The sequence below is a fragment of the Pan paniscus genome, chromosome 4 (assembly GCF_029289425.2).
Source record: "Pan paniscus chromosome 4, NHGRI_mPanPan1-v2.0_pri, whole genome shotgun sequence".
Classification (NCBI taxonomy): domain Eukaryota; kingdom Metazoa; phylum Chordata; class Mammalia; order Primates; family Hominidae; genus Pan; species Pan paniscus.
Window position 1 is genome coordinate 5,278,804 of NC_073253.2, and position 72,089 is coordinate 5,350,892.

A 72,089-nucleotide genomic window follows, 5' to 3' on the forward strand; every position below is an offset into this window, starting at 1 on the left:
GTAGGCTTCAGAAGATGGGTAACAAAAAAATATGGTGAGCTAAAGGGGCATGTTCTAACCCAATGCAAAGAAGCTAAGAAACTTGATAAAATATTAGAGGAGCTGCTAACTAGAATAACTGGTTTAGAGAGGAACATAAATGACCTGATGGAGCTGAAAAACACAGAGCAAGAACTTTGTGAAGCATACACAAGTAACAATAGCCAAATCAACCAAGCAGAAGAAAGGATATCAGAGTTTGAAGACCACCTTGCTGAAATAAGGCATGCAGACAAGATTAGAGAAAAAAGAATGAAAAGGAATGAACAAAGCCTCCAAGAAATATAAGACTTCATAAAAAGATCAAACCTATGATTGTTTGGAGTACCTGAAGGAGACAAGGAGAATGGAAACAAGCTGGAAAACACACTTTAGGATATTATCCAGGAGAACTTCCCCAACCTAGTAAGACAAGCCAACTGCAAATTCAGAAAATACAGGGAACACTACTAAGATACTCTACCACAAGATCAACCCCAAGATGCGTAATCATTAGATTCTCTAAAGTTGAAATGAAGGAAAAAATGTTAAGGGCAGCCAGAGAGAAAGGCCAGGTCACCTACAAAAGGAAGCCCATCAGACTAACAGCAGAATTCTCAGCAGAAACTCTACAAGCCAGAAGAGATTAGGGGCCAATATTCAACATTTTTAAAGAAAAAGGATTTCAAATCAACACCCTAACATCACAATTAGACAGCTAGAGAGGCAAGAGCAAACTAATTCAAAAGCTAGCAGAAAACAAGAAATATCTAAAATCAGAGCAGAATGGAAGGAGATAGAGACACAAAAAACCCTCCAAAAAATCAATGAATACAGGAGCTGGTTTTCTGAAAAAAAAAAAGAAAAGAAAAGAAAAAAAACCATTAGATAGATTGCTAGTTAGATTAATAAAGAGGAAAAGAGAGAAGAATCAAATAGACACAATAAAAAATGATAAAGGGGATATCACCAATGACCCCACAGAAATACAAACTACCATCAGAGAATACTAAAAACACCTCTACATAATAAACTAGAAAATCTAGAAGAAATGGATAAATTCCTGGACACATACACCTGCCCAAGACTAAATCAGGAAGAAGTTGAATCCCTGAATAGACCAATAACAGGTTCTGTAACTGAGGCAGTAATTAAGAACCTAGAACCAAAAAAAAAGCCCAGGACCAGACAGATTTATATCCAAATTCTACCAGAGGTACAGAGAGGAGCTGGTACCCTTCCTTCTGAAATTATTCCAAATAATTGAAAAGGAGGGACTCCTCCCTAACTCATTTAATGAAGCCAGCATCATCCTGATACCAAAACCAGGAAGAGACAAAATGAATAAAGAAAACTTCAGGCCAATATACCTGATGAACATCGATGTGAAAATTCTCAATATAATACTGGCAAACTGAATCCAGCAGCACATCAAACAAACTTACCCACCATGAACAAGTAAGCTTCACCCCTGGGATGCAAGGCTGGTTCAACATATGCAAATCAATAAACGTAATCCACCACATGAACAGAACCAAAGATAAAAACCGCATAATTATTTCAATAGATGCAGAAAAGGCCTTTGATAAAATTAAACATCCCATCACGTTAAAAACTCTCAATAAACTAGGTATTGATGGAACAGATCTCAAAATAATAAAAGATATTTATGACAAACCCACAGCCAATATCATATTGAATGGGCAAAAGCTGGAAGCATTCCCTTTGAAAACTGGCCCAAGACAAGAATGACCTCTCTCACCACTCCTATTCAACATAGTTTTGGAAGTTCTAGCCAGGGCAATCAGGCAAGAGAAAGAAATAAAGCGTATTCAAGTAGAAAGAGAGGAAGTCAAATTGTCTCTGTTTGCAGATGACATGATTCTATATTTAGTAAACCCCATTATCCCAGCCCAAAAATCCCTTAAACTGATAAGCAAATTTAACAAAGTCTCAGAATACAAAATCCATGTGCAAAAATCGCAAGCATTCCTTTACACCAACAATAGACAATCAGAGAACCAAATCATGAATGAACTCCCATTCACAATTGCTACAAAAAGAATAAAATTCCTAGGAATACAGCTAGCAAGGGATGTGTAGGACCTCCTCAAGGAGAACTACAAATCACTCTTCAAGGAAATAAGTGGAAAAGAAATAGAAAAACATTCCATCTTCATCAATAGGAAAAATCAATATTGTGAAAATGGTCATACTGCCCAAAGTAATTTATAGATTCAATGCTATACCCATCAAACTACCAATGACATTCTTCACAGAATTAGAAAAAAAAACTATAAATTTCATATGGAATCAAAGAAGTCCCCATATAGCCAAGACAATCCTGAGCAAAAAGAACAAAGCTGGAGGCATCAAATTACCTGACTTCAAACTATACTACAAGGTTACAGTAACCATATCAGCATGGTACTGGTACCAAAACAGGCATATAGACCAATTGAACAGAACAGAGACCTCGGAAATAACACCACACCTCTCCAACAATCGAATCTTCGACAAACCTGACAAAAACAATCAATGGGGGAAGGGTCTCCTATCCAGTAAGTGGTGCTGGGGAAACGGGCTAGCCATATGCAGAAAACGGAAAGTGGACCCCTTCCTTATACCTTACACAAAAAATAACTCAAGATGGATTAAAGACTTAAATTTAAAACCCCAAACCATAAAAACCCTAGAAGAAAACTTAGGCAATACCATTCAGGACATAGGCATGGGGAAACATTTCGTGATGAAAAATGACAAAAGCAATTGCAACAAAAGCCAAAATTGACAAATGGGACGTAATTAAACTGAAAAGCTTCTCCACAGCAAAAGAAACTAGCATCAGAGTGAACAGGCAACCTGCAGAATGGGAGAAAATATTTGCAATTTACCCATCTGACAAACGTCTAATATCCAGAATTACAAGGCATTTAAACAAATTTACAAGAATACAAACAATCCCATCAAAAAGTGGGCAAAGAATATCAACAGACGCTTCTCAAAAGAAGACATTTACACAGTCAACAAACATATGTAAAAAGCACAACATCACTAATCATCAGAGAAATGCAAATAAAAACCACAATGAGATACCATCTCATACCAGTCAGAATCGCTATTATTAAAACAACATGAAAAATAGATGCTGGCAAGGCTATGGAGAAATAGGAACGGTTTCACACTGTTGTTGTAAAATAAATTAGCTCAACCATTGTGGAAGATGGTATGGTGATTCCTCAAGAATCTAGAACCAGAAATACCATTTGACCCAGCAATCCCATTACTGGGTATATACCCAAAGGAATATAAATCATTCTACTATAAAGACACCTGCTCATGTATGTTTATTGCAGCACTATTTACAATAGCAAAGTCATAGATCCAACCCAAATGCCCATTAATGATAGACTGGATAAAGCAAATGTGGTACATACACAGCATGGAGTACTATGCAGCCATAAAAAGGAATGAGATTATGTCCTTTGCAGGGACATGGATGAAGCTGGAAGACATCATCCTCAGCAAACTAACACAGGAACAGAAAACCAAACACTGCATGTTCTCGCTCATAAGTGGGAGTTTAACAATGAGAACACATGGACACTGAGAGGGGGCAACATATACCAGGTCCTGTTTGGGGGGTGAGGAGTGAGGGAAGGAAACTTAGAAGACAGGTCAATAGGTGCAGCAAACCATTGCACATGTATACTTATGTAATAAATTTGCATGTTCTGCACTTGTGTCCCAGAATTTAAAGTAAAATAAAAAATATAAATAAATAAATTTGCAGAAATGAGTGACATTGCCTTAACCTTCTTTTTACTTACTACATTTGCTTTTAATTATGTCTATAACTATTATACCTAGGGATTATTGTTGTAACTAATCATTACATTTAATATTAAACATTTGATAAATGCAGAAAAGCATAAGGGAAAAAATAACAATGGCCCCATAATGATACTATTCAATGATTACTTTTAATATTTGGTAAGTTATCTGATTCTTCAAAATGATATCATGCTATTTTAAAAACAAATTTTAAATAATGGAAAATTTTTTTCAGGCAATTGAATATTTTGCCACAAAATTATTTCAAATGACTCTGTAGCCATAGAGATGGACTGATTTACATCTCCAGTTCTTTTTTATTGCATAGTTCATTTGTTTTTAGGCTTCAGCATTAAAAATAAGGCCATGTCAAACATACTTGAGACACAAGGCTGAAAAATGTTTTCTTTCTACTGCTTTTGTTTCTACTACCCCTCTCAAAAATCTACACCTTCATATTCCAGTTGTGTTTATACGTTCCAGTTGTGTTTGGCTCTGGGTTCCCAGCCATTTCTCATCCTGAATTGTAATTCCTATAATTCCCACATGTCAAGGGAGGGACCTTGTGGGAGGTGATTGTATAATGGGGGCATTTTCCCCCATGCTGTTCTTGCGATAGTGTATGAGTTCTCACAAGATCTGATGGTTTTATAAATGGTAGCTTTTCCTGTGTTCTGACATGATCTCTCTCACACACACCTGCCACCATGTAAGGTGTGCCTGCTTCCCCTTCCACCATGATTGTAGCTTTCCTGAGGCCTCCCCAGCCATGCAGATCTGTGAGTCAATTAAACCTCTTTCCTTTATAAATTACCCAGTCTTGGGAAGTTCTTTATAGCAGTGTAAAAATGGACTAATACAGGTGTTTAACCATAAACTGGGAAATCATAAACATTTTCATTGTTTTAAACTTTTCCAACTTGACAGGTGGCAATAATTTCACATTTATATTTGAAATGTATACCCCATTGATCATCACTGAGATTAGTCAATTTCAGGGTTGATGGTATTTGTATTGGTTATTTTTTAGATTCCGAATTGTTTATTCTCATTCTTAATTATTTTTTCAGATTCTATCTTTCTTAATTATTTGCGGGACATCTTTGTGTATTAATGATATTAACATTTATGAGTCACATTTATTGTTTTTTATTTGATTTTGGATAATATCATCATATAATGATTTCAAATTTCTGTAGACACGACTCTAAATCTTTTATTCTATAGTTTCTGGTTTAGGTTTTTGTTGCATACTTAACTTGGCCTTTTGCAACCCCAAGTTCTAATAAATAAACTACTTTTTGTTCTTTTTCTGGATTTAACATTTAAATAGCTAATCCCTTTGCAAATTGTGTGTGGGCGTGTGGGGAGGAGATGGAGAGTTTGACTTATTTTCTTTCCATCCCCTAGATTCTAATCTGCCTGGCTAGGCTCAGTTCTTTTTTTTCTCTCTGAAAGAGAGATGAATTTTATAATTATGTTTTAGAAAACATATTCCTTTATACATTTTGAAAAGGTTATGTCATAGCCATAGATTCATTTGATTAAAAAAAATAAAGATTTCACATTTTCATTTGTATCAGATGTTTTTTAAAATCCTAATGTATAGGTTGGATTCACTGGGAAGCAGCCTCTGAAATACAGATGAACATCCTGGAAGTTTTTTAGGGAGTGATCACAGGACCAATACGTATGAATGGAGGGGAAGAGAGGAGAATTGGGCAGAGGAAGAAACCGGGTTGAGGTGCAGCCCCAGTGAGATCTCTGCTAACCCTACAGGGAGCAGACCTCATATCTAAGATGCCCCCTAAGAGCAGTCCAGAGGTGGTGTGAGGAGACAGAGCCTATATGCTACTGCATTAACCAGTCATTGTCAGGGCTGCCCAGAAGGCAGCAGGACCTTGGGCAAGGTGACTCTCAGCCAAGGCAATTCCTGAGGATCTACCAGCCCAAAATGTTTTCGGCAGCCAGGGAAATGGAGTCCTTCTGTTCTGGAAGGGGATCTGGGAGGTGGAGCCCAACACCCTTGAAGGCCCACTGTTGTGGCCTTTCTGATAGGGTCACTACATGTGAGACCTGGGAGCAGCTCACCCAGGAGGCTGCTAGCATGTCCTCCTGGGAAAACTTAGCAGAGGAAATTTCCTGGAATGAACTACAGTCTCTGTCACTAGAGCCAACCTCAAATCTGCAAATGATGCTCATATCTTTCCCTTCTTTCCATACAAGGCTGTCATCACACTTGGATAGCATCTCTTCTGGTTTGCCTGGGCCATGAACCAGCTCCTATCCCTGGAGGTCTGAGTCTGTGTTTATCATGCTCTTATCAGGGAATGGTTCCATTCACTGCTAAAACTGGAGAAGAAAGTCCTAAGAAATACCCACGTGGATACCTTGTGTCAAGCTTATTTCTCCCCAGCTCCATGGAGAGGTGACCGCACACCCTACTGAAGGCAGGGGCAGCTACCTTGCTGCAGCAGTAGGACCTCTTCTAGGTGGTCTGGCATGCCATGTGCACTGCGGCACCTCCCTTTCTATCAAGTGGGCCATTTAGTCTGATGTGGTGTCACAAGAAATGCCATATTGGGAATCAGTCATTCTGTAAGAGGGTTCCCTTCCTTTGGCACAAGCAGTCTGAACTGCCCACGTGGTGACTGGAGTTTTGCATTCAGTGGAATTCTGAGTGTATTCTTTGGAAATCAGGACTTCTAAAATCCACAGAAATCTCAACTGTCTAGATGAAAATCACACATTCACAAGTGGATATGATGACTGACGAGGCCACTTCTGCTGAAACCTAATGATTTTATCTGTTGGAAATGTAGCGCATGAAATGGTCATTGACTTAGCACCTACACTGAATTTTAAAAAATGACCCCTCATCCTCACAGGACATCACCTCTGAGCTGGCCCAGCAGATGTATCTTCGTAGGCTGTCCCATTATTCTGGACTGGACGCTTCTGATGGTGTGATGTGTGGTGAGATTAGTGCTGTGGTCACGTCCCTACTGTCACGTCTCCGTTTTTATAAAGTGGGTCCCTGGGTGTGACGTGATGTCACATGAAATGCCTTATTATACACCAAACATTCTGTAAGCCCCCAGAGCAACAGAATACTGTGCTGAGGCCCCAAAACAGAAAGGCAAGCTCACCAACAGAATGTGCCTTTTCCTTATCAAAAAGAATTGCTGCCCCTTACAGGACAGGAAGACTCCAATTGTGACCAACTTGGAGCAGCCTTGAGCCACAACTCAGACTTATTTTCATTCTCTGCTCATTGGCCATTAGGAACCCGATCCTTATGGTATGTTCACACTGTCTCCAGGCTGGGCACAGTGGCTCACACTTGTAATCCCAGCACTCTGGAGGCCAAGGTGGGTGGACGGCTTGAACTCAGAGTTTGAGACCACCGTGAGCAACATGACAAAACGCTATCTCTACAAACAATATAAAAATTAGCCTGGTGTGGTGGTGCACGCCTGTGGTCCCAGCTACTAGGGGCTGATGTGGGAGGATTGCTTGAGCCTGGAAGGTGGAGGTTGCAGTGAGCTGAGATTGCACCACTGCACTCCAGCCTGGGTGACACAAGGAGACGCTGTCTCAGTAAGTAAATAAATAAATAAATACCTGTTCACAACTCATTCACAGAAATAATGCTAACTTTTATGGTCGATGCATGATGTATACCCTTTTTTGGTAAAAATCTTGTTCTTGTAAACATATTTTCCTATCTTGATGGATATTTGTTATAAGCAGTGTCAAACATTTCATGGAAAGAGGTGTTATATACATATTATACATAAATTCATGAACTTCTTTATCTTTCTTTCCTCTGACGTTAGATGTTTAGAATTTTTTGAATTGTTTGCTCTCTTTGGTAATGCCACCAGGGAAGCTTGGTTCATCACATCTGGGAGAACAGATCCTTTTATAAATGCCTAAGAGATGTTTTGAATGATTCAAGTTTTGACTGTCTTTAGAGCTTTCCCCATATGTTGCCATATGGATTTCAAAAGGTTAAATTTTTACACGTATAAAATTATTTAATACATGCTCTATTATATTTTAACATAATATATGAAATACTTTTTTTACATTTTTTAAGTTAACTACTTTAATAAATTTATCATGGTAGTTTTTAGCTGATGCATACAGATTGCCCGGCTATTTAATCAGTTAATCTGAAAATAATTATAGCTCAAGTTTCTTAATTCCAGCTTTATTATAAATATAAAACACACTTGATATTTACTAAAAAAGTAAAATGTAGATTGTGAAGTCATCTTATATAATCACAAGCCACTAGGAGTAAAATTAACAAGATTCTGTATCTATAGATTGTAAAGAATAAGAGTTCATAAAAGAACCTAGTTTCTCTTTGCTTACGCAGCATCACCCAGCCCTCCACCTGCACCACTGGAGGGATGGCAGGTGTGGAGGTTGGGCTGGTGCTGGTGATGGAGTGAGATACTGGAACAGTGTCTGCTCTCTTTGTACAACAGCAAGGATTGGAGTGAACAGTGCTGTCTTGTAGCCCCAAGAGTTTATGGGAATTTTCAGCTTCTCCTATTTTTATCATTCTGATCGAATGTCAATAAATTCATACAAGTAAAAGAATAAAAAATAAAACCCTCATATTTCCTTATTTGTCAAGTTATGCAATTAGTTCTAGTGAATCAAGAACAATAATATTTTGGCTACTTAATTATATCTATGAGTAGATGCTAAGTTTAATTTTAAAGGGATCTATAACAGAAAAAAAATACATTGTGATTCTTTATTATGACTTCCTTTCCAGATCATAAAATCCTTTTGAGTCTACCTTCAAAAATATTTAGCTCACTTCCCTCTCTTCCACTACCACGGGGCTGTCACATGTCCTGTGAGGCAGTCACTTTGCCTTCACCCGTTGAATGACCTGCCACCCAATCCTGCTCTCTTCCCACAGAATTATCTTCCAAAAATGCAACTCACTTTATGTCAGGCTCCTGCTTAATAAACCTTTGCTACCTCTCCCTCGGGGTGAAGTCCTAATTTCTCGTCACCTTATAAAAAATGATTACAGGCCAGACGAAGTGGCTCATGCCTGTAATCCCAGCACTTTGGGAGGCCAAGGCAGGTAGATCACGAGGTCAGGAAATCGAGACCATCCTGGCTAACATGGTGAAACCTTGTCTCTACTGAAAATACAAAAAAATTAGCCGGGCATGGCAGCATGTGCCTGGAGTCCCAGCTACTTGGGAGGCTGAGGCAGGAGAATCACTTGAGCCCGGGAGGCAGAGGTTGCAGTGAGCCAAGATTGCACCACTGCACTCCAGCCTGGAAGACAGAGCAAGATTCCGTCTCAAAAAAAAAAAAAAGATTACAATTTGGCCACAATCAGCATTTTTTTTTAACCTCACTCTTCCCATATAATTTATGCCCTAGCCAGCCGGGCGCGGTGGCTCACGCCTGTAATCCCAGCACTTTCGGAGGCCGAGGTGGGTGGATCACGAGGTCAGGAGATCGAGACCATCCTGGGTGACATGGTGAAACCCCATCTCTACTAAAAATACAAAAAATTAGCCGGGGTGGTGGCGGGTGCCTGTAGTCCCAGCTACTCAGGAGGCTGAGGCAGGAGAATGGCTTGAACCCGGGAGGCAGAGCTTGCAGTGAGCCGAGATCGTGCCACTGCACTCCAGCCTGGGCGACAAAGCGAGACTCCGTCTAAAAAAAAAATTAAAAAAAATAAAATAAAATAATTTACACCCTAGCTAAGACCAACAAAATGCAGTTAGCTAATAGATGCGCATTGAATGACAAGGCAGTATGAGGTGATGCATCCTAACTCAATTTGATCTCTGAAACGAATTTCTAGCTCAGAAAACGAAATATAGAATTAATCACAGTAAAAAGTGGGAAAATTCTTTTATATAAAACATTAGATTTGGAAAGGCAAAATACGAAGAACAAAATAAAAATATAAGCCAATGTAAATGTAACCGCATTCACTTTTATTAAACTCTGCTCAGAAACTAAAACTGAATCTTGATGGATTATGTCATAAATCTATGAAAACTGAGCTTTTCAGAATCAAGAGCTTTCACCCTGGTCTCCATCCTCACCCCTGTTGTCTGTATCATACCTTTACCCGCTGCCGCCTTCTTTTTCCAATTTTCACTCCAAGTATTTCTTCAAAAATCAAAAAAATTACCCATTTTCCAAGGGATCCCCATGTTAGCTTTTAGTTTCATTCCTTTGAACCCCTAAGAAACTCTTCTCTATTCCTATCACTATCCAAAGCCTGTAAAAGTTGGTCTTACAGTACACTGTTGGTTTGGAAAAAAATCTTTTAGAATTCTTGGACCTTTGAAGGGGGTATGTGTAGTATAGGTTTTCTTTTTCCCTCTCGGTTTTGAGAGAAAGCTAAAAAGATAGGGAATGGGTAGAAATTAAACAATGGCTTCAATAAACGGGGAAAACAAAAGTGAAAACAAAAACACTAAAAAATAGAAAAAACAAAAGTCTGCAAACAGCTTCCATGTCTGCTTCTCTGTTTCTTAGTGTTTGTAACATTTGAATCAAAACAAACCTGTGGGTTCAGTGTTTCTCTGAGCAGGTAGGAGGTTGTCAGCCTAAAAGAGTCAGATTGAAGCTTTCATTCACGAACCTTCACATCTGATCAACTTTCCAATCTCAATTCATCAGCTAAACTGTTCACTATGCAGAAAATCCTTCGCTCTGAAGCCTTAGGGACAAGGTCAGTTTTTTGGCAGAAACCAACTTTTTAATATATAGCTATTATATATATTGGCTATATATTCTGCCTACAACATAGGCAGAATAATGGTCCCTAATAATGTGCACATTCTAATTTCCAGAACTTGTGATTACATTACCTTATATGACAAGAAAGACTTTGCAGATATGACTAAAGTTAAGGACTTTGAGATGGGAAGATCATCCTGGAATATTCAGATGAGCCTTAATCTAATCATTTGGATCATTAAAAGTGCAGAACTTTTCTCAAATAGGATCAGAGAAAAAGATGGTCGATGGAAGTAGGGCCAGGGAAATGCTACACAGCTGAGTAAGACGATAGAGGAAGGGGCTGTGAGCCAAGCAGTCTGGACCACTGCTAGAAGCTGAAAAACGCAAAGAGGCTGATCCTGTCCTAGATCCTCCAGAAAAGATCGCTGACATTTTTATTTTTGCATAGTAAGACTCATATCAGACTTAAAGACCTGTATGGTAATAAATTTGTGTTGTTTCAAGGCACTGAATTTTTTGCAATTTGTTATGATAGCAACAGAAAAGTAATGCACCATAGTTCACTTTCGAGTTTTTTTAATTATGATTTTTTTACAGATGTTGTTGCTATGATTTTTCTTTTTAAGACCTGCAGTGACCTGCTGCTACCAGAACTGACTCGCTTCAAAGCGATGGATGAAACCCATATGGAGATATTCCTGGGGTGGGTAGGCCAGTTGGAAGACAGAGTGTTTACACCTGAGAGAGGACTTGAGGTGAGTTGAGTATAGGGCTTGATTATGAGTTTAATATCTACTTCTCTCACTGGACTGCTCCATCAATGAGGGCAGGTTTATCTGTCATGTTCCCCTGTGCTATGTTTTTTTTTTTGTCCCTACCTAAGCTCATGTTGAAATTTAATCCCCAGCGTGATGGTATTAGGAGGAAGGTATTAGCGGAAGATGTTTGAGTCATGGGAAAAGATCCCTTGTGAATGACTTGGTGCTGTTAAAATGGTAGTGAGTTTTCCATCTCACGAGATGTATTGGTTCTTAAAGGAATGGATGAGTTCCCTTGAGAGTGGGTTGTTATGAATCCAGGACACTCTCAGGTTTGGTCCCTTTCAAGTGCCTGATTCTTCTTTGACCTTCTCACTAGGTTTGATGCAGCACAGGAGCCCCCACCAGAAGCTGAGCAGAGGCACAGCCTACAGAACCATGAGCAAAATAAACCTCTTTTCTTTATAAATCACCCAGCCTCAGATATTTCTTTGTAGCAACACAGAAAGGAATAAGACACCCTGGATGCTCAGTTCTTGGAGAAGCATGGGTATTTTGCCAAAGTGCTTAAGAGCAGGCCTCCGGATGTCTGACTACCTAGGTTCAAATTCCAGCTGGGTAGCTTCCAAGCTGTGTGCCATGTGCCTTTGGGCAGGTAAGTCAATGCACCTTCTGTGCCTCTGTGGGGTCAGCAGCAGTACTTCATAAAGTATAGCTTGGAGAATTAAGTATATTATGGTAATTTTTCAACTAACATGTACCTAATATGTGCTAGGTTCTCCTCTGGGCACCCTGGAACCATCAGTGAACAACAAAAAAAAAGAAACCTCTGTCCTCTTAGAGCTTACATTCTAGTGTGAGAACACAAATAATAAATATACTAAATGATAAATAGAAAAACAAAATAAGGCAAGGAAAAGAAACAGTATCAAAGGCAGCTGGTCATGATTTTTAAAATATACTGACTATGTGTATTAGCTGGTTCTCACACTGCTAATAAAGACATACCTGAGACTGGGTAATTTATAAAGGAAAGAGGTTTAATTGACTCACAGTTTGCCATGGCTGGGGAGGCCTCAGGAAACTTACAATCATGGCAGAAGGGGAAGCAAACACATCCTTCTTCACATGGCACCAGCAAGAAGAAGTATGAGTGAAGCAAGGGGAATGTCCCTTATAAAACCATCAGATCTTGTAAGAACTCACTCACTGTCATGAGAACAGCATGGGGGAAACCACCCCCATGATTAAATTACTTTCCACAGGGTCCCTCCCATGACACGTGGGGATTATGGGAACCACAATTCAGAATGGGATTTGGGTGGGGGATTTTGGCCAAACCATATCACCAGGGTAGGCTTTATTAAGAAGGACATTTTGAAAACACTTAAAGGTGGTGAGAGAATTAGTCACATCTGTATCTAGGGCAAGGACTTTCTCAGCAGAAAGAGCATCTGGACAAAGGCCCCGAGGCTGGAGGAAGCCTATTGGAATGGAAGACCTGGTGGCTGAAACATCTGGAGTAGAGAGAACTGGGAGAAATTTGGTAGTGAGGAAAATAATGTGGGGCTAGATTATGTGGAGTCTAGCAAGCCATTTTAGAAGAAGAAGGAAGGTTTTCAGCAGTAAGGGATACCAGGAAGAGACATTTACAATGAGCCACTCTGGCTTCTATATCTAGGACAGACTCCAGAGGATGTGGGGTAGGGTCAGGGTCAGGAAAGTAAACACCAAATCCAAGGCCACTGGGAAACAGAGACATGAGATTGTGGTCCCTCAGAATACAGTGGTAGTCCTGGAGATGGTAAGAAATAATAAGATTGCTGGACAAGTTTAAAATAAAGCCAAAACAGTTCCCTCACTCAAAGGATATGGAATGTTCAAGAGTGATAACAGATGAGAATAACCCCAGCTTTGGGGGAGGCAAAACATTGGTAGAGCAGAGGGCAGCTATCAGCTGAGAAGGGAAGGCTGGGAATGGGCTCAGTGTTGAATGTGTGGAGAATCCAATGTGGGTAAAGCACCAGTGGAGATGTCGAAAAGACAGTTGGACAAAGGAGGAAATGTCAGGAGGCTGCAGTGTGGACTATGAACTTGAGCATCAGTGTGTGAATGGTATTTGAAGCCGTGAGACTGCATAAGGTCACAAGAGGAATGTGTGTGGACAGAGAGGAGAGGAAGACTGAGCTCTGAGCCATAAAAAGTAAAAAATCAGAGGGGAAAGAAAGGAAAATTTGTTATGAGAAAAACCACAGGAGTGTGGTATTGTGGAATCTAAGAGAAGACATGAATCGAGAGAGGAAGGGGTCGGCTGGGTGGAATGTAACTGGTCCCATTGGGTTTAGCGACACAAAGATCTTCCACAATGTGTTTGTGGAGTATAGGGGACAGAAACTGGTGGAGTGAGGTTAAAAGACAAGAGAGGGAGAGGAAATGGAGTTAGTGAGTATAGATAACTCTTGACAGCTTTATTGAAAATGGGAGCAAAGAAATAGGTGATTGCAGGCAGAAGAAATGGGGTTAGGAGAAGGGTCATCAAAATTGGGAGAAATGACAGCATGCTTTTGTATAGATGGTGATAATCCAGTGAAGAGGAGAAACTTGGCAATATGGGAGAAAGTGGAGAAAGCTCTGGGGGCCGTGCCCTGGAGTCAGGGGAAAACAGAAGGGCGGCACACATCGCTGGAGAAGCTTGCTTTGGTGGGAGCACGGACGGGGCATCCAGGGAAGAGGTATAAAGGGGAAGAAAGTGGAGACAGGTGCTGGCAGATGAAGAGCTAAGAGGAGGGAGTTTGGGGCATTATTTTCTTATTGTTCCTATTTCTTAGTGAGGGGGAAGCTAGGTCACATGGGGAGGAGGTGGACAGCAGTGGCCGGTGCTCAGCAAGGCTCCAGGGTGCTGATGCTTCTACAAGCCATAGGTCTGAACCCTAGAAGGCAAGCAAAGCTGCCTGTTGAATTATTGAAGAAATGCATGTGATAAATCTTATTTGTGAGAACCAAAACACTAATTTTTATAGTTGTATGAGCTTCGGCTAAATTTTTTGTTAAGTTACGATCACAATAATGTGTTTTATGTTTCATTTCAATGTACACTGTAAAGAATTGTGATAGCACATAATCAGGCCTATTTTGGCAGAAAAATCAAAGTGGTAAGTATGCTAATAGTCTCAAAACAAGAATATATGAACTTTTCTCTGAACTGTATTATAATGAAGATGAGGTAAGGAAAGCTCTCTCTCGTGAACAAAAGAGGCATGAATTTGGTGTCTATACTAAAACCTGGGCCCTTGTTGCTCAAATTATTTTTGAAAATAGATAAAGTATGATAAAAAGAGAAAACCAAATAAGAGGACAGAAATAGAGAGATCATAATTTTAAAACAAAGCAACTTTCAGCATGAGCAAGGCAAGCTGAGAATAAATAAAAAGAAGCTACTTCAGAGTAGAAAATCAGATTACAGAGCTCATGACTCCAAGATTTTTGCCAGTAAGAAGGGCAAAAAAAGTAAAACTGGTTTGAGTAAAAAATAAAAAGCATAAATGAACCTCAGAGGTCAATGTCAGGCCAAGTAAAAAGGTTATTTCACAGAAATCCCAGGAAATTCTTGTTGGCAACAGAATGGTGGGCTTCTTGGACCCAGCTTCTGACTAGAAAGGCAACTTTTCTCTCTTGGTTTAAACCTCAGCTATCTAGATTATAGAACTTGTGTCAGAGAGTAAGGGTCATGCACTTGATATTAATGATTGCATAGATGGGCTTGGTTTTTTACCATGAAAATATGAAATTCATTTTCTCACCTTGCTTAAAAGTTCTGAGTACTTTAAACCCAGTAACTGACCAATCTCTGGATTGTCTTCATGGGATTCTTACTCAGAGCTTCTCTGAGCTGGCAAACAGACGCTTCAACAATGGATGTCTGAGGAATTATAGAATTCTACCTTGTGAATGGAAAATTGAATAACTCAGCGTTCTGAACTTGAACTTCAAACACCCTTGAGAAAAGTGACCAGTCTGAAAAAGAATGTAATCTAAATTCCCATGCTTCAATGGAAATATGCCCTCTGGGAAAGTTCAGTGAGGACCAACTGGTTTTCTACAATGAACTTCAGTTTATAAATGCATTCTAAATTTGTCTATCACCCTGGGATTCTTGTAATACAAGACAGCAAAACAGCAGGATGCCTTCTGCCTCTCTCCTCTGTGGTGGTTGTAAAGGACAACTGACATCCCTTACCACTACTTGGGATCATGCCAGGAAGGGTCCAGAAATAGCATTTATGCTAAAGGCAATGGCTCTGAATTCATCAGCCCAGCTTGGATTTGCAATCCTTCTGTACATTTGGAGTAACAACTACCTTATTCACATGCATATATATGTTTGATGGATATAAATAGATGACATAGATATAGACATAAACAGGTATCTGTGGGTCTATTTATTAATTTTAAAAGAAACATTGTATTGCATACTTGCAATTTGCCAAGAAAGTAGATTTTAGATACTCTTACCACAAAAAGAAAGAAAGAAAGAGAGAGAGAGAGGGAGGGAGGGAGGGAGGGAGGAAGAAAGAAGGCAGGGAGGGAGGGAGGGAGGAGGGAGGAAGGAAGGAAGGGAGGGAGGGAGGAAGAAAGAAGGCAGGGAGGGAGGGAGGAGGGAGGAAGGAAGGAAGGGAGGGGAAGGGAAGGAGGGAAGGGAGGGGAAGGATGGAAGGAAAGGGAAGGAGGGAAGGAAAGGACGGAAGGGAAGGGAAGCAGGGAGGGAGGGTATACTTATCTTGATGTGTATATATCAAGATATATATATCAAAATATATATCTATATATATCAAGATAATTATATCAGAACAACATGAGGTACACCATAAATATATATAATTTTAAAAACATAAAAAGATAAATATTTAATTGTTATTTCATTTATTTATTTATTAACTTTTAAGTACAGGGTACATGTGCAGTTTTGTGACATAGGTAAACCTGTGTCATGGGGGCTTATTCTATAGATTATTACATGACCCAGGTATTAAGCCTAATACCCATTAGTTATTTTTCCTGATCCTCTCCCTCCTCCCACTTTCCACCCTCTGATAGGCTCCAGTGTGTGTTGTTCTCCTCTATATGTTCATGTGTTCTCATCATTTAGCTCCCACTTATAAATAAGAACATCCGGTATTTGCTTTTCTGTCCTTGCGTTAGTTTGCTAAGGATAATGGCCTCTAGCTCCATCCAAGTTCTGGCAAAGGACATGATCTCATCCCTTTTATGGCCTCACAGTATTCCATGTATTCCATAGTATTCCGTGTATATGTACCACTTTCTTTATCCAATCTATCATTGATGGACATTTAAGTTGATTCTATGTCTTTTCTATTGTGAACAGTACTGCAGTGAACATACGCATGCATGTATCTTGATAATAGAACAATTTGGATTCCTTTGGGTATATACCCGGTAATGGGATTTCTGGATCAAATGGTATTTCTGTCTCTAGGTCTTTAAGGAATCGCCACACTGTCTTCCACAATGGTTGAACTAATTTACATTCCCACCAACAGTGTATACGCATTTTGTTTTCTCCACAACGTCACCAGCATCTGTTATTTTTTTACTTTTAACACTAGCCATTCTGACTGGTGTGAAATGGTTCTCATTGTGGTTTTGATTTGCATTTCTCTAATGGTCAGTGACGTTAAGCATTTTTTCATATGACTGTTGGCCATATGTATGTCTTCTTTAGATAGTTCAAATAGTTGATGAGGATTACCTAGGAATTTAAAATATGCTTGATATCTCTTTCCAAACCTGCTAAAATATTTATTTTCAAATGGCAGCTTTCCATGTCACTGCATGGGCATCTGGTCCTGCTCTCTGGGCTCATGTGTGTCTGGCTGTATACCAGTGAGAACCATGAGTGACCTGAGTTCTGCATTAGAACATTTTTCTTATCTTTTAATAGCTTTGCTACAATTTTCGCAACATAACTCAGTGATCCTCTATTCAGAGTTTAATTTTATGACTGGATTTAGAATTTAGAGAAATAAATGCTCCATAATCATTGCAGTATCCTGTGTCCCTGATAGAATAAAGAAAACCGCTCACATGACAGCAATGGTATTGTTAAAATTTAAATGAACTTTCAGAGGTTCATGGTATGATTATAGGTATGAGTGGAGGATTACGTATAAAATTATCCATGCATTAATTTTTCATCCATCCATCTAACCACACCAAGCCAAGGAACAAGGATCAAAGATGTGTGTGTGGGTGGGGGGGTGTGTGTATGCACACACATATATACAAATATGTATTTATGCGTATATACATATATATCTGCACATGTATGTTGGTAAATATACATGTTTCTGTCCTTTGCTCTGTCTCTCTTTCTGTCATTTTATTCTGCTTAATAATCACATGAAAAAATTTCTGTATAGCTGCTCAAAGAGATCAGGTTATTCAAAAATCTCTAAGCAGTTGTGAAACCCAAGGGACATGAACAGAATCCTGCACCGCAGAACCAAGTAATCTCTATATTCAGGTTATTCAGAAGAGTCCTGCAAACCAAAGTAGATTTCATAGGAAAAGCCTATTGAGGCTAATTACCTTGATGGAAACTGATAAGTAATTGCTCATCTCATATAATCCGTTCATTTCATTTCAATTCATCTCATTTGTTCTTCACAAAAACCGACACTTGAGGACACCAGGTTTGAGACAGTGCTCCTCTACCTCTGAGCCTTGGTTTCCTCATCTACAAAACAGCAGTAGCAATCATTCTCTTGCCAAGATATGAGAGAGGATGCAATGAGGTGATGAGAGCAGAGTACCTTTTTTAGTACCGTCAATGATACTAGTGCTGCTTGCTATTAGTCAATAGCTGTGTGGGATCTCAACACAACATCCTCGACCTGGACCCCTGTTTTCTACCTTCGGCTGGGATTTAGATCAGAAACAAACATGGCAGGAATTCCTGCCATTGGCTTTGAACCAGAAAGAATCCCTAGACCGGGGGTCCAAGCCAAGCTCTTGAAGGAGAGCTGAGCACCAGCCAAAGACCAAGCAACCAGGCCACGTGGGCAAGACGTGAACTGCAATAAGGGTCAGAGCCAAGGCTCACAGGACATAAGCAGAGCCTGGCGGAAACTGGTGGGCTTGGAAGCACGCAGAGGGCACAGTAGTCAGGAGAATGAAGCTGGTGCTGACCTTCCCCAGTAGGAGAGTGGACAGTGGGTACCTCAGACTGATTCAAAGCAACCAAGTCAGGGACAAGTTTTCTCCCAACAAATAATGACAGTTAATCCTCAGTCGCAGGCTCAGCTCCCCCTATCTACACAATCAAGTCTTATGTAGCCACGACAGAGGTAAGAATTCTAGTCTAGAGCATTGGGATGCAGGCTTCATCTGAACTCATTCTGACAGCTCTATTCTTTGGTCGGAGGACACTCACCCATGCCTGTCTGCAAAAGTGGACTTTCCACCCTGCAGTGAGTTTTCTCTTTCCTATTTCCTGTCTTTCAGGGAGTCCAGATTCATGTGTTGGTACATCTTAACCTATCCTTAACTGAGTTTTGTCCTTTGTCGTGATACAGGATATTTGAAACAAAATTTCTCAGATGTGCCTGAAAAAGCATTTGCCCACTTATTCTCTTCTATGATTTAAATTGAAGTTGGTGTTTTTTGTTTGTTTGTTTGCTCTTTTATTATGACAAGATATCTTTTGGAATATAATAAGCTTTTGTGACTGTTTTATAATGTTACACTTTGGATTTCCTTGTCCCATTTGTATACCTGGATTCATATACAATAACATTTTGTATCTAAGCAATTATAAGGAAAGCATCTAAGAAAAAGATGGCAGATACTATAGCTGACCGTTAAGGGCTGATCCCCTTTGCAGATCTGTTTAGACCTTAGATCCAATATTTATTCTGCTTTTCTACTCTGTCCTTGTTCTCAACATAAAGAGACAAACTTCTTGAAGCTGGAAGCCACATGTTGATAGACGTGGTGATTTTTGTCAAACTCTACAGAAAACTTAGGTTTTCCACATCCAGTTTTTTTCCCTTGTTTTTTTTCTTGGGGCTGTTACACAGTCTCAACTAAAACCATGAACTCTCATTTTTAAATATTCTGTCTACAAGCAGGTGACAGCAACTTCACATCTCAGACAGAAACATTATGAGTAAGAACCTGGGTCAGGCACATGCATTTTTTTCAATCGTTTCATTGTGGATGATGAACCAAGCCAGGTGGGACCTTGAAAATACCGACTGATTTTTTTTTCTGGGGTTTTGGCCAAACATGGAACTTTTAATGCAGTTTCATGAGCACTTTTAATGAGCACTTCTCTTGTGCTCCTGACTGAAAATTGCATTCTCAGAGGCAGCTATTAGGTGAGTTTGGGATCATGTTGAGTCCAACACCAGCTACTTCTGATTTTTAGGACGAAAGTTCCGCTTCATAGGACAATTGAGCTCGGTCCATGGGACTTCCCACTGTAATAAAGAACTGCCCAAATTTTAATGTTTTAGTCAGTCCTGGCTCAAGCATAACCAGGTGATTTTGTTGTAGTTTTTAGATGAAAACTCTAGTGAAGGAGGGTAGTGTGTTTCAGTTTCAGTTATGGAGAAGAGCTGAGAAGAATTACTAACCAGGGTATATGCCTTTGAAATCCACTCTTTTTAGTTTTTTTTTTTCCCTGAAATGAGATCTTTTCAGTCCTCTTGGTTTGTGTCTGAAAATCTCAGTGGCCTGAGAACACAAAGGAAATTGATTCAAAGACTTTGGAAAACTTTGCAAAGAGGCTGTCATTCGACTGGCTTCCTTTGTCAGGTGCCCAAATCTGATACTGCCCCATGGAAAGGGTATGAGGGAGATGGAACTCGCCCCTGACCCAGTTCCTTTTCAGCCCTGCCTCAGAGTGGTTGTGCAAAGAACAATTCCCACCATAGTCAAATCCATAATTGTTCTGGAAAGTGTTTTCCCTACGGTTTCTGATAAGTTCTTTGTAGGTGAACTTTCCTCACCAGCCAAGGAACTATCCAAGCTCCACGAGGTTAAATGATTTCCCCAAAGACTATTACATCTTAATCCAATCACGAAGCAATCTCATTTTTCTGAATGCATTACCAAAATGTTTTCAAGCCTCCATTGCATGTATCTTTCTAGAGGAATAGTTTTATGTTCATCGAATTGAAAGAAAACTTTTAAAATGCCAGAATGACAGGACACATTGGTATTCCTCAGGTCAAGCTTAGAAATGCAATTTAGGTTTACCTGGCAACTGAAAATATTGTTAAAACAGATTAATGCACTCCAAGAATTCAAATTATCTACATGGAAAAAATATAAAAATCTGTGTTGTAGATTTAGAAAACAGATGGGCTTATAAAGTATAACCTTTCGAAATTGATCAGCAAAGCCCCTCTTTATTAATCCTAGTTAAAATATAACAGCTTAGGGAAGTTGTAGGGCCTCAGATGTATCAAATAGAGATTTTTCCTGTAGGAGCTGAAAGAAGAGTACAAGTTTAAAAGAGCTCCACACTTCCAGGAAGGCTCCCTCCTGAACACACGTGGGCAGCAACCTTAGGCACCTACCCACGAACAAAGGTTGATGGGCAAGCCTCATGCTAACAGGACCCCTCTTTCTAGCCAAGCGAAAGGCGGCCACCTAGAGCTTTCACCAAGAGGTGCACATTGCCAGTGCTTGAAAGGGAATCACAGGTGCCTGGTCTGTGCATGTTACTTTTCTTGCCCACTCAAGTAGATTGTCCTGCCTTGTGTCTCCAAATTTCTGCTAAAGGAGTGACCCCTGGGAGGTGACCTCCCTTAGACAAACTTGGTTTACGGTTCCCAACACTGACCCACACTGAGATATGACCTTGGACCAACTACTTAAACTCCTCAGTGTTTTAAAAACAGTTTGCACGACACACATTTTACCCTTTCCAAGCCAGAAAGGGTATCTTTCCAACAGGATGTCCTTCTTCCTATTCCCAATGGACCTTTTTTGGGGGTCCCACTTCTTTACCTGAAAGACCCATCCAGGCAGCTGGTCAGCCTCTCTTCTGATCCTCCCCGGGCCCACTGCCCACCTTCCCAGCTCTCATTGTCTAACGCAGCACTGCCCAACAGAAAAACAATTCCAGCTACATAGGCAGCTTAAAGTTATTTTAGGCCGGGCAAGGTGGCTCACGCCTGTAATCCCAGCACTTTGGGAGGCCGAGGCGGGGGGATCACCTCAGGTTGGGAGTTTAAGACCAGCCTGACCAACATGGAGAAACCCCGTCTCTACTAAAAATACAAAATTAGCTGGATGCGGTGCCGCATACCTGTAATCCCAGCTACTCGGGAGGCTGAGGCAGGAGAATTGCTTGAACCCGGGAGGCAAAGGCAGCGGTGAGCCGAGATTGCGCCATTGCACTCCAGCCTAAGCAACAAGAGCAAAACTTCATCTCAAAAAGAAAAAAAAAAAAAAGTTATTTTGGTAACCTTAGTAACCACCTTGAAAAATAAAAAGAAACTGTTGAACCTTATTTCAACAATATATTTTGTTTAACCCAATATATTAAAAATATTATCACTTCAAAATGTAATCAATGTTAAACCGTAGGTGAGATAGTTTACTTCTTTTCGTACTAAAACTTTTAAATACAGTGCGCCTTATACTTACAGCACATTTCAATTCAGACTAGTCTACTTTCGACTGCTCAGCGGCTGCGTTCAGCCAGTGACTAGCATATGAGAAAGCACTGGTCGGGAGTAGAGCAGCAGTGTCCAGCTGTGCCTGCTGGCCCATAGTCACTGTCCTGTCCTATCTGTTTTTTGTTGTCGTTGTTGCTGTTGTTTGTTTGTTTTGAGACGCAGTCTCACTCTGTCACCCAGGCTGGAGTGCAGCATCATAATCTATGCTCACTGCAACCTCTGCCTCCCGAGTTCAAGGGATTCTCCTGCCTCAGCCTCCTGAGTAGCTGGGATGAGAGGTGTGCGCCACCATGCCTGGCTAATTTTTTGTATTTTTAGTAGAGATAGGGTTTCACCATGTTGGCCAGGCTGGTCTCGAACTCCTGACCTCAGGTGATCCACCTGCCTTGGTTTCCCAAAGTGCTGGGATTACAGGTGTGAGCCACCCCGCCCAGCCCCTGTCCTACCTGTTTTAACTTCAGTGTGCCATGATGATATTTTAAAACCTAATAATGCCCTCTATCTACTGCTGAACTAGTAAAATAAATGTCTCTTACATTGATGTGACAGGCCCCTTGTAATATCAGTAAATATGTTCCTCTTTCTCTCCTCTCTGGTTTCTTAATCTGTGGTCAAGCTTTACCCCTGACTCACCTTAGAACATACTGCCCTCCATCCGCCTCCACACCATCCCTTAGTTCCCTAGAAAGAAATGCGACCAGATCCCCCTGCCTGCCAAGACCCTTAATGACTCTCATCCAACATCCCTCCTTCACTGGACGCATCATCCCTTTACTGATGAACTCTCATCCAGTCCCTCAAGGGCAGCAGGAGCAGCATGTTGCCGTGTGTTGTAGTTATTTATCTGCAACATCACAGCACCGTGTACAGAGCCAGCTCTATGAGACCCTCCTAGAATGCCTAGTGCAGGGATTATGTGAAGGTGGACCCTGAATTAAAACCCTTTCCCTTTTCTCTTCTTATGCTATGTAGAAGGGATCCTAGTGCCCTATCAGTAGACTATCACCTAATTAGAGCTTGTTGAGCTAGCTTAGGGCGCGCATGGAGACCATGAGCATTTGCAATGAGTTTTAGCATATACCTGGACTTATCCGTGGAATGGGCAAGGATATGAGGAATGGCTGCCTCATTAAAGACCTCTGGGCTTCTCCAGCTAAAGGCAGAAAACTGTTGTGTTTGATTGTATCTCTTTGGTTGCCTTGATAATCGAAAGCAATCTCAACTCATTTGATTTAGTCACTGAGAAGCCTGTCATTGTTCTGAAATCACTTGTAAGTTTTCACTGAAACTGGAGAGTTTTTCTTTGTTTGGCAGGATACATTTATAATTTCTTCTACAATGAAAGCCCAGGTGAGAGGGGTCCAAGTAAGCAGATGGCACAGAAGCATTTGTTAGGTGAGATGTACCTGAAATCACCTGCATCTCCTTGTTGGCCTACGGAATGTCTGGCCTGCAGGGGCCTCTGGATGGGGGTGTGGGTGCTGGGTCTGGCCTCGGGCTTCCAGATGCAGGCTGTGGTCATCAGTCGGGTTCTCCCTCACTGCCTCTTTCCTCTGTTTTGAAGCTTAAGACAGAACTTGACACAGTAATTCCTGGCCTGACCCTGGGTGACTCAGTACTCATTCTCATCTTTCCCTCTCCCTCATGACAGGAATCAGGAGCAGATCTCCTTCACCCCCACCCTGTATAACCCTTTATTAGCTTTACTGTAAACAGATAAAGAGCTTTCTCTGGTGCATTTGGCTAAGTTTTCCTTCTTGTTTTTTCTTGTCAGTGACACATGCTCTTTTATTCTTGATCCTAGCATATCTGAACCTTTTGCACCATTCAGTAAAGAGAAAAGGGGAGCTCAGGCGAGAAATATAGTTTTATTATTTATTAATTAATTTCTTATTCAGTTCAAATGTTGTCAATTCCTTACTTAAAGTCTAACAACTCTCCCCATTTTGCATCCAAGCATTCTCAATGTTTGCTTTAGACAGCAACAGCAGGATGGCAAATGGACCCTAGATTCCCTCTGCTGGGTCAAAGGATGGCCCCATAAGCAAGTACTCGATAATTATTAACAATAATTGAGAGAAAGATGGAATATGGAGTATTTGCCTTTTAGGAAATAGAGTGTTCAGGTTAACATTTTTCTAAAGGAAAGAAAAAGCGTGACAGAGCTATTCCCAGACTTCCACAGTTTAAACTTGAGCCAGTGGTCTAGGGTGTCTTAGGGGTTTGGTGGAAGGAGATTCCTGAGGGTAGCCCCTGCTCACATATATACTCTTTGCCAAGGATTCCATGCAAGTAGTTTGTGTCACTCTCTTGCTTCAGGTATTTTTCTATGCAGACCAGGATTTTCTTGCATTCTGATCTATTCTCGGAATGAGGAATAAAGGGACCCTAAACAAACACAGGTTTCTCTCACCTCACAATAAATCAGAAGTTCAGTAAAATAATGGGAATGTCCTCTAACTTCAAACTGGGTTCAGATTTTATCAAAGCACTTTACTTGTTTGCTCTGAATCATTCAACAAAGTTACCAATTTTGTTTCCTTTAGAAGGTAATGCCAAAGCAAGTTCTATTTGGTTGATTAATTGATTGTTTGATTACATGTTAATCACAGTGATCTTAAAGTTACTTCCTGCCATTGGGATAACTTCTGGGAGTAGGAGGAGTGGTCAAGATGTTTCAGAGTCACTTAAGTCCATGAGCACATGTTCAGCCTCAGCAGCTTCTGTTCTGATCAGGGTCTGTGCAAAGTCCTTGAGGATGACAGAGCAAAGCCATCGGAGGATGGTTGACTTCAGGCTCTCTGCACTCCCTCCCAACAAGGGGCTCTGACACTGGACACCTCATGATCAGGCCCCCAGGGCATGTGCTTCTCCCCATGGGCAGCAGCATCTGACTGGTCATCCCTGTACCTTCGCTCCATTGCTTCATTTGTCCCAGTAGGAAGCTGAGCAGAAGCACCTGGTTTCTAGGAGCTGATGAGGGCTGCTGGCAAATGAGTGGATAGTTTCCCAGAAAAGTAGTGGTCAGTGATCATAACAGGGCACTTAATGCTTGGAGGCAGGGGGCATACCATTATTCCAATGAGCTCCAGGACCTCAGCAAAGTTGATGCAGGCAGTGGAGTATTGGTGTTTTGACAGTAAAAGGAAGCAACACTTGCACCGGCCCATCTCGAACAACTAAAAGTTGTAGCTGCTCATCCCTGGAGAGGGCTCCCACTTCACCAGGCACTGTGCCAAGTTCTTTGTGTGTTCTGTCTGGTGTACTCCTCACAATAAGCCAGCTGAGGCAGATATTGTCATTAACCCATGCTGCAAATAGGGAAACAGAATCTTATAGTAATCACTAAGTGACTTGTTAAATTCACAGCCAATCAAAGGCAAACCCGGGGTTTGAATTCAATTTATCTTTCTGTCTGCTGCTTATGCTAAAATTCCGCCCCATTTCCTTTCTCTTATTCGCCTGTCTTAAAGCTTCAATTCCATCATCACCTCTTCTGTAGAGTTTCTTTGATTTATAGAGAAGCCTTGGAGTTGAGCCTCTCCAGTCTCACTTCCACAATGGTGCAGCAGTCAACTTGCTATAGTTAGACTAACCATAACTCTGCTGTTCTAGAGACTCTGAAGTCCTGGATACCTGGACTATATATTTCTGATGTGAGGATTGCTAGCCGCTAGTACCATACAGGTAATATACATATGATGAAAGGAGGAAAAAGAAAAACAGACAGAGGAAGAAAAGAAAGAAGAAGGGGAGGAAGAACACAGGAAGGAAAAAAGCAGACCCTGTCATTCTTTTCAAAAGACTTAACCATAGCCATTTACCTAAAAAGAATATTAATTACTTCTATTGTATAAATAAAAAAAACTAAAAGACAACTGAAGGTGGCCTGAATTTTTTCATTGTGTAAAAATTAATGGGACTGTGTCATTAGATGCCCCACAGGAAGAAGGTATCATACACCTATTCACAGCGAGTAAGATGTCAGAGAGAAAAAGACCTGTGTTTTCTATCAATAGCCAATTTCTGGAATTTAAATTTAATACATTTTAAGAACGATATCCTGAGACTTACATTATCAATGATCACACTTTCCTTATCTTGAACTAGGATAATAAAAATACGTAAAAAAAAAAAAAGTCAATTTTCTAACCTAAAAACCTTTGAAACAGTCACCCCCAGCATAGAGCACGGTGCCAATAATACTCAATGAATTCTTCTTGAAAGCATGTGTAAATGCATGAATGTATGAATCCATAAGGAAATGAATCTCTCTGAACCTTAACATTTAGGCAGTCAAACTGGAGATGGGAGTGGAGAACAAGATATAGTCAAGCTCCCCAAACAATTACCACGTAGTAAGATAGCACTGAGAAAGACGCCAAGAAGGGATTTTATTTTTAAAATAAGGAAAACTAAGAGATACAGAAGATAGATTGAGAGACTCCAAACACTCTCAGTGGCAGCTCAAGAAGATGAAAAGACAATGACACAGAAGTGAATAGTCTAAAAGTTAATGGCTATTTTCCAACTTAAAAGTTCTGCGTCTTCTGTAGGACACTCAATTTGAGTTTAGAGTGAGTTAAGAAAAAAATCCATATTGGGACATAAGCTAGTACAATTTAGAGCAGCAAGTTAAAGATAAAAAAGTAAAAGTTATAAAAAATGTTTTGAAAAGAAATATCTGTAAGAATAACCACAGACACATCACTGGCAAATTGACGAAGAAATCAATGAAGTATGCTCAGGGTACTGAGGGAGGAAAATCAATATTGAATGATGTTCTAATCCATGACCATTAGAATTTATGATGCAATAAAGACATTTTCAGTCTTATTTAAGGCAGTTTACAAGCTTTCTACATTGAAAGGAAGGACTACATATTAAGAAAAAAAAAAAAAAAAAGCAAAGTGCCTATGGAGGCATGGTGTGGATTACGAAAGTATGCCCAGTAAAGACCTTACTAACATCTATGTGTTCATATAACCAATTCTGTGTCTAAATTTGACTTTTGTGTATTAAACAGTTGCGGTTAAAATTCTATACAACAGGTTGAGTGGTTCTTTAGTTAATAGCTAACGAATACCATGCTCCTTGTCCTGTTGTGGAAGGAGGATACAGGACCTAAATAATTTTTGACACTGTTGAAAAAATTTAGAATAAATCCTATTTATTTAAGTATGAATAAACTTAAAGAAAGTAAAAGAGAATTTAAAAAACTGTTTTAATATCATATAAGGTAATATTAGAAAAAATAAGGAAAGAAAGAAAAAGAAGAAAAAGGAAGGAAGAGAAAAGCTTTACTGCTAAAAATTATCAAGTTTTTAAATCTTCCTAACATTTCTCTCCAGTGGTTGTGAATTCCTCATGTTGTGAGATGGTGCTCTGCCCTCATAAGGAAGAAACCAGCTCTCACTTCGCATCCTCCCTTGCAGCTAAGGTGCAAGCATGTGACCTTGGCTCCAACAATAAGCATATTTAAATAGGCATGAGTGAGGCTTCTGTTCAGAGTCCAGAGAATCTAAAAAGCAGGTGCTTTGCAGCATCCACTGTGGTGAGGGTAAGGGCGGAGACCTCCTCTGCCAGGCCAGCCATAGCACCCAGGCCCAGCACTCTCAGTGTTATCTACAGGGGCTGTGCCCACAGCTTGGTGTTCCTCTGCTGGGGCAGTCCTGCTGTGCCACGTGGGTGTTCCAGCAAAGGATGGTTCTCTGGCCTTCTGTGACACACTCTGACGGTCTCTAGTATGCCTAAATAAGTCTCTTTCCTGCTTAAATTAGAACTGATTTGTAATGTATAGCCAACAACTCTGAATGGCATCATGCATGGTGAGGAAAACACAGTTTCACCATGGTACTATAACAATTGATCCAGGCAGCATTCTTTGCTGGACACAGAAAATAATGAATGTGAGTTTGCTAAATAGTAATATTTACATACATTCAATGTTATTTGTTTTTTTACAACAGGAATAAAAACTTTAGGATGGGTTAATGTAACACAACCTTAACCAAGTGATCCAACTTAATATCCTCAATAATAGGACAAACTGACATCATCTGCCTACAGTTATGACACCCTGAGAAGGAAACATCACTTCTTTAATATTCCTGCCAAAAGAAAAGAAAAACATGACCTCATAACCTGAATTCAATCAGGAGGAAACATGCAACAAATCCAAATTGAGGAACATTCTACAAAGTAATTGGGCTGAATTCTTAAAGTCAAAATCATAAAAGATGAAAGCTGAGTAAATTTTCTGGATTAAAGGAGACAAACTGGACATGGCAATTAAATTTAATGTCAAATTCTGAATTGGATCCTGGCATATAAAAAAGAAATGTAGCTACAGAAAACATCATTGGGAAAATTAATAAAATTTGAATATGAAATATGGATTAAAAATAGTATTGAATCAATGTTACATTTTCAATTTTGATTACTATACTGATACGTAAAATCCCTTTGTCTAGCTGAGAGGATGTACTGAGGTCATCAGAAAAGATTTTGCAAATATGTTGTTAATTTAGTCTCCACTCATAGCTGAGATTTTATCCTGAGGACCTTTTTAACCTAATGGAAATACTGGAGATGAGAAACAAGTTTCTCTCCCAAATTTGAAAATTCTGGCTCATCCATATTCCCTCTAAATTGTAAATGCAAAATGCTCCATTCTTCCTCTAGCTCATCTCTTTCTTGCAATACCTTATTATACTTAGCTCTAAGAGCCAGCTGAACATTCAACATTCTGCTTCAAAATTTAATTGTTCAAATCAAAAAGTTTATTAGGTACATTTGCTATCTCCCAAGTTAGCAAGCATGAGGGCTTTACGATTTGTTCCACCACCACATGACATGGGTCACCGTAACTCCAGACTCAATTTCCCTCCACTCCCTCCAACCTTGACCACAATGCAATGACAGGAATCTTCGATTTTTGTTATAGCAGCACCAGCACCCCAATTCTGCATAGCAGTTCTGCCTTAATTACCTATTGTCATGATAATGATGTTTTAGAAACTATCCTCAGATGCCTTAAAACAATGTAAATTTGTTATTGCTCATGCGTCAGTGGTCAGCTGGGCAGTTTTACTACTCTCACCTGGGCATCTGTGGTCAACTGCAGGTCTCACCTGTGGTCAGCTGCAGGTCTGGTGAGTGCCTCTGCTGATGGAGGCTGGGCTGCCTGACATGTTTGGGGTCAGTGGCTGTGACCAGTTTATGATGGTTTCAGTTGCAATGGCTGAGACAACTGGGCTCTCATCCACGGGACTCTCACATTCCTCAGTCCCTCCACACGTGTCATCACGGTAAATGCAGAGAGCCAAAACCCAGCAAGCCCAATTATGCAAAAAGGCACATGGAAATTTAGTGTACGTTGATGTGATTTTCTTCGCATCCAATTGGTTAATGTAAGTCACATGGCTGAGTCCAAGGCAGAGTTGGAGAGAAGTAAAAATTATAGAATTGAAGGAGTAGATATGGGGAGACTTATTAGGATCTTTCTGCAACCAACCTACCACATGGTGACCTGGTTTGTGATGAAGAAACCACTGATAATCAGTGGGATAAGTCTTAGAATCTCCATAGGTAGCGCTAGGTGAATCTGATATCTACATTGAAAAAATGAATTTTGACCTCTAACTTATGCCAAAGACAAAAATTGATTTAATTGGACCACAGAATTCAATGTGCAAGATAAAACAACAAAGCTTCCAGACACGTCCCTGCTGATTTATTACCAGTCTCATGATGGGAGTTGCCTTTTGAAAACACAGTCAGCTCATAAAGTCCCCTTCTCAGAAATGTGACATGGCCCCACTGTCTTCAAAATAAATGTCAATCCTTTTATCGTTGCCTTTAAAATCCTTCTAAATCTTACCTCAAGCTACATCCCAAAACCTCTTCCCCTAGACATGCCAGGAGCTGCTCGCCCCGGAAAGCAGCTCTGTTTGCAGAATCGCGCACCGGCTCTGCACACTCCCACTCGCTTTTCTGGTTGCTCAGCTTTCTACTCCCTCTTTATTCGTAAAATATAAATTGCAATTTCAGGACACATTTTTTTAAGTATTGGGCTCTTGAAACTTTCCAGAGTACACAGGCAAACATAACTCCCTCTCTTATGTGTCCTCCCAGAATTTTACTCAGTCACGTTGCTCACTGCTGCGCACTCCTGCAGACGCATCCCAGTGGACTCTGCGCTGCATCCCCAGAGTACAGCGAGTTTCCCGCCTCCCGTTAGAGATCCAACACATATTTTTTTTGAAAGAAGAAACTGATGGAAGACAGGAAGCAAAAAGGAGAGGAAGGAAAGGGACAGGAAGGAGGAAAAGGAAAGGGAAAGGAAGGAAAAGAAAGGAAAGGGAACTTGAAATCCTACAAGGTCTCAAAGTCAAAAAACATGTAAGTCAATTATCACAGAAAATAAAAGAACTGCTACAAGGGCAAGTTACTGGGCCAAATCTGTCACTATTACAACATAGTATGAGTGTGTTCATTTTTGGTCATTGTAATCATTGTTGCTTTGGTTATAGTCATCTATTTTATAATTTGTGGTGTCCATTTAGTTATCTTTTGTAAAAAAAAAATGTATTGTGCATGTGTATGTGTGAGAGACAGAGAGAGAGTTTTTCACAAATGGAAAATGAAGATACAATTTGGATTTGGGAGAAATGGAAATTTATTTTAATGCCTGTTGACATTTATTTCACTTTGATAACCATATTATCTCCCACCCTTAATTTTAGAGATTGCTAGGAGGAAAGATGTTGCATTCTTAATAGATCAAGTAATTTAACTTCCAATAATAGTTTAAGCTAGATTTTCCACCCTGATGTTGTTTGAACGTTTGTGTCTCTCCAAGATTCATGTTCATACTTAATTCCCAATGCAGTAGTATTAAGTTGTAGGGTCTTTATTAGGTGATTAGGTCATGAGGGCTCTGGCCCCATGAATGGGAATACTCCCCTTATAAAAGGATTTGAGGGAGTTTGTTCATCACTTTTGCCATGTGAAGACATAGCTAGAAGGTGCCATCTTTGAAGGAGAGTATGCTTTCACCAGACAATGAATCTGCTGGTACCTTGGTCCTGGATTTCCCAGTCCCCGGAACTGTGATCAATAAATTTCTATTAGTTATAAATTTCTCAATCTAAGGCATTTTGCTATAGTAGTGTGAAAAGGCTGAGACACACTGATTCTTTTACTTTTCATTGTTGTCAAGGGGAAAAATATCTTTTAAAAATAGTGGAGAGTAACCATCCAGTGATCTTTCTAGACCTCATGGCTGATGTTGGCTCGATGACCCAGAAGAAATGCTTTGAACCAACATTAGTTTTATACTTAGGGCACACCCATAGGAACCTATTATATTTGCAACTGGTTACACTTTAATCAATCCCAGGCAGCTGAAGTAAGTCACACAGTTTACATCTCTTGCTTAACATACGCTGAGATATATTTCCTGGAATATTATTAGTCCTGAAGTGATTTTCCAGGCAGCCAATGCCAAGGTTTATTTATTTTTAAAGAAGTCTGAATGTTATCAATATTTGACTTTGCTAATAAGATATTTGAAGAATTTCCTTATTTTTTCTCTTTGTATATGATTTAAATAGAGTAAAAGCCTAATATTTTAGAATCACATGATAATTTGTATACAAATTAGATTGAGGTTACCTTACCAAATTCATTTGTTATTATTCAAGTACATACCGTTTTACTGGTCAAAGGTTTAGATTCTGTTCCTTCTAATTGATCAGTCTGATTGCTTTGCTGGTACAGAAGCTACCTCTGCGTGAGTGTCTGCATTGTAGATTTCTGCAGAGGTGCAGATGAGCTATAGATCTGCCGATTTGGCTTATAGATCTCCACCCCTCCTGCCATGCCAGCTCCTTCTTTACTTTTAAGTGCACTTCAAACACAGCATAAAGGTGGTTTGGAACTCAAATAAAACAGAACTTTGTTGAAGCTGTTAGTAGAAAAGGCAATACTTTATAATTTGGGCATAGACTCAATGTCAATTTCCCAAAAATTGTAGCAAAATTCTACTTATGAAATGTAATCAATAATTGCCTAAAAACATTCTGTTGTACTCGGAGAATGTGTCTGTCTTCTAAAATGGTGTTTTAATTTTTAGGATTGCTGTTTTAGAGAATTGAAGATCCTTCATCTTCAAGAATCTGAAATCTACCATGATCTTCACAGGTAGCAAAACACAATGGGATGTAGTCATTTAAGAGTGCTATGAAGGCAGTGTATGTGTACACAGAAGCCCAAAAGGCTAAAATTGGGTGAAGAAGGAGAGAAAGTTGGGTAAAAAATGAAGTCATCATAGTTGGGTGGACAGATACTTGATCAGTGGGCCAGACACACCACCACATGACCACGGCAAAGCAGCAGACATCACTCCATCCTTGGTCCCACATTTTAAGAGAGAAATAGCAATAACTGTTCCAATTTTATCTCCTGCATATCTGTTAAGGGATAATCCTACAAAACAGGCACATCGACTTGGAGGTCGTAGATGAAAGCTAACTGACTATAGAGCACTAAATTTTTAAATTCCAACCCAAAGACAAATAGACTTTGTATTTTACATTACTCTGATGTGGAATGAGAAAAGAGCTCAAGTGACATTTCAATTTATCATAGCTAATCATATGAACATTATTATATAAATGGAGATTCTAAAGCACTAGGTTTTAAAAAACCTTAAAGGATAATTTTAAAATACCCTCAAAAATGTATGAAGCCATGCATGCAAAACCTTATGTCTCCCAATTTCTTGCTGAAACGTCAAAACCAATGCAACATGAAAAGAAATTATCGAATTTGTAAAATATAAAGAGGGTGTAGTTATGTGCCTGAAACGTGGAGCAGCTTTGGCAGAAGACTGAGCAGGCACAACCTACTCGCTATTGGGAAGCCTCTGTAGAAAGAGGGGCAGTGCCTCTCAGCCCCCGAATTTCCAGGGCCCATGAGAAGGTCTTGGATCCAGGTGTCTGAGGACCAAAGCTGAGTGAGCAGAAATTCTTCTTGGTCATGTTCACCCAGGTTTGGAGGAGAGGTACACTCAATGCATCACCAAAGGAGTGCTGTCAATTGTTAATGTCTTCATCAATGAATGCAAGCAAACTAAACTGCCAAAAATACAAAAATACTGAATAACCTACTAAAAATACAAAAATTAGCTGGGTGTGGTGGTGCGCACCTGTAATCCCAGCTACTCAGGAGGCTGAGGCTGGAGGATCTCTTGAACCTGCCAGGTGGAGGCTGCAGTGAGCCTGGAACATGCCAATGCACTCCCACCTGAATGACAGGAGTGAGACCCTATAAATTTAGAGGGAAAATAGAAAAACTTAAAACATTAAAACCACTATGCTAACCCTGCCATGAGCACAAAACAATATGGAAGAAACAAAGCATTCTGGGAAATAAAAATCTGACTTCCAAAGTTTAAAATGTAATAGAAGTAAATAACATACAAGCTACCACAAAAATCTAATTAATGAATTAGAAAGTTAGTTTAAAAACCTCCTATTATTTAGAGAAGAGGTAGAAAATAGCTTTCATCTTGTGCACCAATTATTACTGATTGATAGTGGTTGCCTATGTTAAGAAAGATTCTGAGGTACTGCTTGGGTACCAATTCCATGGTTTGACTCCTGAATTTCAATTAAACATCACTGAGGGACTATTTAATATAAAGAAAATAAAACCTACATCTACTTGGAATAGACAATTTTCCTGCAAAGAAACCAGAATCAAATTGGTTTAGATGTCTGTGCAGCCATATTTACCTAATTCTAAGGGAACGTGATTATGACTCTTGAGTTCAACACTCAACTAACCCTCATACATGTGCAACAGCCAAAATAAATTAATTAAAAATTAAATAAATAACATAGGAAATATATCATTTAATACCTCTTTTAACACACGATTTTTTTTAATTTTTTTATTATTATACTTTAAGTTCTAGGGAACATGTGCACAACGTGCAGGTTTGTTACATATGTACACATGTGCCATGTTGGTTTGCTGCACCCATTAACTCGTCATTTACATTAGGTATTTCTCCCAATGCTATCCCTCCCCCATCCCCCAACCCCACAACAGGCCCCGGTGTGTGATGTTCCCCGCCCTGTAACACACGAATTTTTTAAGTGAACCAGGATAAAGAAATCAATAAAGAGCAAAGGATGGTACAGAAGAAAGATATCCGACAAATGGACAACATGAAAGCATTTATTTAAACAGAAACAATTGCCGTGCATGTATTTTTGAAGCTTAATGCAAATACTTTAAAAAACATTCTTGCTTTATACTTAAAATTTAAATTTGCACTGAAATGTTATATGACCTCACTCCAAACTCAGAAATGGTACCTGGATAAAGGAAGAAGAGTAATACTCACCCAGGAGGTATTATCTCACTCTTGATGTTAATTAAGAAATCGAGATTCAACTATATGTTCTTTCAAAATGTGAGTGTGAAATTGCAGAACGGAAAACCTTTTCAAAAACTCTTCCAAGGAAGGCTGAGGCTTCCGCTGGGAACGAAGAACCAAAATGAAGGATATGGAGTGAGGGGACAAGATGGCGACCACATACGGTTTGAGTTCCAGCTGTCAACGTCCCGATGAATTCCTTCTTTTTAGAGGTGCTTTCCCCAGGCAATTCTTGGTCAGCCTCTCCGCCAAAGAAGAAAACACCCATGTCAGTGACACTTCCTGTGATTCGTTCTGCTGCCCTCCTGGAACAAAACTAAATTAATCTATCCTTTTGGGGAGACTCTTTTCATGTGTTTGCTGACGTGCATTTAAACGGTTTCCTTTAAAATTGTTTTTTTAATATGGATGTTTCAGTCACCAAAAATAGAAGAGTTCGGTTTCTTCTACTGCAAAGAACATGTTCACCTTGTGGAGAGCAAAATGGTTGAGCTTTTTATAAACTCCCCGGACCACCTCCAGCCATTTGTGCAAATTAACACGGGGCTAAACTTGGAAACCTGATCTAGTAATTCAAAGTAAAATAAGAAATAAGCATGGTTGTAAATTATAAGTAAAATGAAATATGTTCATTTTAATTTAATGTAGAATTTGTTCAATATTAATGACACATATTTACAGAAACTGAATTGGAAACATAGTAATTATAAATAATGGGAAGAGAGAGTTTTCCTTTTTAATCTAATGTGCTTAGTCAATGTCTTAAAGGTTGGCAAAGTCAAGAGCTGCAGACCTAAGGCAGCTGGCAATCTGCCTATGGAACTTCTAGAGACAAAAGGAAATTAGTTACTATTTAAACACCAACCAATGGGGCTTTGGGAAAAGAAGATTCCAGGCTCTGACTCCCCCTGGGACCCTCCTAAGCCTTCCCAGGGTGCTCAGGCAGAAAATGCAGAGAGCACTGTGCACCAGGATGTTATTAAAATAATTTAAAAATGCAAGCCCCAGGAAGCTGAGAATTGGGAGAGGAGTTACACACTGATAATAAATATTTTTGTAAAGCTTAACAGAAGAAGAAAAACTGCCCTGGGAACAAAACTGACTACAATTTCCCCTTTTAATTTTAATATTGATCAAGTAAATTTGCAAAATCTGAGAATATATGCCCAGCTAAGTGTACACTAAGTGTACATGAGCATGTGTGCACATACAGAGGCACACGGGAAACTTCCCATGCTACGGGAGGCTTGACGAGAAAAATAAGAGAACAGAAAGTGGATGAGACCATGAAACATGGCCATTGTGGGAGAAGAGGCAGTTGGACTGAACGAGACAGATACTACCTAGGCTATGGAGCTTCTGTCAGTTCTGGAGCAAGTTAGCTCTGATCTGGATTTGAACTTGCTACTCTAAGGCACATTATACACATATATATGTATATATATATATACACATATATATGTATATATATATATACACATATATATGTATATATATATATACACATATATATGTATATATATATATACACATATATATATACACACACACCTATATATATATATACCTATATTGCTACAATTAACTGTGCAGCCAGATGTTAAATTTTGTTTTTTCTGGTCTCACCTGAGTCATCAAAGCTGAGAAGAACATGTCTCAATCATACCACATTCTGAAAAGAGATGCAGAACTGTGCATACAGTACATGTGGTGGCCCAAACCTGGTTCTGAGACTATTCCATTCACTCACGTCCAGAGTATAATAGAGAATGTTAATGATTTACAGTGAGAAAAAGATTGAGGATTTATCAGGCAAAGTTATTGGAATGCTCTACATTCCTTTCTCACATCAAAACAAACAAGTGTCTTGGAGAGAAAAAATCAGAGAGCAAAGGTGATCTGCTGGAATGAAGACTCACATCTATCTCCCTACCCTCACCCCTGCTGGGGGCTTTCTGAGCTGCAGAAGCTCCCTGCGAAGCCCTAGGGGAGTTCTCTGGGGAGAGCATTCACTGTGCACCTCCCGGAGCGTGTAGGAGACCAACATTGACACTAGACTCTCATCTGGGCAGGTAGGAGCAGCCCCTGCTGGCCAGTTGAGGGGAGTTCTTGTGCCAGTGGTTGGGGCATGACACTGACCTGTCCCATGGCCCAAGAAGATCCTTCCAGAAATAGATAGGATTGCATAATGTGGAAGGCCCTGCCAAGAACCCTGCCTGCCAGGGGATGCAATTCTACCAGAAAGGAACTTTGGGGTATCCTGGAACAGAAGGCACAGGGTGCCACAATCAAGCGTAGGAGCAGAGCTCAGACTTTGCCAGGGAACCACAGGCTGAGTGGACAGCAGGTCTGTGAGGTTTCTACAGGTACCATGAGAGAAAGAGAGACAGAGCCAGCATGCCCCCCTCCTTGCCAGGAACATGGCACTAACCCAAATAGCTGCTGCCTCATCCAGAAAGACTTTCTAACCCTTTATGTCTCCACTTTCCAAGTCCTGACCTCCACCCAAAAGGAGGAGCGAGGAAAACCAGGCAGGCTGGCATCCTTCTGCTCCAAATTGTCAAGCTGGTGATGGTCTCTCCATAGGGAAGGATGTATGCCTTGGGCGTTATGAGAAATTGAAACAGGAAACAGTCTCAACTTTCTAAATTGCTAAAAAATGAGCATGTCCTACTGAAACTAATGGAAAAGATGGGAAACCTGTTTGACAAAGTGTTCAAGGGTGAGACGGGAGATTTGAGAAGCTAAGAATGTGTCCAGAGGTGAGGCAAAAGACAGTGAAGTTAATTTCTTGTTTATGAACGGAAGTAAAATGTGCACCATGCTCATTCCCTAATGTGGGGTAATCATTCATAAGCATATCTTCATTTGTCTTCCTTAGGTTCTTAACAGTTGTCCCTTCTATACAGTGCTATAGTTGTCATGGGTCCTGCCTACGGCATTAGGTTTTAGCACTCACAGTGGAGAACACAGGAGAAGGTCATCCTTGCCCAAAGACTTGCTCCAGCCTGTTTGCTCCACATTTAGCAGGCATAAATGTATAAGAGATCAACTAGGTTGTTGACTAAGGAGGAAAATTCCTATCATAAAGAATAAAACAAGCCGGGCATGCTGGCTCATGCCTGTAATCTCAGCACTATGGGAGGCCAAGGCAGGTGGATCAGTTGAGGTAAGGAGTTTGAGACCAGCCTGGCCAACATGGTCAAACCCCGTCTCTACTAAAAATACAAAAATTAGCTGGATGTGGTGGCAGGCGCCTATAATTCCATCTACTCAGGAGGCTGAGGCATGAGAACGCTTGAACCTGGGAGGCGGAGGTTGCAGTGAGATGAGATGGCACCACTGCACTTCAGCCTGGGTGATAGAACAAGACTCAGTCTCAAAAAATAAAAAAATAAATGAAAGAATCAACACTTCGGAGCAAATTATAGATATGGGAGTGGAAGGGGAGTATGTCAGAAATACCTTCAAGGATTCACGTTGAATCATTGACAGTGGTAATACCATTAAGAAAATTGGAAAAAAATCTATAGGGAATCTGTTTGGAGAGGCCCCTGACAAAGCTTTGCTTATGTGTGTTTACTGATGCCACGGACATCCAAGCAGATGATAGGAGCAGAAGGTTAAAGAAGTTAAAGGTCAAGGAGTAATCCAAGGCGAGAAAGAAATGAGCCAACACTTAACCCATGTTTGAAGCTTGGGTGGTGAGAGAGAGAATGCGCTTCTAAGTTTAGGTCCTGTTTGTCATTAAAAAAGCTAGACTCATATTAATGTGTCAAGTGTTATAAATGTTATGAAGAAAATCCTACAGGAACACAAATGAGGAAGTGATTCCTGCTGGGTGGGAGGCAGTCAAAATTTAGCCGACTCTTGAAGGATAGATGACAGATATGAGGATAGATCTCAGGAGGGAGCTTCCAGCAGAAGCTGTGATGTGATGCCAGCTGTAGAGGCAGGAAGCCCAGGGCGGCTCACGCTGCCAGCCTCTGGGGTCTGAGGAGGGCATACAGCAAAGCAACTTGGTGGGGATAGGTGTCACCAGATCAGATGAGAGACAAGGACTTGTATCTGGTACTAATTTTTGTGAAGTAATGGGTCTGTTTGTTTATGGTGCTAAGATAGGCAGAGGGCTTTGATGAGAACTGAAGGTTTTTTGGAACAAAGCAACAAAGATGATAAGGATGATAGTTGGGGAGATGAAGAAAGAGTCCTCCTCCTCTCCAGAAGGGTTTCTGTGGGAGCTCATGGCAGTGGGAGCTCAGGGCAGTGGGAGCTCATGGCAGAGTGATAATAAGAGCACAGCCAGCCCCGTGGCAAGGGGAGGGCAAGGGAGAGGCACGCAGGCTCAGGGACAGATCAATTGCCAGGCGAAGGAAACCAGGTGAAACTGAAGACAGCTGTCAGTTATTGAGCCTAAACGTCAGAATCGTGGTGAGGAGCATGTTAAGTAACAACAAGCAAAGACTTGGTCTTGTATTGGACATGAATACAAGGCATCGCTGGGACACCTAGATGCACACCTGGAGCCAGCTGAACGAAGGTAGAGAGAGAAAGTTGAGACTGCACTTGAGACTGGAGAGATGAAGCCATAGACCTTAGATGGGTGGTTCTCGGACTTCAGCCCACTGCAGCAGCACCTGGAGGACTCCTTACAGCACAGACTGCTGGACCCACACCCAGAGCTTCTCAGCCAGCAGGGCTGGGAGGAAACTGGCACTTCCTGTGCAGGAGATACTGGTGCTGCTAGTTGTCTAGGGACCACACCTTAGAACTACTGCCTTAAAAGTCACTGAGGAGGCAGTGGCTCAAAGTGTGGTCTCTGGACAACTAGCAGCACCACTTCTTTCTATGGGGAAAGAACTGAAAAGAACTGAAACAAAAACAGGCCCCCGCCCTCAAGAGGGGGGAAAAAAAAGTCAGCCCTCTTCCCCTGAGAGTCTGATTTAGTTGGCCTGGGCCCAGATGATGTCATTGGTATTTTTATTGCTCTCCAGGTGGTTCTGACATGCTTCCAGGGATGAGAAACACTGATTAAGGAGGAGAAAAGAAAGCAATTTATTTAAAAATTTTTAAAAGAAACAGACAAAAAGCCCACTTTTTTTGGCACTGATCTAATTCTCTTTTCTTTCCTCAGGAAAAGCAGTTGAAATACCATTAGTTAACAGATTGCCCAATGAAGTCGATGACAACTGTGATAAGAAATTACTCACTATCACAGCGTCTCCAAGAGATGAACAGTGGATGATGCTTCCAAAGCACAGATGTCCCTCTCCTCCTCAACCTTCTCTCCCCAGAAAGATGTCAACACTGTGGAGATTCTGCTATGAAGATACCTGGTGTGGCGTTGCAATAGATGAAATATTAAGGGCAATTCAACAATTTTCTGAACAAATACATGAATTTAACTTGAAGTTGAATTTAATTTGACTTCAAGAAAAATTATATTTCTGGTCCTCCTATGATCATGTACTAAGAATTATTTAACTGCAGATACAATTGTTATCTTTAGAGCTAGAAGGCCTCATTTTAGAATTAAAATGAATGGCAACCCAGACAGATAAAGTCGAGTCGTGATCATCCCACTGCGGAGGCAGAGCCAGTGCTGGCCATCCCCCGACCACCCCAACACACTCCAGGTCTCACACATTTAATCTCTCTCTCTGCCAAGGGAATTTTTTCTTTCCATTTATTCTTAGAAACAACTAAGGGAGTTTTAAGTTAAATACATGCTGCCAAATTGAATCCAAGGAAACTAAAGTCAAATATATTAGCAAACACTTAATGTCCTCTCCATTTTGACATTTCTCCCTCAATTCCTATTTCTGAGTAAAGGCTGTTCAGATGAATAAAAACATATTTTCAGAAATCTGAGCTCATAAGACCTATAGGCCTGTGAAGTCACAGACCGTGCACTGTCAGCAGTCAGCAATTCTACTGGGTTGAATTGGCATGTTTCAAACTATGTATTTTTGTTAAAAAAAAAAAAAAAAGGGTGTGTAAATGCATTTACAAAATAATTTGTACTCTTTCCCAGTAATTTATAGTTGCCTTCACAGCACCCAGTTCCTGATTTCACACCAAGCCCTTGCTGAGGATATGAGAGTAATAAAAAGGGGAGCCCTGGCTCTTCCTCTCCTTTAGTGTCTTTCCTGGAAGTGGACTGCGAGAAGAGCTTCTTCAGCCACCTTCTGCCTGCAGACAACCTCCATGAGTTTGCTTTAGAAGAAGGCTTCAATTTGAAGAAAGTCAAATAAAACAAGGTAGACTATCATTCCCATAGATGCAAAAGAAGGTGAACCCAGATTCAGATCCTAAGTCAGCCATTCTGCAGGGAACTCTTAGGTGTCCAGGTCAGAGGCTCTATTCAAACTGCCTCATCAATATTGGTTCCTCAGTTGTTGCAAATATACCACACTCATGCACGTTGTTAATAATAAAAGGGGAACTGTAGAGGACGGGGTGGTGTATATGAGAACTCTGTACTTTCTGTGTAATTTTTCTATAAACCTAAAATAGCTCTAAAAATAAAGTTTATTCAGAAACAAAAAAATTAATCATCTATCCTGAGTAAATATTATATAAGATTTATCTAAGTTTTTACGTACTTCTTCAAATGTGCTGACCTTTACTGAAAATCTTTTATACGTTTTGAATATTCTTTTCACTCCATTGAAACGCAGTCCTCCTGGTAATTTTGTTTTCTACTGTATACCTAGTGTATTCTACATCACCAAAAGCTTTAGAGTAAGTTTCCCAGCCTACCAACCCCACTAAATGCCCACTTGCTGAAAGCATAGTACAATAGTCTCTTTAACATCACAGGTTTCAACTGCACAGGTTCCTATATGTGGATTTTTTTTTCAATCAATACATTGGAACAATTTTGGAGGTTTGCAACAATTTTTAAAAACTCACAGATGAATTGTGTAGCCTAGAAATATTTTTACAATTACAAAATGTTAGATATGTTATGAATGCATAAAATATACACATTAATCTATTGTTTATATTATCAGTAAGTCTTCCAGTCAGCAGTAGGATATTAGTGATTCAGGTTTTGAGGAGTAAAAATTTATGCATGGATTTTTTTTTTCTATGCAGAGGTTGGCTCCTTTAATCCCCTGCTGTTCCAGGGTGACTTGTACACACTTATTTCTCTCTCACACACACTCACATACACACACATCCACACACAGGCACATCCACATTACCAGAGGCCACATCAAAGAAACTTAAATGGAAAATCTCAGCAAATGGTATGAGGTGGGATTCTAGGATTTATTTTAAAAATAGTATTGAATGTTGTGTATGTGATAATTCAAAGAATAAAATGGCTAACATAGAATGTGGAAAGGCGTATTAAACGAATTCATTTCAGCCTATTTAACTGGAGTCACGAGAAGGAATTTTTAAAGACTACTCATATATGCCCTTTTTTTTTATTAACCCTAACATAATGTAGATAGAATTTAAATTTCTATTATATTCCACATTTCACAATTGATTATGAAGTCAGACTCCTAAGTAGCGGCTCTGTAGACTCAGCTCTCTCTTTTTTTCTAAGATGGGATTTCTCTGCTCATCAGGTCATTGTGTTTGCAATTGATCCTTGGAGACAGCGACATCTGCGAAGCTTCCAAGCCACGGTGGTTCCACCTTCACAAGTATCCTTCAAAGGCATCCTGCAACCACCCCATCCATCCAAGTACTCCATTGTAGGATTCAAAAGCAAATTGCAGGGTTTGCTGCCTGGCAGAGAAGCATAGACACAAAGCATGAGAGAGCAAAACCTATGAGTTGACCATATCATAAACACAAATAGATATATGCAGAATCCCAGCTAAAAAATAGGCAATAAACTTAAACAATAGGACTATGAGTAGACATAGCAAGTGCTGGGTAGAGATGACAGTTTTGTGTCCTGTTAGAGCTAAGTCAGAAATCTGGGTCGAAGTGAATGTGAGGGAGGAAAAGGCCATTACAATATTTAAGAAGCAGCTCCAATATTTTTAAAACGTGAAGGAAAACTTGCAAGCAATCTCTAGGGCTGGAGGGAGAGAAATGCAAAGCCCCCTCAGCCTGCTCCACCATTATCTTTTGCATTCCAATAACTGACATGCTGCTGAATGTTATGACTATTTGTTTATTGTTGACTGTTCTTGGCACTGCTCAGTGTAGCCAAAGATTCCTTGCCTACAATAAAGGCTTGCTCAGACAATAAACCACGGAGAAAGAAAATTGTCCTTGAGAATAAGGGCATTTCAGAGGGAAAGGAATTCCACCAGAGGCAAAGAAACCCCCGTCCACTGCAGAATTCGAGCTCAATATCTCCTATGTCTATCTGTGAAAGCCATCATGGAACTCAAGGGCAGGAGGGGGTGGTACACAATGGTTTGTATTGTAATCCCCTGTTTTCAGACACATTTTTCTGAAAGCATAAACTTTGCTGGCTAGGATTGTATAAACCTAGCGGGATTTTTTACTTTTTCTTGGAAGGCATTTGTCTCCCAGCATCATAAAACTTAACAGTCTGCTTTCATAGTAACAGTGTGACCTTGTAGTCCCCGATCCTAAGTGTGTATGTGTACAATGTATAATTTCCCTTTGTTTCCTCTGAATTCTCCCTCTCCATCCTTTGTCAGTCTAAACGGGCTTTCGTTTCTAATTTCTCTCTTTATTTTCTCCAGCAATGTACTAATTTTGCTTCTAGATTACCACTGTGCCTGATTTTGAGGTTGCCATTTTAATTTTAGCAAAATGCTTGGATTTATGGGAATCATCAAAAAGGCAAGATCATTGGGCTCATTGCCCTTCCTGGGACTCTCTTTTCACTTTGGTGTCTGCTGTGTTAGTGATTTGATATCAGACCAATCCATGAACGCTTCATTTTAAACCAGAGCCCAAGTGAAATAAATAACACCACCAGAGAGAAATGAGAACGCAAAAGCTATTATTAAAATGAAAACATACTCTCTCTTAGACCTGGCAAACTGCACTAAGACATTCAGATTGTGTATCCAAATGTTATTCAACCCACTCATAGCCATATTCCTTTGATGGCACTAAGGTGGTACTTAAAAAGGAGCAGGTTCCATCTCAGAATCCCCAGCATCATCCCAGATAATCAAGACCATGCATCCTCTTCAGGCATCCTGTTTCCCTGGCGGCTTCTCACCCCTGAGCCTCACTGCCCTGCTGTGCTCTTCATTACTCTTTCACTAACATGCAGAAACAATGTTTTTCTTTCCAGTGCCTTCAAAATTTGGCCAAATTCTCCACCAAACTTCAGGAATTATTCATTACCTCACATCCTTTATCCAGAACAACAACCGAACATGTGTTTCGGTGAGCGGAATATTCTGGCCCAGCCCTGCTCTGTCATGCCTGAATGACCATTTTTTAAAATGCCAAAGATGAGGAAAGATAAAACACTTCTATGGCCGTTTTGAGAGCTTGGCCTTGCAACCCTTCTCAGCCTCCTCCGACCCTTCTTTCTCTCTCCCTCATGCTCTGTGCTCTGCCTGTGTCTGGGGAGCCTCCTTTTTGACACTGACACAATTCCATGATCCAAGACATTGGCCTGGCTCCCCGCTGCCCAGGAAAGGAGGAGACACCTGGAAGTGCCTATAAGGCAGCTCTTCTAAGGTGGAGGGAGGTGGGAGGAAGCAAGGTAGATCAAAGATCCCCTCCCTCCCTCTCCAGAATTTTCTGAGTTGTGATCCCTCCCTTCAGCTCTACTGGAGAAGTCCTATGGACCACAGGGCCACCTGCTGAGAGGCTGGTGGGTCTCCTGGGGGCTCCTGGAGCAGGGGCAACGCTGGACATCACACCACTTCTGCTTCACAGTGTTCTTGTCTCACCTCCCTTTTCCTCCACCCTCACCACCTCATGAAGGACTGGCACCTACTTCTCACCCCAGGCTCTGCTCTATGGGGGACGAAGGCTGGCTGAAATGTACTTCCTGCGAGACATGAAGGTCAACCTTGGAGAGCTCCAGGGGCATGAGCATTGAGCTGTCCAGCAATGTAGAAACGTGCACACTTCTCTGAGCTTCTGTGTGTCCCGACCTGTTGTTGAGTTTGGGGTGGAAAAATGGTGACCGACAATGAAACAGGAACCTCACAGCCTGTCAGTCACCAGGAAGGCAAGTGGACTTCTCCTCTGAGGAGCAGAGAGGAGAACTACCTGTGTGGCCTCTTTCTCAGGTTTAACTTCATTGGAATAAAAGCTGCATATGGCACTGTGTATTGATCAGGATTCTCTAGAGGAACAGAACTAATAGGATAGATGTATTTATAAAGGGGAATTTATTAAGGACTATTGATTCACACAATCACAAGGTGAGGTCCCACAATAGGCTGTCTGAAGCTGAAGGGCAAGGAAGTCAATCCAAGTCCCAGAACCTCAAAAGTAGGGAAGCCGACAGTGCAGCCTTCAGTCCGTGGTTGAAGTCCCAAGAGTCCCAAAGCTGAAGAAATTGGAGTCCCATGTTCTTGGGCAGGAATCATCCAGCACAGGAGAAAGATATAGGCTGGCAGACTAAACCAGTCTAGTCTTTCCATATTCTTCTGCCTACTTTTATTCTGGCCATACTGGCAGCTGATTAGATTGTGCCCACACAGATTGAAGGTGGGTCTGCCTCTCCCAGGCCACTGACTCAAATGTTAATCTCCTTTGGCAACATCTTCACAGACACACCCAAGAACAATACTTTACATCTTTCAATCCAATCAAGTTGATACTCAATATTAACCATCACGCACTATGACATCCAAGTCTTGACCCATTGAAATTCAACCCTTTTGGACAAAAACTCACTTCCTGGTTACAGCCCTTTCTTCACGCACAGCTCAGGGAACAGAGGAGGCCAGTGAGAGGGTGTTTCCAGGAGGAAGATGCCCTGGCTCTAAGCTTCTTCTCTGGAGCTGGGGCTCAGTCAAAATAAAGTGGTGGTGATGGTCCTGCTGGCTGGCTTTGTGTTCCCAAGTGTTTTACCATGTAAAAAGAAATACAGAGAGGTGTACCTATAGAACAACCCAGTCAGATTTGTTTCCAGCCTGAAATCTCTGGGGACAGGCCTCCAGACCGTTTTGTATTCATTGTGTTTTCTTTGTCCCCTTTATATTCCGGTGAGTCCCTCAGATCCAGATCTTTCAGGATTCAGTTCTAATGCCCTTCCATGGAGAGGGTTCCCCAACACCTCCCTGTTCTATTCTGGTGGCATTGCTGCCATCACTGGTGTGAGGATGGAGGTCCTGCCTTCTGCCTTCCTTGCTGTGTCATCCTTCTTTCTAACGTGGCATTATTTTCCCCTATCCTGCACTGCCTGAGCTTATCACTCTGGCATGGATGGATTTTTGATCCCCCTTTGCTCCTGGTGGATGCAAAGTTACTTATGTCAAGTAAATGGTCTGGATTAAATTAAGAGTCAAAGAGTTTTTATCTATTCCTGACAGTGATGTCATCTGTCACTTTTTAATGTAGTTAAATATCTTACCCTTTTGTTGTTAGGGAGATGCTGAACTAAATCCATGATCACTGTTCATATCGACAGAGGTTCTGGGGAATCACACTGATAGCCACACAACAGTACTGGTGCTCAGTGAAGGGCAGCCACGTGGCAGCAACTTCAGAGAACATTGTAAACATAATGTCACTCAGCAGAAACAAGTTGCCTTATTGGTATGCACGTTCCCATGCAATGGACTTAATGGTGTCTCCCTGATATTCATAAATTAAACCCCCAATCTCCAATGTGGTGGTATTGGGAGGTGGGACCCTGGGAGATAATCATGTTTACACGGGGTCCCGAGAGTGGGATTCTGATATGTTTGGATTTGTGTCCCTGCCCAAATCTCATGTCCAATTGGAGGACGGACCTGGTGGGAGGTGATTGGATAATGGGGGCGAATTTCCCCCTTGCTATTCTCATGATAGTGAGTGAGTTCTCATGAGATCTGGTGGTTTAAAAATGTGTGGCACTTCCCACTCTTTCTCTCCTGCTGCCATGTGAAGAAGGTGCTTGCTTCCCCTTCACATTCCACCGTGATTGTAAGTTTCCTGAGGCCTCCCAGTCATGCTTCCTGTTAAGCCCGCAGAACTATGAGTCCATTAAACCTTTTTTCTTCATAAATTACCCAGTGGTTCTTTATAGCAGTGTGAAAATGGATTAAATACAGGTGCCCATGACAGAATTAGTGCCCTTATAAGATGAGACTTTGGAGAGCTCACCCTGTCCCTTCCCACAAGCAAGAAAGACCCTTAAGCAAGAAGGTGGCTGTTAGCAAGCCAGGAAGAGTCCTCACCAGAAACCAACCAAGCTGGCACCCTGATCTCAGACTTCCAGCCTCCAGAACTCTGAGAAAATGCATTTCAGTTGTTTAAGTCCACAGCCTATGGGGTTTTGTTATGACAGCCGGAACTCACTAAAATACCTTGTTTCTCAGATGAGGAACTGAAGCACCAAGAGGTTAATGAACCTCCCCTAGACATACAACCAAAGATGGAAGGGGCTGAAACTTTCATCTATTTCAGTTGACATACAACCAACCAATTAAGTTGAAGTTGATAGAAGCATTCAATTTCTAGATAACCTAAATAAAATTACCTGAATTTCTAGATGATTGAGTCTCATTTATTTATAAACTTTTGAAAGAGACTTTTAAAAATTCTCTATCTCATTATTTTCTTACTTTAAAATTTTTCACATTGAAATAATGTTAAATTTATAGAAGAGTTGCAAAGATACTACAGAGAGTTTCCAGGTATCTTCCACCCAGCTATCTCTAATGTTATCAGTTTGCACATGTTGGGGTTCAGAAAACAATGCCTCAAAGTATGGTGCTTTGACCTGTTGGCCTCTTTGAACCAAAGGAGCAGCCCCAGAACCAAAGTCTCTATGATGCCCCCGTGCAAGACTCTTGTCCTTCTGCCACTTCAGAAGTACAGGCAAGGGACCTTATCTGAGGTTCACTCCCCGAACTAAGGGAAGTTCCTCTGGAAGGAATGCAGTTGTGCAGAGCCCGCTTCTTATAATTTCATAAAACAATGAAGATTAACTCATGGGAGAAGAGACTAGAGTGGACACCACACCCAGAGCCCAGACAGACTCTGTCCCAGGCATTTGTTGGTTCTTCAAGCCCATTCATCTCCCCTAAAACTCATTTACTTTTCTTCTAACAGTGCCTACAGCCCCTACTTCCCTTTCCCCTGTGAAAAAGGTTATATAAGTCTCATTGGATTGTTAGGTATTGTGATATTTCTATGCACCTAATAAATTTATGTCTTATCTCCTATTAATCAGTCTATTTCAGTTCATTTCTCAGATTCAAATATCAAACCTCAACAGGGGACAGAAAGGGTTCTCTTACCCCAATATGTAATTTATTGTTATATATTTATTAAAAGTAAAAAAATAATATGAGTGCAGTACCAGTAACTAAATTCCAGGCTTCATTCAGACTTCAGCAGTCTTTCCACAGAACGGCACCCTTCTTTTTTTTTTTTTTTGAGACGGGGTCTCACTCTGTCACCCAGGCTGGAGTGCAGTGGTGCAATCTCGGCTCACTGCAAGCTCTGCCTCCCGGGTTCACACCATTCTCCTGCCTTAGCCTTCCGAGTAGCTGTGACTACAGGCGCCCGGCACCACTCCCAGCTACTTTTTTGTATTTTTAGTAGAGACCGGGTTTCACCATGTTAGCCAGGATGGTCTCGATCTCCTGACCTCATGATCCACCCTCCTTGGCCTCCCAAAGTGCTGGGATTAGCACCCTTCTGTCCAATGCAGGACTCCACATCACCAGGGTGGTTTCCTGGGCATGAAGCCCAAGGAGTGCCAGGGCCTAGCCAATTCTTCAAGTTGCATTTATTCATGTTACCTTCATCTCTTCTGATTGTGGCAGCTTCTCAGTCTTTCCTTGTATTTGACAGTTTTGAAGATTGCTTGTCAGGTGTTTTGTTGAATATTCCTCAATTTGGATTTATTTAATGTCTCCTCATGATTAGCCTGGAGTTATGGATTTTTGGTAAGATGCCATAATTTTTTTACATTGACTTCATAAGTGAAAACAAATTACTTAAAATTATTTTAACAAATAGAGAACTCTGGCAAAACTATCATATGTCAAATAAATCCTATTATTTGCAAAGTATACCATTTCCGTTTTGATTGGTGAGACAATAAATATTTATGGATACATCCAGCCTCTGCTGATTTGTTTTTGTTGAAGTAAATTACACATAGTATAGAATTAAACAGTTTAAAGTGTAACCATTTTAAGTGTACAGTTCAGAGGCAGTTAGTACATTTATTTATGAAGTAAATAGGCAGATAATATAGGAGAAGAATTACATCATGATTCAAAATTAACTTTAAAGCACAATATTTAGTTGTTCATTCTTTTCTTTCCACAATGTACAAATTATGTCTCATTATCCTCAGAAAAAAATGGGCATCCATTTGCCAGTTATGAATATGTGTGTATGTGTACATATGCATATATGTATATTTCACACACGTCTGTGTGAAGAGACCACCAAACAGGCTTTGTGTGAGCAATAAAGCTGTTTATTTCACCTGGGTGCAGGCGGGCTGAGTCTGAAAAGAGAGTCAGCGAAGGGAGATATGGGTGGGGCCGTTTTATAAGATTTGGGTAGGTAAAGGAAAATTACAGTCAAAGGGGGGTTGTTCTCTGGCAGGCAGGAGTGGGGGTCACAAGGTGCTCAGTAGGGGCTTTTGAGCCAGCATGAACCAGGAGAAGGAATTTCACAAGATAATGTCATCAGTTAAGGCAGGAACAGGCCATTTTCATTTCTTTTGTGGTGGAACGTCATCAGTTAAGGCAGGGACCGGCCATCTGGGTGTGTACGTGCAGGTCACAGGGGATATGATGGCTTAGCTTGGGCTCAGAGGCCTGACAGTATATATGTATATACATGTATATATATGTGTGTGTACATATATGTGTACATATATATATATATGATGGTCATATACACCATCAAATGAGTTGCAAGCCTGCTTGTAGAAAATGTTTTCTAGTATCCATGTGAGCAGAACTTTAGTTTATAAACTTTAGTTTGTAAAGAGAAAGAGCAGTACTTATCCAAGGGGAGCAACATGAAAGCATTTGTTAAATGGCATGCTGCTTGTCCTACGCACTTCTCTCATGAATCCTTCCACCACCCACCACACCGCTGGAACTTTCCAGATGTAAATGCATAATGTTGTAGTGAATTTACTCAATTTTTCACTTTGTCTTACATGTATTAATGAAAAAAAAAAAAGCTAAACTCTGTAAAATACTTGAAGAGGTTTATTCTGAGCCAAATAAGAGTGACCATGGCCCAGGACACAGCCTTAAGAGGTCCTGAGAACACGCCAAGGTGGTCAAGTTACAGCTTGATTCTACACATTTTTAGGGAGGCAGAAGTTACAGGCAAAGACATACATTGATACCTATAAGTTATACATTTAGTTAGCCTGGAAAGGCAGAACATCTAGAAGCAAGGGGGCTCATGGGTCATAGGCTGGATTTAAAGATTTTCTGATTGGCAATTGGTTGAAAGAGTTAAGCTTTGCTGAAAGCTTTGTAGTCTGCAGAAAGACATACTTGTGTTAAAATAAGGGAAGTTGTAGAAGCTGATGTTCTTGTCATGTAGATGAAGACTCCAGGTAGCCGACTTCAGAGAGAATATATGGTAAATGTCTCTTTTCCAACCTTAGAAGGTGTCAAACTCTGTGGAAAAGATCTAGTAAAGGAAGGACATTCTCTACACAATGCAAATTTCCCTCACAAGAGAAGGCTGTGCAGAGCCCTTCCAAAATATGTCACAGAAATATTAATATATAGTGGGGTAAAATACTTTGATTTCCTTCAGGATCTGTTTTCCGCCATGTGATGCTATACCAGAGTCAGGTTGGAATTCGAATTCGGTATCTTATTGCTACAAAGAGTCCATTTTATCAGTCTTAAGATCTCCATTTTAGCATTAATGCTGGTCTGTTATGCCTAACTTCCTAAAGGGAGGAGGGCATAATAATGCATATCTGGCCACCTTTTCCATCATGACCTGAACTGGTTTTTAAAGTTTCTTTGGGATTTCCTTTGCCAAAAGGGAGGTCCGTTCGGTTGGCTGGGTGGCTTAGAATTTCATTTTTGGTTTATGTATGCCTAGCTAGAATACATGAAAGTTTGCAAGCAGAAGCCACAGCAATTCACCTTTAGAATCCTAAATCGAGTATATCATTTCCTAAATAATATCTTAACAGATAATTATCCCTTGCAATGATGACCCTCAGGAAAGCTCTCCTCTGTCTGTTAAGCCTGTGCTGCCCAATGCTGGACTTCCCTTACAATGAGCCACAGATTCCCCAGCAGAATAAAGGCTAGGACTGTTCTGCTCCAAGAAACCCACCTTGCTCGGTCCAATCCTGCATTTCTGGAACTTGTTTGATCACAGATATCTTCGATCAAGAAACAACTGTTAGCATGCCGTTTGGGAGGGTGCGATCCTAGAAAGTTTTCTTGTGTAGAGTAGAACCTGGTTACCGATCACGATGTTTTAAAGCACCAAAATAGTTTTGTTTTTGTCTTTGTTCTTTTTCATCTGTGATAAACAAACCCCAAAAGGCATGTGAAACACAATGAAAAGGCACGCAGCACAGCTTGGTCACATGGAGAGCACTCAAAAGCTAACTGCAAGGGCATCACAGGGGCAAAATCAGCATTTATATCATGCGCCTGTGACTTTGGTTATGTTAACTAAAATCCTGATTACTCACTTTTCAAGTTACCCCCAAGACAAGAGTGAGCCTTGATCAGAAATGTTAGAGAGGAAATTGGGTGTTTGCCAAAAGAAATGTGCAAACATGAAACAAACATTTGCTGACTGTTAATGCTTTGTCAGCCTAAGGGCATTCTTTAATGCACTGAAAGGAAACCAGAGCATAAACGAGGTGATTCCCTTGCATTTCCTCACTCCCCAGTTGGGGGCGGAGTGGGGGGAAGCAAGCATAAGCCATGTGCTTAGCATAAGGATTCATTGTTAAGGACCTTCTTAACCTCAAAAGGCAGCCTGTGCCAGTGATGGCTTCCCCCCAGCAGGTTAGGATATTCATACACAGAAAGCTGGTGTTCCAGGGGCACAGAGCGGGTGGAGAATCATCGTGAAAGCGGTAAATTTTTAAGTCCTGGCCAAAACAGTGTAATGAAGGTAGTCCTCTCTTGAGCATGATGACCCTAGCTGTCAATAGCCAGCGTGTCCTCCACAGCCATGGCCAAGAAAAACCCTTGAGTAAAATAGGACACAAAACTCTGAGAACCTGAGCAGGGTCCCTGGGGAAGACAGGAGCATCCGTCAGGGGATGCTTGATGACAGCACAGACTCTGAAGCCAGGAGAACCATCCAACCCCAGCCTGTCCTGGTGCTCTCCAGCTGTAGCCACCACTTAACACCTCTGTGTCACAATTCATCCTCATCTGTACGTAGGGGTAATAACAGTATTATTACAGAAAGGGTCCTAATCCAAACCCCAAAAGAGGGATCTTGGATCTCACGCAAGAAAGAATTTGAGGTGAATCCATAGAATAAAGAAAAGACAAGTTTATTAGGAAAGTAAAAGAAGGAAGAATGGCTACTCCATAGGTAGAGCAGGGTATTCCCGAAAACAAGAGGAGGAAGGCACCCACCCTAGGTATAATGCTTGTTTATATACAGGATAAAAAAAAAATCATGAGTGATGTGCTCTACTACAAGGGTTTGTGATAAAAGATTAATTTTCATTAATTACAATATTTTGCAAGAATTGATATTGTTATCTTTAAAGCAAAATTAGGAATGCTTTTGTTCTCAAGCTATCAGAATATCAGGACATTCCTGGGCCTCGGTCTGTTTAGTAAACATTATTAATCTGTTCTCTTAACTGTAAACATCTAGAGGCTGGGAATGCCAGACTCCTGGGAATGAAGCCCAGCAAGCACAGCCTCATTTGTCCAGGCTTCATTCAAGATGGAGTCACTCTGGTTTGAATGCCTCTGACAGTATCTCCTTTGAAGGGTGATTGGTGGTGATTAAAGAGTTAATAAACAGAGTCTCCAGGAACTGATCATCAGAATGGAGGGTGTTGTCTTCTTGGTACACTTAGGAGCAATGTAGCCAGGCCTGACTTTAAGATTCTCTGGATTACTAGCATTGCTCCTAACCTGCCTGGAGTAACCTGATAGGGAGGAGAGAACACACCAGCAGTGGACCTCATGGGAAAGAGGGGAGAACTTGAACTTCACACATCACTGCTCTTCCTTTCACTGCCATTGCCCCACACATGCTCCAGGCCTTGCTGGCTCTGAGGAGATGCTGGCATACAGGATGGGGGCGTCAGGAAGAGCTTTTCTACCCATGCAATGAATGGGAAGTTGTACATACAGGAGGCAGGGCCACTGAACCTTTAATCACCGAACAGGCGCTGCTGTAGGTGACGTCACAACCATGCTGGTCACTTCTGTTTATTTTTCAGTATTTATTTACAATGTTGCCTTTGGACAAGCTGCTTCAGCATTTTCCACTTTGGAAAAAGTCGATGCTTTAGAAAATTATGTTTATAAGCCAGAGTGTCAGATATGCTCTCAACAGTTTAAATTAAAAAAAAAAAAAAATTGAGCCCAGCCTGGGCAACATGGCTACAAAAAATACAAAAATTAGCCAGATGTGCTGGCACACATCTGTAGTCCCAGCTACTCCAGAGGCTGAAGTGGGAGGATCGCTTGAGCCCAAGAGGTCAAGGCTGCAGTGAGCTGTGATTGTGCCACTGCACTCTAGTCTGGGGGACAGAATGAGAACCTGTCTCAAAAAAAAAAAAAATTGAGAACACCCTAGGGAATATGGGGAACATTCTCTCTCTCTTTTTCTCTCTGTCTCTCCCCACTGTGGCTGTGTATCTGTGTGTGTTTGTGTAAGGAGAGTTACTATACCTGTTCAGGCAAGATTGCCACAACCTCCACTTTTAGCACAGGGTGAGCTGGTCTGTGGCCAAACCTCAGCCAAGATCCTCAGTGTGACTCCACCACCCTGGGAGCTAAGGAGTTCACTCTGTTTGGATGAAGGGGGAATCTCTCAGCGGGAGGGAAATGGAAGTCCCAGGATAATATATAGCAGGGAGGCTCAAAAAGAACCTGAGACACTACGGCAGTGTGTTGTGTTAACCCCAGTTACTCAGTGATGAGCGTGGTCACTGGAACACTAGAAATACCACTTGGGATCAGAAATAAGTTACGTAAAGAGTGAACAATTAACCGAGGTCGCGAGGTGGTTTGAGCAACGCCGGTCACCCAGGCATTGTCCCATCAGCTCTGGGTCAGGTAGGATGTTATTTCACAGCATCCATCACTGCTCATCATGCAAAAGGGAGACCAGTTTGCTTCGTCACATCTTGACTGTCTTATGTCCTCAGTTTCACTCCCATGTGCCTGCAGGGCTTCATGTAAAACCCAGTATGAAAACTGGCAATGTGCAGGGGGACTTGGACACTTAAATCTACAAGGTGAACATGCATATTTCAGTTCTTGATGCCCAAGAAAAAACAATGGTAGTTAGTATACTGATACTGAGCAAAGTAATATCATTCAAAACAGCTGCCCTATTATAGTGACAAACTGTAAGAAACACATCAATTCATTCACGTGGGAATAGTTAATATGCGAATACCAATATAAATAAAGAAAAGACATATTGCTCCTACTTCAGCTATTAACTAGGCTTGAAAAAGTAAACATTAATTCCTTCTGTCCCCTTTGTGTCCTAAGATATCTATTCTTTTATTCTCATCTGGTCTTTATAGATAACTGTGAGTCATTCTGGAACTGTTTTAGTCTTCTAACCTGGAAGTCACATATAGGAGAGTTAATCACTCCTTCTGTCCCCAGAAGTAGTAGACTTGGGTTAAACAAAACCGATATGCATTTCTTTTTCACGAAAGACAAGCTGGCCAGGTGGTGGCACGCTGCGGGATGGGCTTGGCAGGATTTTTGGAGGCTCCTGATCTCTGAGGACAGCACCCTCCTCAGCACTCCACACACAAATATCACTTCATTGTCCAAGATTGTCACTAGTGCTCCAGCCATTGCATCTATTTCCAGCCAGCAGGAAGGAGGCAGAAAAGAGCATTCTTCCTCCAAGGACATTACCTGTTTCTGCTCCGCTTATATTCTGCTAGCTAGGACTGATCTCTTGACATCAACAAGCTTCAGCAAAAACTGCAAAATGTAGTCTTCATTCAGTATGACCCCTGTGCCCAACTTAGAATAAAAAACAAGGGGTCTTATCATTCAGCAAGAAGGGAAAGCCCCTACTGGGAGCTGCTGGGCCAGCCCAGCCATATTCATTCATCTTATGACATGAGTAGATTCTTCAAGTGTTCACGGAGGTGACATTTATCTTGTGCTACAAGTTCTTTTCATGTTTCTGGGTTATTTGGAGCCATGACTGTGTAGGAAACTAGACTATTTCACTTCAAAATATGTGTGAACTAAAAAAGTAAAAGTCACAAGATCTGTCAGTCCTTCACTCCCCCACACTATCACCTCTCAATCCTCTGACTCTCTCAAAGCACAGGACAAAACTGTTCTCTGAAGTGTCCTTATCTACCGAGAAACCAGACATGTCAGAGAGAAACACAATTGCCTTCCCTGAAATTTCATTAACCAGAGAAGGTTTTTTTTTTAATTTTAATTTTTATTTTTTTTTTGAGACGGAGTCTCACTCTGTCACCCAGGCTGGAGTGCGGTGGCCAAATCTCGCCTCACTGCAAGCTCCGCCCCCCGGGTTCACGCCATTCTCTTGCCTCAGCCTCCCAAGTAGCTGGGACTACAGGCGCCCACCACCACGCCTGGCTAGTTTTTTATATTTTTAGTAGAGACGGGGTTTCACCGTGTTAGCCAGGATGGTCTCTATCTCCTGACCTTCGTGATCCACGTGCCTTGGCCTCTCAAAGTGCTGGGATTACAGGTGTGAGCCACCGAGCCTGGCCTAATCAGAGAAGATTAAAACTCATGTCACAGAGGAAGAGATTGAAAACTAAATACCACACCCGGATCCCAGAGAGACTTTGAACTTTTTCTGTTCATGGGTCTCATTCACCCAAAAATAATTGTTCACAAGATAATGTCTGCCTCATGGGTCCATTCATTCTCCCCAAAGGTCATTTGCTCCTACAGCCCCATCTCCCCTTTTTTATGATGAAGTGCATATAAGAATCCATACCCCATTGGGTTACTGGGTAACCATGTTCCTGTGATTTCTCCATGCTATGCACATTAAAATAAGCTTGTACCTCCCGGACATGATTTGGCTGTTTCCCCACCCAAATCTCATCTTGAATTGTAGTTTCCATAATCTACAATGGGAGGGACCTGGTGAAAGGTAATTGAATCATGGGGCAGTTAAGTTACTCTCATGCTGTCCTCGTGATACTGAGTGAGTTCTCACAAGATCTGATGGTTTTATAAGGGACTTTTCCTCCTTTGCTCAGCAATTCTCCTTGCTGCTGCCATGTGAAGAAGGATGTATTTCTTTCCCCTCCACCATGATTGTAAGTTTCCTGAGGCCTCCCCAGCCATGCTGAACTGTGAGTCAATTAAACCTCTTTCCTTTGTAAATTACCTAGTCCAGCGTATGTCTTTACTAGCAGCATGAGAACAGACTAATACAGACTTTTTTTTCCTATTAATCTGTCTTTTGTGGGTTGATTTTCAGCCAACCTTCAGAGGCTAAAGGGGAATCTTTCCCTTCACTCCTACAGATTTGGCACAGTGAGCAGGGTAGACCCAAACCACTCTGCTCTTCTGGAAGCCACAGTCAAGGGAACCCAGGATATGACAACCAGAAAAAAAAAAAAGATGATAAGTTCTCACTACTCCCAGTCTCTCTCTTTCTCTATGAAATCTCTCTCTCTGTGAAATGTCATCACTACACATCTCTTTTTCCCTTCCAAATTTAAGATTAATGAGAGAAAAGCATTGTATGGCTAGTCTTAGGGGTAGCAACTCTGGTATACTTTTGGTGTGAATATTTATATGGTCTGATCCTTTTCCTTCCAGAAATAGTCTTTGTTTTTCTTTTGTCTTTCTCTTTTTGTATCATTTTGTTGTAAAGAGGGGTACCTTAAGAAAACATGATAAGGTTCTGCTTCATCTAGATTTACACCCTGAGAACCTGGCTTTTGTAACCAAGTGGGAAGGTTCTCCCCCTTGTCTCTGCCAGCTGGGAGCATGACTTCAGATTACATCTAGCGACCATTCTGAAAGGACTGGAAATTTCAAGACATGTAAAATTTTGAGCAGCACGCTCTTTGTTCTGAATGTGCCAAGCTCTCAGGAGGGTTTGTCTTAATAAGTTCCATCTCTATTGTCTGTCTAGTACTGGAAAAGTCCAGTCCCAGAAGTGCCCGCCTGGCAGCCCAGGTTAGCAGGCCTGTTACTGGAGCCACATCCACGTGCCCCTGTATCCATGTGATTCTGAGATCAGAGGCATCACTCACACTGCACCATCCTTAACAACCCAGGGCAGCAAAGTCCTTTTGCTTTCCTAACCTACCTCTGAAAGTGAATTTTTTAGGATCATAAGGACTGCCTCTTCTATGCCCTCTCCAGGAATGCCTCTTGTTTATACAGTAAAAACATATCCTAAGCCTGGAAGGTGAGCTCCTGGTCTTTCCGTAAAGAGGCTTGTTAGATTGAGTCACTATTGAAATAGGTACACCACTAGAAGGTCTAATCATCTGTGGCCAGAAGATAAATTATTTGCATTAGAAACCCCTATATTTTAAAAATATTTTAGAAATCTCTCATTCTAAGCAAGGCCTTTTTTATATTTACCGAAGGATCAAGTTAAAAGAAAGATGCATAATAATGTCATGACTAGCCTTGGAAATTCTCTTGACAAAACGGAAGAACAAAATTCTAACCTAAAACAAGAGTTAAAATCCTTGAATGTTCCAACTGTCTTCTTTGGATTCCCTGAGGGATTTGTAAAAAAAGGCACCCACCCTTAGACCAGTGGTTAAAATTGAGCACTTACATGGCTGTAGCCTGATTCCCTTTCAGGGGGCCAGTCCCTTGGAAATGTAAGCCCTTAAACTCACGGGATAAAAAGAAAAGATTTATGAGAATTAGTTTAAATTATTTGTATGTTCCTTGACTTTGGGGTACCCGTTTATTATCATTCTTTCTTCCCCCAGTGATAGCTTTTGATTTCCTATTTGTTTTACTGTTTGTCTCTTTGAATTTTCCATCTATCAGTGTACAAGCTTGTTGGGTTTTTGAATACAGGTAGCCAACCAAAAAGGTGAGAGCCCTGGAGAATATGGCCAGAGATGTGGGTCACTCCCCATTTGCCACAGGCAAACCTTCCCTTCTTTCAGCCATCATTGTGAGGGGTCTGGATCTCGAAAAGGCTGCAGCTTTTGCTTCCTTTTTAGAGACCTTGGTTAACCCCATAAAGGGCTTCTTGGTTTTATTATCACATGTGCTTATTTGTTTTGGTTTTAAGTCATTTGTTTAGGTTTACCTCTGGTTTAAAGCTTTGGTTTATATCCAGAGTGTGATAGTATCTTTTTTCTCATTTATTTTTCTTCCTCTAATGGGCAGAAGAGACATGCCTCCCACCACCTCTGGTACTTGAATTGGTGAACAGATAAGCTGGGATTCTCCCAGACAGGAGGCTGGGTGGGGGAACATTGAGCTCACAGCTGCCATTCCTTTGGTTCCAGCAAAGGCCAGCTGCTTGTGTGACAGAAGGTTTTCTACTCGTATATTTAAAAGAATTTTTTAGAGCTCTGCAGTCAAATGTCAGCTCTTATTCTTTTGTGATCTCTTTTAAATACTATGTCTTCAGTGGGAATGTCTTAGTCAACTAGACAAATTTTTCCCTAAGCCTTGTTAACTATAACATCACTGGCCTTTTGGAAAGCTTAACATCTCCCTTAATTGGCTCTTCTAAGACTTGTTCTGATTCTTTTTCATGCTTTGTTTTCCAGAGTTTACACAACTTTTTTAAAAGTTATCTATTACTTGCAGCAATTTGGTATACTTTTGTAAACAGAATCAAAACATTTATCGTTCTTTCTACCTGATCCCTCCAGAATTTAGAAACTATTCACGGATATTTTTTATGACACTATAGTTATTTGCATAAATTCGATATGAATCTGTTTTCTTTTGTAACAGGACACAATTAGAAACACTGGTTATTTTACCACAGATTTGAATGCAATATCATATTTTCATATGTGAACAGACTGCTTTGAGGGATTGAGGTTAACTTTCATGGAACCAATAAAAAGCCTCTTGGAAAGACTGGTCTGGCACCTTTTCTACGCAGTTTCCTTACAAGATTCCTGACATCACAGTTAAGTAAATAATGTCATTTTCTGACAGGCCTAGGAACCTCAAGATATTTGGAAGACCTCAAGAAGAGAGTAATTAACCCAACTTAAACAGGCAGTCTGGGGCAAGTCAAATCCTTGGATTGGCTCCTTATTCTAGAGAAGTTTCTAATGGTTTGATTTGAGATTCCTTATGAAAAAGTTTCAACAAACCCAATTTAGATAGGTTCTATATCATAAATCACTATCCTTGCTGAACTTATATAATCAGAACAAAGACTAATTTTGCAAACAAATTGGTCTTACTGTGATTTTCTTTGGTAAAAATTAGGAGACTAGAAAAAGAAAAATCATGTTTCAGAAAAAATAAAAAAACTATACTGTACTTGCTGTTTGATTCTAGCCTTGTCAGTTTGTTTTTGAGTTTTTGTCTTTAAAAAAAAAAATCTGGATTGCAATCCTGAATTTTTAGTTTCTTCCAATATCTGGGCTTGACCCTCCAAACTAATGTTTTCCATTTTTCTCCCACCCTTCTGGCTTAGAATCACTAAAAAATTTTTTCTGAGGTTGAAGCTAGTCAACTTAGCTTTTTTAAAAAATCACTTCAAACTTTGTTTTAAACTGTTGTCTGTTTGTAGGTCCCATTTAATTCCCAGAAAGAATCAATCATTCACAAGATAATTTCAGTCTTCTGGGTCCGTTCATTCCCCTTGAAGTTCATTTGCTCCTACACCTTTCAGCTTCCCTTCCCCTACAAAGATGAATACATAAGCATTCGTATCCTATTGGGTTGCTGAGTGACCATATTCCTGGGACTCCGCCATGCTAAACACATTAAAATAAATTTGTATGCCTCTTTTCTCCTATTAAGCTTTGCTTTGTCATTTGATTTTCAGAGAACCTTCAGAAGGTGAAGAGTAAACATTCCCTGGGCCCCACAACTGGATGCTTGTTTTCTGCTTTTCTGATACTTGAGCTGTTCCTAAAAATACCACATCTTAACATGCATTGAAATCTGTAATTCAACCATTACAATTCCCTTTAAGTGCATTTTGCAAGTACAACCAAAACTTTAGTCCAAATGCCCGTTGTGCTGTCACTCTAAGTTTTTATCCTATAATTGATAAACCTGTCTAACAAGTCTATTCTCCTTTTGGAATAGACTTCTTGACCAACCCATGAGGATCACCAAAATCACAATCTCATGCCTTCACATCCAAAGCTCATGGACCATAGGCCTTCCTAATTTCTGGAGAGTCCCAGTGACTGGCAGACTCCACATGCCGTTATCTTATCCAGGGAACAGGATGGTCATTTTTATATGGTTTCTGTGGGGAATCCGAAAGATTTCTTTCCCAGTGGCCACTCTGGACAGTCACTACTGTAATACATGTGTGTGTTAACTTTGCATGTAACAAATTATTTTTTCTTAGAGTAAGGGAGGAAACCACCCCTCATATTGTCTTATGCCCAATTTTTGCCTCTAAAGAAAGAAGTAAAAACTAAAAGGCAAAAATGAAATCCAGCCTGGCAGACAGCCTGGCACCACTCCCGGGGCCTGGTAGTTAAAGATCGACCCCTGACCTAACTGGTTATGTTGTCTATGGATTCCGGACTTTGTATGGAAAAGCATTGTGAAAATCCTTGTCCTGTTCTGTTCTATTGTGATTACTGGTGCATGCAGCCCCCAGTCACGTACCCATTGCTTGCTCAATCAGTCACAACCCTCTCATGCAGACCCCCTTAGAGTTGTAAGCCCTTAAAAGGGACAGGAACTGCTCACTCGAGGAGCTCGGTTTTTTGGCGACGTGAGTTTGCCGGTGCTCCCAGCTGAATAAAGCCCTTTCCTTCCACAACTCGGTGTCTGAGGGGTTCTTGTCTGCTGCTCGTCCTGCTACAAGAGAATCTAAAAATCGATAGAAATATTATCCCACTCCCTTTCTATAGGTGCAGAAATTGAGGCTTATAGATGGTAAGTAACATAGTGGGAGATGAGAAAGAAGTAACATAACATCATAGGCATAGTTCTAGACACAGTCCACTGTAGTGCCTGGTCAGGCAAGGTGGGGCCTCGCACTATATCCTGAGACTTGGTTAAACTAAAACGTGTTTTTAGATGAGATGGCAGCAAGATGCTGCAGACTTTGTTTGTATGTAATTCCTATAAGCATAGACAAGCCAATTTATTGTGGTTTCAACACGAATTTAGTGGCCGCTTTTCTTTACACTGCTATTGTTTTGAATCAAATGATGGGTTGGTTAATGTGAATTTATATGCCTCGTTCTTGCCAGTTTTCTCCCCAGAGATGAATTGTTATGTTGAGAGTCTTAGCATTTATATGAGTCTTTTATTTTATGTGGTATTGGAATATTGTGGTTTGTAATAAGAAATACATATTTGGTTTCTGCTCCTGGTTTCTGGCGCACAGCTATTAAAATCCTTGTAATTTTTGACTGACAGAAATGCTATGTGCATCTTCTGTTCGAATATTTGTTCATTGACCAAAGTTCTTGACATATAGCCCCTAATCCCATAGAATTTTCTAGCAATAGGAACATCTTTTGTTCCTATGGCTTGGTGTGTTCCTGGATGGGGGCTGGTCACCAGAAACACAAAGCCATGGCTAGAAGCTTGGAAGTTTCAGTCCCACACCCCTGTCCTGTGAGAAAGGGAGAGGGGCTGGAGACTGAGTTAATAATTGACCACACCTATGTGGTGAAGCCTCCATAAAAATCTTTGAACTGGAGTGTTCAGAGAGCTTCTGTGTTGGAGAACACCTCTATATGCCAAGGGGGTAGTGCATCCCAACTCCACGGAGACAGAAGCCTCTGTGCTTAGGTCTCTTCCAGACATCGCCCTATGCACCTTTTCATCTGGCTGTTCTTCTGTATTCTTGATCATATTCTTTCTAATAAACCAGCAACGTAAGTTTTTCCCTGAGTTCTGTTAGCCATCAAAGCAAATGATCGAGCCCGAGGAGGGGGTCATAGGAACTTCTGATTTATAGCCAGTTGGTCAGAAGAAAGGAGAGCAGCTCCAGGGACAACATGGATTGTGATTGGCATGTGACGTGGGCAGAGCCCTTATCTTATGGGATCCAATATCAACTCCAGATAGATAGTGTCAGAATTGAATTTAATTATATAACATCCATTTGGTTTCTGGAGAGTTGAGGAATGGGTTGGTGTGGGGGAAAACACACACACACACACACACACACACATCTGGTCACACAAGAGCTGGATATGAGTACAAAGGAAAGCCGTTTCTTTCTCTAATAGTCAGATATTAACCAAACCCTGTTGATTTTCTACTTATGATCCCTGGGACTATAATCTGAGAGCTCCCTCAAAACCAGCTTTACCCTCACTACCTGTAATTCATTTTGTTTCAATAAAAAGTATTATTACCTGCTGCTTTCTAAAAGAGTAACCGAGCTCTAGAATAAAGACAGCTGGTGGACGAGATACCAACAGTGTGGAACGAGCCCTTTCCTGCCTTCTCCCTCTCTTCCTTTCCACCTTCCCTTCCCCTAATTCCCTTAATACTTTTCCCCTATTACTAATAAGGCCATCTAAATTACTAGAAAAATGATGATATAAAGGTATACAGTTCTAGGGAAGATTGTAACTATCAATAGCATCATATTAAATTACTTAACTTTTTGTGCTGTTACATGGTTTGATCTAAGTCATCTTATGTGATTTTCACAGTCATAAGTGTAAAACAGTCAAGAAAGGAATTATTCTCAGATACAAATGAGGATATTGAGTCAAAATTATTGTGTGATTTACATTAGTTTCTATAACTAGCAACTCAGAATTTCAAAGGCAAATGAAAGTCTCATCTCTTCCTCATTGTCTCTCTATACAGAGCACAGGAACTTAGCCCATGAACTTGACCTTCACAATCATCTCCTCACTTTACCATCATGCCAGTTACCTCAAAGGAGTCAAAAGAGGAAGTGGAAATAGGTTTCCAAGTGCTGTGATAGGTTTTTTTTCTTTTTTTTAATAAATGAAACTAATATACTTTTAAAGTTTTCATGATAAGAGAAGTTAATTCCAGTTGAACTTATAAACACTCTAAATAAAGAATAAAGAATACACTAAAGAAAAACTCCACCAGTGTTTCCTGCCAGACTTGCACATATTAGGTATCAGATATTATGGTTTTGCAATCCCAGGTGCTGGGTTGATAATTCCCCAAAACGGTGTATTAATCAGGGTTCTCTAAAGGAGCAGAACTAACAGGATATACGTTTATAGAAAGAGGAGTTTATTAGGAGAATTGACTCACACAATCACAAGGTGAATTCCCACAACAGGCCGTCTTCAAGCTGACGAGTAAGGAAGCCAGTCTGAGTCTCAAAACCTCAAAAGTAGGGAAGCCAACAGTGCAGCCTTCAGCCTATGGCTGAAGGCCCTAGAGCTCCAGGCAAACCACTGGTGTACGTCCAAGTATCCAAAAGCTGAAGAACATGGAGTCTGATGTTCGAGGGCAGGAAGCATCCAGCATGGGAGAAAGATGAAGGCTGGAAGACTCAGCAAGTCAGCTCCTTCCACCTTCTTCTGCCTGCTTTATTCTAGCCACACTGGCAGCTGATAAGATTGTGCCCACACAGACTGAGGGTGGGTCGGCCTCTCCCAGTCCACTGACTCAAATGTTAATCTCCTTTGGCAACAACCTCACAGACACACCCAGGAACAATACTTTGCATCCTTCAATCCAATCAAGTTGACATTCAGTATCAACCATCACAAGTACACCCCTTGTCAACTTGAACCCATACATATCTCCTGAAATCAGACATAATCTTCAAATGAAGACAATAATAAGGTCATAATTACATCTAACATAATACAGCTATCCTTCATACAACCGGAAGCGCATTAATCCTTAACCTAAATGCTATTACATAAAGTTACTAACACTTAAATTCTGATATAAGTCAATAAATCTTATGTCACTAATAAAGGAAAAAAGAAAGGAAATAAAATAAAGATATTTTTAGTACAAGTTTATACATACACAAACAGGTTCTTAACAAAATAAGGAGGAAATACTCATGACAATTACAGTCCTCGTTTCTGCAACTGGTCATGCAGTCGTAGCTGGTATTAATGACTACCTTCTTCTACTACCCATTCTGTATTCCCTTTTCCTTCAGCAAGCACCTCAGCAGGCAGTGTTTTTTACCTGGTGGGGTGACCCAAACCTTCATGCCTGAAGGGTCTGGGCCATTTGTAGTCCTACCTGGATTGGGCTGTTGTATTTTTCCATTGACCTTAATCACAGGGCATGGTAATGCTAAGAGACGCCCTAAAGGATCTCCTCTATGCCATGCATACTCTTCCTTACCTCTGTTTTGGAGTAGTAGACTGATTTTGTCTTGATAGTCCGGGTCAGTCACCCCAGCCAACACTATAACTACCTTCTTAGCCTGTTGATTTAGAGGCAGGAGGAGCCCAAAGTGTCCAGGTGGCAATCTTAACTTCCAGTTTAATGGAATCATTGTTGTGTCTCTTGGTGGCAGCATTCCTCCCTCTAGAACCAAGACCTCTAGGACAGCAGAACATAATGTCGCAGAACAGGGAGCAAAAATTTTGCTAGTGGATTACTAGAGGTGATGGTGAGTGGGTACCACTTCCACTTCCACCCTACTATGGTCATTGGAAAGGTTATACAGATAATTGATATTCATAGAATGGAATATTACATAGCAATTTAAATAAGTAAAGTGGGCTATAAGTATGAATATGGATTACATCAATAATAAAATGTTGGGATGTTAAGAGAAAAATGGTGGGCCTCAAAAGTCATTCCATATAACAAATGAATGGTTGAAAATCTTTATTTGGACAATTAAGTCTCAGGAGGTTAAATGGCTCTTCCAAGATATAAACCATGGTTCCCACAAATAGACATCCAGGGCCAGTTGACAGTGCTTCAGACATTCTAGACTGATTATCTCTGTTCTGTAATGCCCCATAGAGCATGTAGAAAAGCAAAAGATTCACAAGTATTCCAGATTTAAAAAAAAATAAAAAAGGATATGCTTACACTATTACAAATGACAGTTCTTGTTTTATATAAATACATTAAGTTATGTGACTATCACAGATGGCCCAGTGACCAGGACTAAGTTTGCATCTGAAAGCATCATAGTATGGAGGAGGGAGAGTTCTGCCTGAGGGCCTGGGTAAGATTGATTGGTAGGGTTTATGTAGACAGCCTAGAGTGCTCCAAGCACCCCCATAGACTGCTGGCTCCTTTAGTTGCCCCTCTGACCACAGATGGCTCCTATGCCATCTGAAGTCTGACACCCAGAATGTCTCCACAACCTTCCAAATAGAAAACTTTCATTCTTGTTTTGATTCCATCAGCAACATAGTGGTGGCACTTGGGCCCATTGGCCAACATGGGATCATAGATTTCATTGGCTTCATGGATGCAGGTTGTATATGACTTTCACACGTTGAGAAGTATTCTTCTGGCTGCAGCATATTGATTTTATTCTTTCCAACATGAATTTCTTATAAAATATTTCTTTGGTGGCTATAATCTCCATAAGGACTTGGAAATGCAAGAGGGTTGCTAATTCTGACCTCTCTTCATCCTGGGCTTAAGTGTATGGATAGATATGTACACTTACCTGCTGTATTTTTGTTTGTTTTTCACATTCTGCCTCTTTTCCAAGAAATTCTCCATAAAATCTATTTTCATACATCAAGAATCCTTAGTTCATATATTTTTGAGTCAAACTTGATGATTTTACTTTTATTGCTTTATATTGTGTATGTTTTACACACTTTTCCATGTTAAAAACTTGCCAAAAATAATGCTGGAATGTAATTATCAAATGAGGAGCACAACATTTGGGTCCAACTTTGTCAAGTAGCCCCATGCCAACATGAACTGAGAGCCCTGTTTTCAGAGAACAAGCCAGGCATAGAGCTTTGCTCAGCAGATCCGTCAGCCTAGCACTTACTGGCTTCATGCAGGATCTTGCCCAGTTCTCTGTACCTCAGAGAGCTTTTTCCTTCTTCCAAAGAAAGTGTCTTCATTATGTAACTTTGATCTACTTGTGGGCAAATCTGAGTTTCAAAGATTATGCTTTAAATCTTCTCTCCTACTATAACTTCCATTGGCAAACTGTGCTTGGCCACTCTCCTTAAAATGAAAAATTCTTAAAGTAGAGGTAAGTAGCTTTTATGTATGTGACCAGTTACAAAACTGTTCCAGTTTTTATCCCTTCTAACTGAGAATTATGTACTGACTCTATCTACTTGAGTGGCAAATTTGGAGATGAGGAAAGGAAGTGGTACTCAAGAGCACTGGTTTTAGTATTTGCTCCTCAATTAGCTTTGTCAACATGAGCGCATCGCTCAATCTCTCTGAACCTCAATGTAGCTGTAAAATTCACACAGTGACTCCTCCTATGCACTTAATAAGGCTGACATCATGAATGGGAAAGCCCCTTGTAAGCTGTTCACAGTTACACAAATATCAGTGTTTTAGTTTAGGTTCCCCCAAAAAAGAAACCCTGACATAAAAATTCAAGTGCAATTAGTTTCTTTGTCAACAGATGATGGGAAACATCAGAAGAGAAGCAAAGAAAAGCAGTAAGTGTTTGAGCCAGCAAGTTACCAACTGGGGAACTCTTGAGAGTGAGAATGAAGCATACACCTCAGTGTATGCATCCCAGAGAACGCTGGGCACTGAGGTGTCCACCACCAACTCCAGTAAGTTATTGGTTAGAGGGTGGGTGTGATTTCCTCCACCTCCTATGTTCCCTGAATGAGCAGCCTGGGGCAGAGTGAGCCCTTGGTGGAAGAGAAGCAGGTGCTCAGCAGCTGGAAGTCAGAATAGTCTGCTTTGATATTATGGTACAGAGGAGATGCAGGTGGGGCAGCAACAGCATCTGCTGCCATCAGTATTGTCATAGAATCCTCTCAAGCTTGGGCACCACTGATGATTCTGTTACCTAAGAGAGTTAGCATCTTGCTGTTCTCTTGATCAGTCAATTGTGCTATATTTTTTATTGATACCAAGTAGACCTACATTTTTCACTGTGAATAAATTTTAGCATGTTTAATATTTATTTCATTATATTTATTTAGATTTAGTGTATGTGAAGTTCTTGTTAAGATCTTTTGCCATTTTTCTACTGCATTCTTCCTTGTTTTCTACATGGATATTTTTTAACTTTATTACATTAAAACAATTAACCCTCAGCCTTCATGAACTAACTTTTTTCAGGTCAACTAGTATCTTAGTCCATGTTCTGCTGCTTTAACAGAATACCAGATGCTAGGTAATTGACAGTAAACAAATTTATTTGTTTCATGGTTCTGGAGGTTGGGAAGTCCAAGATTGAGAGGCTGCATCTGGTGAGGGCCTTCTTGATGCATCATCTCATGATGGAAGGGCAGAAGGGTAAGACAGCACACACATGAGAGAAAGAGAAGGGGGCAAACTTACCTTTTGCCAGGAACCCACACCCCTGATAAGAGCATTGATCCATTCTTAAGGGCAGAGCCCTCATGACATAATCACCCTCTTAAAGGTCCCACCTCTCAACATTGTTGCATTGGGGATTGAGTTTCCAGCACATAAACTCTGGGGACACACTCAAACCACACCAGCTTGTAATTTTCCTTTTTAATCATTTTATTTTAGTGTAGGGAGGTTTTTCATTTATATGTAGTCAAAATTATGACTTTTTTTATTGCTTTAGGGTTAGGCCTTTTGTTTTGGTAATAATAGTAAAGTAGGCTGGACATGGAGGCTCATAGTGGCTCATGCCTAGCACTTTGTGAGGCTGAGGCTGACAGACCACTTCAAGTCAGGAGTTCGAGACCAGTCTGGCCAACATGGTGAAACATTCATCTCTACCAAAAATATAAAAATTAACCAAGAACATGGTGTGTGCCTGTAGTCCCAGCTACTGGGGAGGCTGAGGTGGGAGAATCGTTTGAACCCCGAAGGCGGAGGTTGCAGTGAACCGAGATCGAACCACTGCACTCCAGCCTGGGTGACAAGGTGAGACTCTGTCTCAAAAAAAAAAAAAAAAAAGTAAAGTAGAAGCAGCAAGATTAAAATTATTTAATTAAAAGTATATTCTGGCCAGGCATGGTGGCTCACACCTGTAATCTCAGCACTTTGGGAGGCTGACGTGGGCAGATCACTTGAGGTCAAGAGTTCGAGACCAGCCTGGCCAACATGGTGAAACTCCATCTCTACTAAAAATACAAAAATTAGCTGGGCATGGTGGCACATGCCTGTAATCCCAGCTACTCAGGAGGCTGAGGCAGGACAATTGCTTGAACCTGAGAGGCAGAGTTTGTAGTGAGCCGGGATAGCACCACTGCCCTCCAGCCTGTGAGACAGAATGAGACTCCGTCTCAAAAAAGAAAAAAAAATGTATATTCTACAACAGGGTGATGCCAGCAGTTGATACAATCACTATTTACATACCTTTTTACACCATCTCAGCAAATCAGGAAGCCACGGGAGCAACTTTCATCTAACAGTTCCCTATAGAGCATGTGCACATGAAGACAAAATAGAAGTCAGTATGGGTTCTACAGATATGAAAAGAGGATCTCAGTTGTTCTGTTAGTAAAAAAGAGCTTGTCCCAGTCTTTCCTAATAAACTTTTTTGGGATATTCAATTAAAACACTTACAGCTAAGAAAAGACCAAAGTGCCTCGATGATTAAATGTAACATGATATCCTGGTGGGATTCTAGAATAAAAAAGAACAGTAGGTAAAACTAAGGAAATCTAAATAAAGGATTTAGTTAATAATAATGTATTATTTTGCTTTATTAGTTGTGACAAATGTTTAATACCAACCTGAAATATTCACTAACAATAAAGGAATCCAGGTGCAGAGTATAAGAGAGCTCTGTTATCTTTGCAATTTCTCTGAAACTCTAAAACCATGCTAGAATCAACAAGTTTATTGAAATAAAAAATACTTCCTAAAATATAAACAAAACTTAGAGTTAAACATGGTCATTAAAATAGAAATTAACAACAAATGGGAGAAACTATATACGGGCTACAAATAAATAGTTAACACATTAGACAATTGTACTAAAAAGAATTTGTTTAGGGTTAAGCCCAGAGTGAGAAAAAATAAATAAAAACAAGATGGAAAAACAATAAACAGATATAGAATCTAATTAGAGAGATAAAAAGATTTTGAAATAAAATAGGAAAAGTAGTTAAGAAATATGTAGGGCAGATTGACAGAAGCAAGGACATGTCTAAATAGGATCTCCAGAAGAGAGCAGGAAAGAGTGACAGAAAGCCAATATTGAAATCGGCAATAAACTGTTTCCAGAATAAAAGAGACATGAGAATCCAGATTCCACGTGTACACCACATGCTGACTAGAATACATGGAAATAAATCTTTTTTAGAAAACCTGAAAGCTAAAAGGCTTTTGCTCATAGATTCACTGGCTGTGCACTGCACATGGACTGTTTTGTAATGGCACTTTTTAGTTTGTAAAGTATATAACATGAACACCTATACGTGGTGGACCTGCAGGAGAGAAAATAAAAATACCAACGGTGGAACCACTGTTAGATTGAGAGTAAGCATCTCCCTACCAACAAAATCTGCCAAAACAATGCTCTGAGGGGCAAAATTCTATCAACCCAGAAGTTCGTATTGACTGGAGAATAATTTAACCTTAGGAAATTAATAGAGTTCATCACATTGTAGTATTGAGGGATTAGAAAGATATCTACTTTAATAGTTTCACAAAGCTTTTTATAGAATTTTATACAGTATAAAGTTGGCCTTCAGTATCCTCAGGTTCCACATCTGTAGATTCTACCAACCTTGGATCAACAGTTTTTGAAAAAATAACTAACAACAAAAATAACAATATAACAATTTTGAAAAATATAAATAAAGAGATATACAGAGGCTGTGTGGTGGCTCATGCCTGTAATCCCAGCACTTTGGGAGGCCAAGGCGGACGGATCACTTGAGGTCAGGAACTGAAGACCAGCCTGGCCAACATGGTAAAACACCTTCTCTACTAAAAATACAAAAATTAGCCAGGCGTGGTGGCGCATTCCTGTAGTCCCAGCTACTCGCGTGGCTGAGGCAAGAGAATTGCTTGAACCCAGTAGGCAGAGGTTGCAGTGAGCTGAGATCACGCCACTGCACTCCAGCCTAGGCGACAGAGCAAGACTCTGTCTCAAAACAACAACAACAAATGAGCAATAGAGTATAACAACTATTTAGATGGCATTTACATTGTATTAAGTATTATAAGTAATCCAGAGTTGATTAAAGTATACAGTAGAATGTGTAGGCTGTTATACATGCAAATACTCTCATCCCTTGGTATTCATGTGGGATTGGTTCCAGGACCTCCATGGATACCAAAATCTGTGAATGCTCAGATCTTTTATATAAAATGGCACAGTATTTGCATAGAACTGTAAACATCCATATACCTTTAATCAACTCTAAATTACTTGTAATACCTAATGCAAAGTAAATGCTATGTAAATACTTATACTGTGTTGCTTTTTATTTGTATTAGTTTTTACTATTGTACTATTTTTTATTCTTTTTTTAAAAGTATTTTCCTTTCATAGTTGGTTGACTCCTCATGTTCAGTACTCTCAAATACACAGTGTCAACTGTATTATGTCATTTTATACAAGGAACTTGAGCATCTGTGGATTTTGATATACACTGGAGTCCTGGAACCAATCCCCTGTGGATACCAAGAAACAGTTGCATCCTCCTGATCCACACTTAGTGATTGACTAATGAATGGCTATTTTTATAAATAATTTGGAATTGTAGTGTTATTCCTATTAAAGTTTCTAATGAAGCAAGATTATTTGCCATTATCTCTGTAATTCACATTTTTCTGTAAGCAATAAGTATTACTACAAGACTGGAAGGAATATGAGAAGTCACAAATAACAGAAAGTTTTAGTGGTAAATAATCATTAGTTATAAAAAGTACATTGGTGTGCTGAAAAACACAAGAAAATCAAGACTGGTTAAAAAAGAAATCAAAAAGCCCCAAAGTTTCTGTAAATTAGAAGTAACTGCTTGGAAAATGTTATTGGAAAACAATATTAATAAGTGGCACAGAATTTAAATACAGGACTTTTGTGAAGAGAACTATAAGACCTTTTCAGAGGATATAAAGATGTGAACAAATGGAGAATCTCCTCTGTTACTCAGTGGGGAAGAGGCACCAGTGGGAGGTGAAGAGTTTGGGAAAGGCCTTTCAGGGGACACCATAGCCAAAACCCACGCAGGAAAACATTGATAGAGCTGAGAACCAATGTATTTAAAAGATTTAAAAGATTGCTAAAGTCCATTGTCCACTGGGAAGAGAATGTGTGTAACATAGACAGTATAAGAGAAAATGTTCCTATTTTAATATTAATGAGCTCTGTCTTAGTTTATTTGGGCTGCTAAAATAAAATACCCTAAACTGGTGGCTTATAAACAGCACATTTATTCCTCATGGTTCTGGAGACTGGGAAGTCCAAGATCAAGATACTATATTCCGTATCTGGTGAGGGCCACTTTCTGGTTCATAGATGGCCATCTTCTCACAGTGTTCTCACCTGCTGGAAGGGCAAGGCAGTTTTCAGGGCTCTCTTTTATAAGGGCACTAATGCTATTCCCAAAGACCCCACCTCCTAATACCATTACCTTGAAGGCCACAACTTCAACATATGAATTTGGAAAAGACATAAACATTCAGACCATAACATGCTCTTACAAATTAATTAGAAAAGGCTATTCTGTCTTAAAAATAGTTTCACAAAGTGAATTTTCAATGGTCAGAATTCCAAATGGTATCCTGTGCATCATCTTCACTTGGGGGTCTCCTAAGCTTTGTTCCCGTCCCTCATCGAGCCTCCCTGTCCCTTCTCAGGGTCTCTTGCAGGCATGCTCCCTTTGATTTTCCCATTCATTGTCCAGGTGCAAGGTCACCTGCAGGCACAGATCTTAGATCCCCACCCACTCGCTTTCCCTGACACCATTCCCATTCCCAATGGCCCCAGCCTCTTCCATCTCAGCTCTGGAGAGTGGGCACTGACTGTGGAAGGTTCTGGCCTGGCTCTGCCCTTCATCTCTGTCCCCGCCTGCTCTGGTCTTTGCTTGCAACCCCTTTTACCCAGTGACGTGTG

The 72,089-nt window shown here is 40.6% G+C and overlaps 2 long non-coding RNA genes across 2 annotated transcripts; one reads left to right on the top strand and one right to left on the bottom strand.

Moving 5' to 3' along the window:
• The first annotated feature begins 6,974 nt into the window (after positions 1–6,974).
• LOC130541504 (uncharacterized) lies at positions 6,975–42,755 on the top strand. Its single transcript, XR_008955558.1, has 7 exons — positions 6,975–7,153; positions 11,226–11,354; positions 30,203–30,469; positions 32,205–32,322; positions 39,652–39,853; positions 40,574–40,777; positions 42,104–42,755. It is a non-coding gene; the product is annotated as an uncharacterized LOC130541504 (long non-coding RNA).
• On the bottom strand, positions 41,943–51,041 carry LOC130541503 (uncharacterized). The gene is made up of 2 exons (XR_008955557.1): positions 50,934–51,041; positions 41,943–42,266 (listed from the first exon to the last, which is right to left on the bottom strand). It is a non-coding gene; the product is annotated as an uncharacterized LOC130541503 (long non-coding RNA).
• Positions 51,042–72,089: the final 21,048 nt, after the last annotated feature.